The 72,089-nt window shown below is 45.1% G+C and overlaps 2 protein-coding genes and 1 pseudogene across 2 annotated transcripts in view; 2 read left to right on the top strand and 1 right to left on the bottom strand.

Annotated features, from left to right (window-relative positions):
- The window catches only part of LOC117851773 (probable carboxylesterase 12), a 2,300-nt gene extending 2,101 nt beyond the window's left edge, over positions 1–199 (bottom strand). The window contains exon 1 of the mRNA XM_034733671.2: positions 1–199. This exon is cut by the window's left edge and continues 2,101 nt beyond it. Within this exon, the coding sequence (XP_034589562.1) occupies positions 1–121 (121 nt within the window). The 5' untranslated portion in view covers positions 122–199.
- Positions 200–40,637: 40,438 nt separating this feature from the next.
- On the top strand, positions 40,638–43,513 carry LOC117854274 (thioredoxin reductase NTRA). Its single transcript, XM_034736581.2, has 2 exons — positions 40,638–41,748; positions 43,137–43,513. Exons 1-2 carry the CDS (start codon positions 40,701–40,703, stop codon positions 43,205–43,207), a joined length of 1,119 nt encoding a protein of 372 aa, XP_034592472.1. The 5' UTR covers positions 40,638–40,700; the 3' UTR covers positions 43,208–43,513.
- A 23,972-nt stretch (positions 43,514–67,485) lies between these two features.
- Positions 67,486–68,538, top strand: LOC117853488 (uncharacterized; annotated as a pseudogene).
- The last annotated feature ends 3,551 nt before the right edge of the window (positions 68,539–72,089 follow it).

Raw genomic sequence — 72,089 nt, 5'->3', positions numbered from 1 at the left:
GACTGCGCAGGACCCCCTCGATTCGGCCGTTCTTGTATACGAGTATCTTGAGAGGGAGGTCAATGGTGACCTCGCTGACGGCATTCTGGCCGGCTGGAGAGCTGCTCTTGTTTGCAAGCATGGTGAACTGGTTTTTCTATGTGACGAGGTTACTAGCTCATTATATAATACCAGGCTGTTGAGTTGCAGTTCTTCTGCTACTCATGGGTTTTTACAGAAATTGTCATTATTTTACTTGTCATTTAATTATATTTTTAATACTCAATATAATTCATTTCTTACCACCTCTCCAGCAATCTCTCTTTCCCAAATCCAATTACCGTGCTGAGAATGCTTCAGCTGATCCCCTTTACCTTTCCATTTTCTTAATAATTATTAGGACAAAAGAATAGTTCACTCCAACTCTCCCAAAATAAAGGGGGAGTTGTGACTCTTCCAATACAGTAGTTGAATTGTGATAAGATTATTAGGGAACTGCACAACTCTTCCAAAAAAACAATGAATGAGATATTGGTATATTCCAATCAACTAGTTATTGGGAAAGATTTATTGGGGAACTGCCGATGAGATGTATTAGCAGCGAGTATTATCTGAAGGTTGGCTGTGTACCCTGTTCTCGTTCCCTCTGGCCAGCAATTTCAGATCGTCAGTCTAACAAATAACTGTCCCTGCATTTTGTCAGCATGGGCAATAGTTTGTCATGCTACAGTTGATATTATTTGGAGTACAAACGAATCCAGTGTCGATATCGATATATGGTTATTGTTAACTGCCAACAAAGACCTGCAAATTTATGAATGTGAAAGGAAAAGCCAAACCAGTTAACAATACGAACCAGGAAACATTTTTTTCTGTGAGCGACAAATACCCTGAAAACTTTGAAGAGTATGTTAAAACCGCTATTTTTCATTTCAAAACTAGATAACTGAATTTTTGTATCTTCTGAGTAAAATTTTCAAAATGAATTTAGAAACTTGCAACCAAGGTTTAAACAAAACATTCAAACACGAACTACACAGTTCAGTTGTGAAACTCTTATTTCCCACATTATTACTAATTCTATATGGTTTCAGGTTTGAAGGGCATCATGTTTTGGTGACACACGTCACGTGCAAGGAAAGATAAGTGATGCTTTAACGAGTTTCTGTTGCACAACAGATCCATTGAAAACCATAAACCATTAACCACTCTGCTATAACTTGTCAAGCACAAGAAATTGGAAACACATGGAGCATGCCTCATGAATACCTTCAGTTTTTGGTTTTCAATCCATTTCTTTTGTATGTGTGTTTAGAAATTCAAGCACTCTGTAGCCTTCATTTTTTTGTTCTTTCTAATGTAGAATTCGAAGGTTTATTTAATGAACGATTGTCTTGTCCCGTATATATTTTCATCATATTTAGTTATACTTCATATTTTCTATGAGTTAACTTCGATAAACCCCCAAACCAAGCTGAAAAGTTGGCGAACTTGAGGGCAATGCTGGGAAAATGGCCCAAGGAGAGATCTTAGGAAATCTCAAAGCAAGAGTGCAAGAAACGTATAGCCCCGTATTGCTAGTTTGGGTTGGTGCAATCAAACTTAAATAGAGGAGTTTTCTCCCTTTTGTTGAGTGTGTAAACAAAGTACAGAATGGAGTTTGGTTTACACAACGCCTCACGTATTCACGTTTCTTTTCACAAAAACAAGACGCAGAAAGCAGCTGAACCAAGTTCCACCATATGCATGTTAACTATTGACAACACGGTCAATGTCTTAATCTCAAGTTGATTGGCCGTTATATATGATAACTACGCGGTCATTGTAGCGAAAACTGTTTCTGGGAAGCGCGACTATGCAACCGCTCAAATCTGATTGACTACGTTTTGCGCTGCCTCATCTACGATGTAGCTCAAGTAACCCTATGCAAAAAAAAGTAACCCTATGCCAAGTCTACATGAGTACGGAGCTCTGATGTATAAGTTCAGAGTATGAGTTACATGCTTTTAGTAGCGTCTACTTCTGCAGCTATACTCTTTTGCTAGTATTTACACAAAATGCATCTGGTTTACACCTTTGTTTATGCTGCAATTTCATACCATTTATATGTGCATGTTACGGTTTACATTAATCTATATGCCATTAGATTTGGTTCACATAGTAGTAGCCATGGTTTACACAATATGTCTCAAGTTAAAATCTGTTAGAGTTAAACGTATATTTCCAACAGGCAAATCACCATGGCTTCAAGTTGTCACCGCATCAAGCTTACAATGTTACACCAATTCTTGAGCCATTCTCTAAGCAGCAACACCTAGCACTCACAATCTCAAGGTCTAAACTAGCACTAATCACTCTTTAACCTTAGTGCTTACTTTTAACATTTTGGTTGCTTTGTGGTGCTCTTAAATGTGTATAGCTTACTTTTTATTTTAATACATCCAAATAGATGAGTGGGGATTATGTATAGGCTCAACCTTCAAACTAGTGTTGCTCCGCTTTCGTGTACAGGTGACTTTGCAACAAGCAACCATTTCGCGCTGAGTTGTATAGTGACGAGGTGTAAAGTGTGTAGAGAGAATTGTAATGTTACAGTAACAGCTTCAAATATTCTTCGGATATAGTTATTAGGGGGTAATGAGTGTAAAGTGTAAAATATTCACCCTATAAATAGTGGCGTAATGAATGGAAACGGGACACATTCTGGATGGAGGGAGGGAATCACTTTCACTCCCGAAGTCGTTTGTTGAGTAAACACTTGTCTATTTTTTCCTTCATTTCCAGCGACTGTTTCTTACCCAATAAATTGCTAGTGTGAAAAACTACTACATCGTCGGACCATCCGGTGGTGTACACTAGTTGCTGCGTCCCACTCGCGAGATACCTTGAACGTCGAATTATCCACTTTTATTGCGTATCTGATTGCCAAACCATCCATATTCACTTCTTGCGGCAAATTCAAGCCACTCAGGTGAACCACCTCTTCAAGAGTTCAACTAGCAGTCGGTCTTCTCTATTCACTATCCAGCACAAAGCATTGGCACATACAATTAAGGGTTTGTTTGGGAGCACTCCACTCCAGAAAAATTGCTCCACTCCACCAACTTTAAAAATTTCACAACCAAATACGTCTAGCTCCAGCAACTCCAGCTCCAAGAAAAACATGGAGCAGGAGGGTAGATCCATATTTTTTTTGAGGTGCTCCAAAAACCTCATTTTCAGACCTCCTCGTGGAGTTAGTGGATATTTACCCACCATTACCACTGGTTACATAACTTACCCCTTCGATTCTATTTTGCTGAGACTCACACGAACTCATCTTCCTTGCGCCGCCCCGGCCTCCCGCGTGCCATCGCACCGCCTCCAGCAAGTCCGCGCCCTCCTGCGGCGGCACCGGTCCACGCCGCCCCTGCTCCCTGCAAGTCCGCGCTAACCTGGCCTCTGCAGGCCGCACACGGCCACCGTGAGGACATCAACACCGGGGTCCCGATCCCACGGGCCCACCATGTCTCTGCTCGTGATGCCCTTGGAGAAGACACGGAAGAACGGGGCCAATGATGCATCCGGCAAACCCAGGGGCCACTCCAAGCAGTCTCCGTTGCGGGCCCAGCGGTCCTCCGGGATGGCGGCGAGCTCCCGCGGGAAGCGAGCGTCGTGTGCGGCGACACGGGCGGCAACGGAACAACTTGTTGGATCGATCGATTCCTCGTGACCAGCAGGCGGGCATGGCAGTCGTGGTGTCGACAGCGACGGCAAGCCAAGGGATGCGAGTGCTGGCAGTGCTGGGGTGGTGCGCGCGCGCACCGTTCCGCGTGCTCATCCGCGCACGGGACCTGTATGTGAGCCGGATGGCGGCGTGTGCGGGCGGTGGTGGTCGGGGAGGAGGCCTAGTGGGGCTGGTGGCGTTGCCGCGATGCCAGAGCCACGAGTTCTACCGGTTGGCAGCGGGGCCGACAACGACGTGAGGGAGCTCATCAGGGTGGCCTCCCGCGCCGGCCCGCCTAGGGCGCCCGGCGGCGTCAGGCTGCGGACCCAGAGCGTGGCCATTGGGTGGATCGACGAGGACCGGGCGTGCGAGTTCGGGCTGGAGGACGGCCGCCAGCGTCGCGGCTTAGCCTCAACGCCGCCGCCGGCGTAAACGCACTCTGATGAAGCTGGAACGTGGACGGCATCACGGCAGGACAAATCTGCTGTTTGTCCTGATAAAAAAAAGAAGCGCAAAAATACGACTCCTGTAGCATACTGTATACGTGAAGTACACGTCCGTCTCTATGTCTCGCTGCCGATTGTTATTTCTTTTCTGTAGAAAGACCTGCCGATAGCAATTGAAAGTGTCCGTAGTTCGAAAACGTGAAGCGAAATTATTCTGTCACGCCAGGGAGGAAGAGAAGGGGAGAAGAGAGGAGAGATAGATACGCGGGTCCATTCACAATGGGTAAAATAGGCTATTCACAATAAGGAGGTGTTTGGGAGCACTCCACTTCATGAAAAATTGCTCCACTCCACCAACTCCGAAAATTTTGCAGCAAACGCGTCTAGCTCCAGCAACTCCGGCTTCAGAAAAAAGGTGGAGCGGGGGGGGGGGGGGGGGGGGGGGAAGATCCACGTTTTTTTGGAGTACCTCAAGGGGTGCTCCAAAAACCCCCTTTACAGACCTCCTCATGGAGTTGGTGGGTATTTACCCACCATTGACATTCGTTACACACAAACCGGTTCGATTCAGAAAAAGAAAAAGCCCCATCGCCTCCCTTATCCGTTGCCTTCCTCATCCCGTCGTGCCGCCCCTGCTATGCCCATCGCGCCGCCCCTGCCTGCCGCTCGCCGCGCCGCCCCGGCCTGCCACACCACCCGCCCGCCGCGCGCCGCGCCGCCCCTGCCAGCCGTCCGCGCCCACCGCCCCGCGCCCGCCCACCGCCCCTGGGCCCGGCGCCGCCCGCCCGCTGTGGCGGAACCGCCCAACTTAAGCTGGTTTAAGTGCGCCTAATTGCTGCCGGAACAGCAATTATCCAAAACGCACCTAAAACAGCATAAGTCCGGTAGTCCGTCGAGTGTCCCTAGGACTCCTCGAAGGATCCACGACGTGTCTCATAGCCATACATCAGGATAATATCCGCGATGGGATAATATCAACAAATATTACATTTTAAAGACATATCAGAGGTACGATATATTACAACCATAGTTTGAACAATTTGATCATGTAGGTCAGTGTGGTTCTAAGAATTTAAAACTAGTCTGGAAGAAAAACAAATATATAAGTTTCAATCTAGAGTATCATGAGACTCATAAGATACCCTAGGTCTTCGGGGCTTCTTCTTCGGTGAGTCCCCGCTGGGCTTCTGAAAACAACAACAAGGGATCCCCTGAGTACGAAGTACTCAGCAAGTCTTACCCGACTAACCAATATAATAGCTTTCTTTGGAATGCATGTCAGCCTTTGGGGGTGCTTGGTTGACACAATTTTTGCCGAAAAGCTTACTACGAGTGAGGCCTTAGTTTTGTCTTTTAGTTTAGTTAAGTTGTTACCTAACCATTCTAGATGGTAACAGAAGTAAAAGCAATCACAGCTGTTGATTCATACAGTACTTGGTAACAAAAATTTTATATCACATGAGTTCATGCTACGAAGCTCAACGGTGATCAAGTGCATTCATAACCGAGAATTGCGGCGATCCGGATCAATTTACATCCTGCAGGAGAGCACCCGATCACCCGCATCATACGACTGTACAGGTCGTACTAGCAACCTCTCGATTAGTAAAGTCAATGATTAGGAACACAACTACCCGGATCCAGGGATGCACCCCCACATGGGACCCCACGTCTGGCCCGATCTCCATGTGAGTTTCAGGCTACACCCCTGCCAATCTCCAGCACGTCAAATGCGGGTACGAAGCATTCCTGATCATAGAATTTACTAACCTACTGGGTTTTACTGGTCCCATACCCAGTAAGTGATCAGATGTTATCACTTGATCAGCGGTTAAGACACGGATCGGTCCTTAACCAGATTAATCTAGCAGACAGAACTACATCTCTAGCTTCTGTCTGTTTTCATATTCCAGACTATCCTTCATAAGCAACATGTATGACTTAAGAGTTTTCCTTAAGGTTGGTAAACCAATCATGTAAGCAAGTAAGCAATTCTAGACTTGGGTAGTTTCTAAGATTTGAACAAGTGGCAAAGATGTCCTTAAATCAAGGCATGATCATACACAAGAATAGGTTTCATTCAACTCCTAGACTTAGTGCATACAATAAACCAATAACCTATAACTAGTCACATGAAATAACGACTCCAAAATAGATAGGTATAAATGCACCGGGGCTTGCCTGGGATCAACAAGGTTAGCTCTTCGGAAAACTTGTTTATTGAAAAAGGCACTCCATACTTCGCGAACGCTGTCCATCTCCGGCTGAATTCCATGGATTCCCACTTCAGGAGTTGTGACGTCTACGATCCAGTATATGCAAGAGTTAGAGATGCAAACTTTTGAATATAAGACTATACAACTTTCCTTCATGATAAAGTTGCAAGCCAACAAGGACTATACAATTTATCATGATAAAGTTGCAAGCCAACACACAAAAACCCGAAAAGATTAGCCCACCATTTTTATTTCCTTTACTAACCTATCTTAGACCTTTTTATTTATTTTTAAAAGCATTATAAAAATTTTCTAATCTCAAAACCTAATTCCTATGAATTAATAATGATTTGTGGATAATAAAGCATTTTTCAAATTTTTATACATTTAATCAAGTTTAAGCATTTATTTAAATACCTTAGACAAAAGGCATTAAATAAATACCTAAATTTTTATTATATTTCCTAGGGTTTAAGAATTTTAATGCATAAAGGAAAATAAAACAATCCTAATAAAATTGGTTTCACTAATTTTGGGCACTTCTAGAATTTCCTGAAATTTAAATGGTGAAAACCCTATTTAATCTATTTATCTAATAAAAGAAAACCTAAAGTTTAATTAAAAACCCCCGGCCCAAACTTTTCCCATCTAACTTTCTTCTACCCACTATCACTTCCACCTAGGGCTCATCCGGCCTCCTATTCTCCTTCTTCTTTTCTTCCCTGACAAGTGGGGCCCACGGCCGAAACCTTCTCTTGGGCCGGTTCCCCCTTCTCCCCTCTTTCTCAATTCCAGCCGGCCCACCTTCTCTTTTTCTTTTTCCACTCGACCGGCCCGTTAATTCGGCCCATGGCCTTCTTCTTCCTCCTTTACACCGCGATGCTAGCTGGGCCCGCGATTTCCCCCGGCCCAAGATGGTGGCTGGCCCTCTTCTTTTCCTCTCTCACTCCAACCTGGGCCTTGTGGCTCACTTCTTGCTTGAGCCCAAAAGAATGGCCCACCGGATCTCCCTTCCTCCTTTATTCGCGCGGGTCAGCTGGGCTGGCGTCTCCCCTTGGCCCATGACGGACGGCTGCCCTCTTTTCTTTTTCTCTCCTTTCCACCTAGGCCTCTCCCACCGGAACTTGGCCTTCCGGCCCAAGTGCACCAACGGCCTGCTTTCCTTTCTCTTGAAACGCCGCACGGCCAGATGGGCCGCGCCTTTCCTCGGCCCATGTCGGACGGTTGGCTTGCTTCTTTCCTTTTCTTCTCCTCACATCCCCTGGCGCTCGGTTCCTTTCTCCCTGCGCCAGAACAGGGGCACACGGGACCCATGGGGGCTCGCCGGCCGGCGGCTCGCCGGCGACGGGGTCGGGCCGGGGAGGAACCCCCAGGCCGCGACACACCCGTGGGCGGCGGCGGCGCTCCGGGAGGTGGCCGGAGGTGGCCCCTCCACGGCGGCGGCGGCTTGACCGGCTGGCGGCCATGGCGGCGCACGTAGGCGGCGCAAGCAGCTCTCTAGACTTCCCCAATAGCTCCCACACCTTCGCAGGACGCTCCTAAGCCCGTTAATTGAGAAGAACAACCCGGTTCAGAGGCTCACCTCAAGGAATTTGTGACGGCGGCCGGCGGAGCGGTATGACGTCGATTCGGAGCTTCGACGGCAGGAAGCTGGAGAATGGAGGAGCTTGGGACGTTGAGGAGTAGCTGGCGGAACTTTGGGTGAATGGAATTGTAACGAAAGGTGGCGACGTGGGTGAATTGGCCGGCGGCGGCGGCACTGATTTGTTTGAGCTCTACTTCCGTCGATGTAATACTGCCGGGTGAAAAGGATAAGCGCGGGGAGCAATCGTCGTGATCCTTTCATCGCGCATGCGTGCCACCTCAACAATCTTGAACGCCTGCGGACGTGGCCGTCGTTCTGGCCGGTCGTGCGCGAGAGCCGGCGGCGGCACGGCACTGTCGCGCTGTTCTTTCTGTTATTTTTCTTTCCTTGCAAACCGACACATTCACGCCTCGATTGCTCGAAATATCTCATCTCAACTCATAGAGCTCCTTTAATCAAATTCGTAGAGTAATTCAAGTACTCCATTTGATAGATTGGCCTTCACCTGAGATGAGCACATTAACACCAAGATTTTGAAGCTTGAAGTCCGGCCAGAACCTCCTGTAACTGAACCCTGTCGATTCAGTTTCGACAGTCTTCAAAATGTGGTCGTTTGTCCTTCTTTAGCACCAATTTCAATAGCCCAATTGTATTCCATATAGGCCAACCACTTCCTATTGGTGTTCTACAACTAATAAGGATTCCATTTTGCACCAGAAACCATATAACCTTTGCACTGGATTTTCCAAAAATTCGCTCCAAACATCGCTAGTTAACACTGTTTTCATACTTAGATTTTATGCAGCTCACGAGTTGGCCGAAATAGCTAACGTGCTGACTTTGAGCTTTGTTTTAAATTTGATTCTTTTGCTATCTCTGAGCAACAACACCTTATTAAACATGTCCAAGGATCATACTCCACCGCTGTTTAGTTGCCTTTGCTCGCTTACTTGAAAAATTGGGCAGAATTCGGTTTCAAAAATAGATACTCATCATATTTTCCAGACTTAGAGTTATTTCAGCGAGGAACTCGAATTCTGCTCAATTGCTGACTTTTGGCTCCAATTTAAATTCAAACCTTCTACTATCTCTGGACAACAACTATTCATTTACCTTCTCCATAGTCCATATTACACTAATGTCCAAAAACATCTGCTCACTTTTAAGGAAATTTCTCCAGAAATTGGTTCTAAAGGCAGGTACTCAATGTCATTTTCAGACTTAACCAAATTCCAGCAAAGTCGCCGATTGTGATAAAATGCCAACTTTAGGCCTCCATTTGAAATAGTTCTCTCTGCTATTCTTGATCAACAACACCCAAATTTAGAAGTACAAGGTTTATACTTCAACATGGTATAGTTGTCCTGATTTACTTATTTGAGAAATTCATCAGAATTCAATTTCCAAAATGTACTCTGAAGCTGTTTTTCTGATTTCCTGTTTTCGTACGGTGAATAGTAAACGTAGCTTTTCATTTCCTTCTCTGATTCCTTTTGAGCGTTTAGGATCAAATATTACTCCAAATTTTTGACCCTTAAGTTCTAATCATCTTTATACTTCCACTCTATATTTTCGCCGAATTTTTCTGAATTTCAAATCCAAAATTCAACTTTCAGCCAAATTTGACCCGAATTTGATTTTCGGTCAATTCCTTTTTCTTTTCTTCTCGAATTACTTTCAACTCTTCAAAGTCACTTTGATGACTAAAATGGCGGGTGTTACAGCCCCTCCCCCTTAACAGAATCTCGTCCCGAGATTCCCGGGGTTAAATCCTCGGTTTTGAGAATGGAAAGGAAACTGCGTCAAGTTAACTACTTCTTCTTTTTCTGTACAAGGATAGGGGTGGTGGTTTTTGTTCATCTGTTCCTGACGGTTCCAAATAACTCTGGATATTTAGACTTTAGGTCTTCAGTCTGTCCCAAGTAGCTTCGTCTGGAGCATAACTCTCTCTTGGTACCTTGTAGAATCTGATACTCTTAGTTCGAGTATTGTTGGTCTTCCGATCCAGAATTTCTTACGGACCAATATATTTCGGAGCAAATTTTTCCTTTGATTCTAAATCGGTATACTCTTTTCCTCGGGGATACTCCGAAATGTACAAAGTCTCAAAATAAAATTCCAAAGATCCTTTTCTCTTATCCGAATAATTTTTCTGTCAGGACTAAGTTATTTCAAGGTTCTTATAATTTTTCTGAACTTTCTCTTTAACTTCAAATGACTAGATCTGGTCCAAAAGTACCCTTTCTCTTGATTCCGACCAAATTCAAAGCAAACCTTTTTCCCATTTCTTTGAGAAGGTAAGAGCATAGGCTCAAAGCATATCTTTTTCTGTCTAACCAGGCATCCTTTGCTCTTGATAAGGGTAGTTCCCATTGTCTCATGCATTTATTCCTAAAATCCAAAGACGAATTGAGAACCTCAATTAAAGACATTTGTCTCGGGTATTCCATGTAATGATACTATCCGAGACATATAAGACTCCACATAAGCTGACATATGATAAGCGGTCTTGACATGAATGAAATGAGCCGTCTTAGTGAGTTGAGCTATGATAACTCATATGAAATCATACCCCCTTGAGGTAGTAGGAAATCCTACCGTAAAATCCAGGGAAATGTCTCCCTACTTCCATTCAGAAATGGTTAAGGGTTGCAATAAGTTGACTGATTTTTCCGATATATAGCTTTCACCTTTTGACATGTATCACATTCAGATACATACTTGGCTATTTTCTTTTTCACTCTTGTCCACCAAAATCATTACTCCATGTGTTAATACATCTTAACACTTCCCGGGTGCATAGAGAATTTTGATAACAAGCTCCATCTAAGATGATCTTTCTCAAGCCTTATCTTCTTGAGTACTATTATAAAATAGCACACCCTCTTTTTATCCTGGTAAAACAAATAACATCACTTTAGCTTACTCATTTCCGAAGTATTCTTATTCCTTTGTCCTTCTTCTGAGCTTGTTCTACCTTTTTCTTTAACGTATCGTGCAAGATACAGTTATGCAGGGTACATTAGTTTTGTTCGGATGATACAATCTCTAGTTCATAGTCTTGGATTAGTTTCAGCCATCTCATGCCTCATATTCAGATCTGACTTCGATAGCGTCCGGCCATTTTAAGAAAACTCCTTACTTCCTGAACAATTATTGGTGGCTTATGTCCTTGACTTTTCCAGAATCCATTTCAATTCTTTACTCGGACAAAACATGCCCAATGAACAGAACCTTCTTCAGCCAAAACTCATACTTACTAATCTTGGCATATGGTCAATGCTTCAGAAGCTATCCAAATCAATGCGCAATTGCTCCGCATATTCTCCTTTATTCTTGTTCATCAAAACCTTTGCTTAAAAGCTTGACACATCTTACTATTCTTAGGATTCCATACAAACTCAACCTTTTAGAAACTCGTGAATATCCGTATAATGCTCACGTCCCTTCCTTCTAGTCAAGGAACTTCTTTCGGATAGACTTTTTGACCCAATCCTTGGCGTGAAATCTAAGCTTTATCATTCATATTTTTCCCTTTCTTTTGAAAATGGAGATCTCTGGCGAAACCAGTCTTTCCATAGTTATGTTATAATACAGCTAAAGATTTGCAAGGATAGTGGTGCTTTAACCTTTCAAGTACTTATGGGTTTGTTGAACATGAAGCATTATCTGGGTTCTGGATAACCCGTGACTGATATGAAAATTGTGGTTGGGGCTTATAAGTTGATCTAACAGATTCTCGGCAGACAATCCTTCAGTTCCTAAGGAATACTTTCCGATGCCTTGAAAGAAATGTCCTCCCATTCCAAGGATTCCTCCCTTCCAAGGGGTTTGTCCAAAACTCTTTACCTTTCCTGGGGATTACTATGTTCATGGCAGAGCTATGATCTGTAAAAGTGTTTGAGAGCAATTCCTTTTCTCAGACCTAGTGCTCATGTGTTTGGGAGCATATTGTGCCAGATAGTTGAATGCACTTAGATACTTCCAAACACTCTTGTGTCTCTGCTAAACTTTTTAGACGTTGTTCCAGCTGCACTCTTATAATCCTTTTTAGCAGAAACTGGGTACAAATAATTGTCTTGAAATCTTCCCAAGCTATCTTCCTTTTAACGGATTGCCTAGCCAGATAGTTGGTTCATCATGTGCCTGCGGAACCTTGGAGTTATTGTTCTGCAAACTCAATCTTTTGAGTTTCCGCACCTCGAAGAATCACACATGTATCCTTAACATATATAATGTTTGGTTTTGTGTGTAATGCTGCAACAATTTGTCTCATGTTCATACAGTAATTAGGGCTGACTGGTGCAGGAAAATGCCACTCTTAGCAGCTTTAACAAGTATGAGTAGACTGCGTTATCTTCTTCCAAATCTGCTCCAGAAAACTCCTGGCATTCTTTCGAATATCAAGGATATGAAATACCTGGTCTGGAAGATTCTTCTTGATAATGGTTAATAATGCTTACTCCATTGCAAAATATAGGATCTACTAGCTTTCTCCCTGTTAGTGTTTCTGCCAGCAATATTCTAAAACTGTACACATCTCCTCAGAGTTTTACATTCTGACATAAAACTTCCATTAGTGCCTTATATGTTCATGTCAAAAAAACCTTCACAGCCATCAACTTGGTTTACCTGGATTAGCTTTCCTCCGTATACTGAACCATAGCTTCTTTTCTTAATCAAAGACTCCGTGAAATTCGCAGTGACCTGAACTCAATCCTTGTAGAAAACTTTACCGAAGCTCTTACTAAAAGAAACCAACGGTAATTGCATTATGAAGAACTTTTTCTATTGAAGTACGAGGCATCATGATAATATGAATAGTGCCATGAAACCAACGATGGGGATACATATTTTAACCCAAACTTTTTAATCTTGCCGTATGCAAAGAAACAACATTGCATGCGGTATATGCAGCTCACATACTCCGTCGCAAAAACCTTGATTCCCTTGAGTGTAATAGCTGTAATCTTTTTGAACCACTCGGTACTCTTCCCCTGAGATGACTGCGGGGCGAATTTAGCGGACGGAGAGCTTGTAGATCACATAGAGCAGCTGGGATAGTACCAGTTGTTATGTGAAAGGTTAAGAATAGTGTCTTCCCAAAAGTTGGTGGTTTTGATACTGCTTCAATCCCCAATAACCACGTTGATTCCCTATATTTTGAATGTCCCTGTTCAGCAGTCTAACCTGCTCTGCTCTTGAATCCATAAGACTTAACAATAGTATCAACCAAGGTAAAATTTGTGGTGGCTCTACATCACGAGTTCTGACCCGGGTTAAATGTATCCACTTGGGTCCAATATTTTGGGGTCACAAAGATCCAACAGACCGAAACTCATTAAACTTCCTTTGGTTCTTTAATATCATTATTCCCTGCATCTCGCAAACCTTGGTAGATGTTTCTCTTAAACAACCCCCTCAACATTGCCCTTAGCTAACAGTTGATTAGGTTCCATATGACTCTTTCTAAATTCTCTTCCATTTTCACACCAAGACTATCCAGATTCTCGTAAATATGCAAATCTGCCTCTTAAGATGCAAGTTCATTTATATCCATATCGTTATCCACAATATCCTTCTTTCCTTTCACGGCTACCGGGCGAATAAATGTTGTCTTCCTGAAGGTAGGATAGTTACCTAATCCTTGTGCCGGCAATTCGAGCCTGCATCTCTTGTATTATGAATCAGAGAGAACAGATTTCATTTTGCTACTTTGATTTCTTGACTTCCAATCGACTTACCTTGGCTTCCATGAATTTTTGATATATTTCTGAGGCGTTCTTACTTAAGATCAATGAATTCCTAGGCTTCTGCCAATTGGCTTTATTTTTATCCAATTTCTTTAACTACTTCTCTCATAACTTTTTCCCATATTATGATCTCGTACAAGAGCTGCTTTCTTACTTATATCGAAATCCCATGGGGTATCATTTTCCCTCTTCCTTGAACCTTCATTCCTTTCTCTCTAATAATATTACTGGAACAGGCATGTTGACGAAGAATATATTGAAGTCTTTTAATCTCATGAAGCGATTGCAGTGACGTCGTGCTCCATTTGAGAAATCCTTTAAACCTTTATACAATGCTTCCAATACTATGGTCCTGAGTTCTGATCCCATAACTCTTGTCAGACTGGGTCCAATTTATTCCTTATTCTTCTCACACCAGACAGTATTAGTTGTCCTAATTGCTTACTCAAATAAGATTTAGTGTCCATCCGTCTATCTTGATCTTCTCTTCTGCAGTTCTCTGTTGCATCGACCCCCTTACTACGTCTAGCTTCTATTACACGGGACGGGTTTAGGTCTAACGGCACTCTCCAAACCCAAAAGTTTTGAAACATGCAATGCAAACATGATGCGACGATTCCTACGTACTTTCAGACTCATATACACACTCGTAGAAAAATTGGTGGCATCGTAATCTCTCCCTAAATAATAGACTACCGAATACTAGCGACACGCAACAAACAATTAGCATCTGCAAAATAAACAACCAGTTAACACTACTGCCACCTGTGACTCTTGTTTTTATTATTTTAAAATAGAGTCTCAATTTTTAAATAGTAATATCTGTTGATTATCCCAACCTACGGCTCTGATACCAGCTGTGGCGGAACCGCCCAACTTAAGCTGGTTTAAGTGCGCCTAATTGCTGCCGGAACAGCAATTATCCAAAACGCACCTAAAACAGCATAAGTCCGGTAGTCCGTCGAGTGTCCCTAGGACTCCTCGAAGGATCCACGACGTGTCTCATAGCCATACATCAGGATAATATCCGCGATGGGATAATATCAACAAATATTACATTTTAAAGACATATCAGAGGTACGATATATTACAACCATAGTTTGAACAATTTGATCATGTAGGTCAGTGTGGTTCTAAGAATTTAAAACTAGTCTGGAAGAAAAACAAATATATAAGTTTCAATCTAGAGTATCATGAGACTCATAAGATACCCTAGGTCTTCGGGGCTTCTTCTTCGGTGAGTCCCCGCTGGGCTTCTGAAAACAACAACAAGGGATCCCCTGAGTACGAAGTACTCAGCAAGTCTTACCCGACTAACCAATATAATAGCTTTCTTTGGAATGCATGTCAGCCTTTGGGGGTGCTTGGTTGACACAATTTTTGCCGAAAAGCTTACTACGAGTGAGGCCTTAGTTTTGTCTTTTAGTTTAGTTAAGTTGTTACCTAACCATTCTAGATGGTAACAGAAGTAAAAGCAATCACAGCTGTTGATTCATACAGTACTTGGTAACAAAAATTTTATATCACATGAGTTCATGCTACGAAGCTCAACGGTGATCAAGTGCATTCATAACCGAGAATTGCGGCGATCCGGATCAATTTACATCCTGCAGGAGAGCACCCGATCACCCGCATCATACGACTGTACAGGTCGTACTAGCAACCTCTCGATTAGTAAAGTCAATGATTAGGAACACAACTACCCGGATCCAGGGATGCACCCCCACATGGGACCCCACGTCTGGCCCGATCTCCATGTGAGTTTCAGGCTACACCCCTGCCAATCTCCAGCACGTCAAATGCGGGTACGAAGCATTCCTGATCATAGAATTTACTAACCTACTGGGTTTTACTGGTCCCATACCCAGTAAGTGATCAGATGTTATCACTTGATCAGCGGTTAAGACACGGATCGGTCCTTAACCAGATTAATCTAGCAGACAGAACTACATCTCTAGCTTCTGTCTGTTTTCATATTCCAGACTATCCTTCATAAGCAACATGTATGACTTAAGAGTTTTCCTTAAGGTTGGTAAACCAATCATGTAAGCAAGTAAGCAATTCTAGACTTGGGTAGTTTCTAAGATTTGAACAAGTGGCAAAGATGTCCTTAAATCAAGGCATGATCATACACAAGAATAGGTTTCATTCAACTCCTAGACTTAGTGCATACAATAAACCAATAACCTATAACTAGTCACATGAAATAACGACTCCAAAATAGATAGGTATAAATGCACCGGGGCTTGCCTGGGATCAACAAGGTTAGCTCTTCGGAAAACTTGTTTATTGAAAAAGGCACTCCATACTTCGCGAACGCTGTCCATCTCCGGCTGAATTCCATGGATTCCCACTTCAGGAGTTGTGACGTCTACGATCCAGTATATGCAAGAGTTAGAGATGCAAACTTTTGAATATAAGACTATACAACTTTCCTTCATGATAAAGTTGCAAGCCAACAAGGACTATACAATTTATCATGATAAAGTTGCAAGCCAACACACAAAAACCCGAAAAGATTAGCCCACCATTTTTATTTCCTTTACTAACCTATCTTAGACCTTTTTATTTATTTTTAAAAGCATTATAAAAATTTTCTAATCTCAAAACCTAATTCCTATGAATTAATAATGATTTGTGGATAATAAAGCATTTTTCAAATTTTTATACATTTAATCAAGTTTAAGCATTTATTTAAATACCTTAGACAAAAGGCATTAAATAAATACCTAAATTTTTATTATATTTCCTAGGGTTTAAGAATTTTAATGCATAAAGGAAAATAAAACAATCCTAATAAAATTGGTTTCACTAATTTTGGGCACTTCTAGAATTTCCTGAAATTTAAATGGTGAAAACCCTATTTAATCTATTTATCTAATAAAAGAAAACCTAAAGTTTAATTAAAAACCCCCGGCCCAAACTTTTCCCATCTAACTTTCTTCTACCCACTATCACTTCCACCTAGGGCTCATCCGGCCTCCTATTCTCCTTCTTCTTTTCTTCCCTGACAAGTGGGGCCCACGGCCGAAACCTTCTCTTGGGCCGGTTCCCCCTTCTCCCCTCTTTCTCAATTCCAGCCGGCCCACCTTCTCTTTTTCTTTTTCCACTCGACCGGCCCGTTAATTCGGCCCATGGCCTTCTTCTTCCTCCTTTACACCGCGATGCTAGCTGGGCCCGCGATTTCCCCCGGCCCAAGATGGTGGCTGGCCCTCTTCTTTTCCTCTCTCACTCCAACCTGGGCCTTGTGGCTCACTTCTTGCTTGAGCCCAAAAGAATGGCCCACCGGATCTCCCTTCCTCCTTTATTCGCGCGGGTCAGCTGGGCTGGCGTCTCCCCTTGGCCCATGACGGACGGCTGCCCTCTTTTCTTTTTCTCTCCTTTCCACCTAGGCCTCTCCCACCGGAACTTGGCCTTCCGGCCCAAGTGCACCGACGGCCTGCTTTCCTTTCTCTTGAAACGCCGCACGGCCAGATGGGCCGCGCCTTTCCTCGGCCCATGTCGGACGGTTGGCTTGCTTCTTTCCTTTTCTTCTCCTCACATCCCCTGGCGCTCGGTTCCTTTCTCCCTGCGCCAGAACAGGGGCACACGGGACCCATGGGGGCTCGCCGGCCGGCGGCTCGCCGGCGACGGGGTCGGGCCGGGGAGGAACCCCCAGGCCGCGACACACCCGTGGGCGGCGGCGGCGCTCCGGGAGGTGGCCGGAGGTGGCCCCTCCACGGCGGCGGCGGCTTGACCGGCTGGCGGCCATGGCGGCGCACGTAGGCGGCGCAAGCAGCTCTCTAGACTTCCCCAATAGCTCCCACACCTTCGCAGGACGCTCCTAAGCCCGTTAATTGAGAAGAACAACCCGGTTCAGAGGCTCACCTCAAGGAATTTGTGACGGCGGCCGGCGGAGCGGTATGACGTCGATTCGGAGCTTCGACGGCAGGAAGCTGGAGAATGGAGGAGCTTGGGACGTTGAGGAGTAGCTGGCGGAACTTTGGGTGAATGGAATTGTAACGAAAGGTGGCGACGTGGGTGAATTGGCCGGCGGCGGCGGCACTGATTTGTTTGAGCTCTACTTCCGTCGATGTAATACTGCCGGGTGAAAAGGATAAGCGCGGGGAGCAATCGTCGTGATCCTTTCATCGCGCATGCGTGCCACCTCAACAATCTTGAACGCCTGCGGACGTGGCCGTCGTTCTGGCCGGTCGTGCGCGAGAGCCGGCGGCGGCACGGCACTGTCGCGCTGTTCTTTCTGTTATTTTTCTTTCCTTGCAAACCGACACATTCACGCCTCGATTGCTCGAAATATCTCATCTCAACTCATAGAGCTCCTTTAATCAAATTCGTAGAGTAATTCAAGTACTCCATTTGATAGATTGGCCTTCACCTGAGATGAGCACATTAACACCAAGATTTTGAAGCTTGAAGTCCGGCCAGAACCTCCTGTAACTGAACCCTGTCGATTCAGTTTCGACAGTCTTCAAAATGTGGTCGTTTGTCCTTCTTTAGCACCAATTTCAATAGCCCAATTGTATTCCATATAGGCCAACCACTTCCTATTGGTGTTCTACAACTAATAAGGATTCCATTTTGCACCAGAAACCATATAACCTTTGCACTGGATTTTCCAAAAATTCGCTCCAAACATCGCTAGTTAACACTGTTTTCATACTTAGATTTTATGCAGCTCACGAGTTGGCCGAAATAGCTAAAGTGCTGACTTTGAGCTTTGTTTTAAATTTGATTCTTTTGCTATCTCTGAGCAACAACACCTTATTAAACATGTCCAAGGATCATACTCCACCGCTGTTTAGTTGCCTTTGCTCGCTTACTTGAAAAATTGGGCAGAATTCGGTTTCAAAAATAGATACTCATCATATTTTCCAGACTTAGAGTTATTTCAGCGAGGAACTCGAATTCTGCTCAATTGCTGACTTTTGGCTCCAATTTAAATTCAAACCTTCTACTATCTCTGGACAACAACTATTCATTTACCTTCTCCATAGTCCATATTACACTAATGTCCAAAAACATCTGCTCACTTTTAAGGAAATTTCTCCAGAAATTGGTTCTAAAGGCAGGTACTCAATGTCATTTTCAGACTTAACCAAATTCCAGCAAAGTCGCCGATTGTGATAAAATGCCAACTTTAGGCCTCCATTTGAAATAGTTCTCTCTGCTATTCTTGATCAACAACACCCAGATTTAGAAGTACAAGGTTTATACTTCAACATGGTATAGTTGTCCTGATTTACTTATTTGAGAAATTCATCAGAATTCAATTTCCAAAATGTACTCTGAAGCTGTTTTTCTGATTTCCTGTTTTCGTACGGTGAATAGTAAACGTAGCTTTTCATTTCCTTCTCTGATTCCTTTTGAGCGTTTAGGATCAAATATTACTCCAAATTTTTGACCCTTAAGTTCTAATCATCTTTATACTTCCACTCTATATTTTCGCCGAATTTTTCTGAATTTCAAATCCAAAATTCAACTTTCAGCCAAATTTGACCCGAATTTGATTTTCGGTCAATTCCTTTTTCTTTTCTTCTCGAATTACTTTCAACTCTTCAAAGTCACTTTGATGACTAAAATGGCGGGTGTTACACCCGCCGCGCGCCGGGCCCGCCGCGCCCCACGCCACCCGCCCGCCGCGCCTGCACCCCGGGAGAAGAAAGGAGAAGAACTAAAGGAGAACTAAAGAAGACTGACAAGTGGGACCCATTCACATAGGTATAATGGACTTTACACAGCAAGACCTTCTATTTCCGGAGCTGGATCTGTGCATTTTGCCAAACATGTGGACAGCTCTGGTATTTTTTTTGGAGTTGGTGGAATGGAGCTGCAATGTGGTGGAGTTGGTGGAGTGGAGCTCCAAAATTTGAAGTGGAGTGCTGCCAAACACCCACTAAGTGCTCATGTTTTTTTAGCTGGAGCACTGCCACCAGTCAAACACGTGCAGCAGCTTCATGTTTTTCTGGAGTTGTTGGAGTGGAGCTAGAAAAGTGTGGAGCTAATGGAGCGGAGCTAATTTTTTTTAAGTGGAATGCTCCCCAACATACCTTAAACCATTACGTCCTCCGGAGTGTATAAGAAAATTAGGCCTTTTAACTTCGGCGCTTCTCTAGACATTGGAGCTCTAGCTCCAACATGAACATCCGGCGTGCGCAACCTGGTCAGACTATCCAGCCTGTTGAATCTTCCAACAGTGCATCACTGCCCATTCCGCAGGCGTGCACAATACTTAGGGAGTTGTCCAATTCGATCCCATCTTTGTCCTGGCTTCGATAGCTTCTCTTCTATGAGACCTACAAATGTATAAACACAACAAACATGTCTCATTGACTACATCATAACTCAATCACTAAAATCAAATGCACATACATGTATTTGTATCAAGTAAAATCAAATGCACTAAAATCACTATAAGCTCTCTGGTGGATCAAGAAACCGTGTATTTGTATACTTGTATTAAGGAGTCAGACCTTGAACCAACTTAAAAAGCGTGTACCACACCACCTACTACCAAAACAATCATATACTGCGTATATCTTTAGTTCTCTGTTTCCTTGTTTGTTCTTTCTGTTCTTATATATTTGACCACATACATGCGTGCCGCAAAAAAATACAAATGTATTGTTCATGTCTTCAAAAACAAAATCGTAGAAAAAATGTATCAGCTGATCGTCCAGATTATGCTCGTACTTAGCATTTGGAATCTACACTGCACGAATACCAAGAGCTGTGCTAGCTGACAGAGTAGAGTCCAAGAGACCCAATTACGCGTAAACAGATGGCGCGCCCCTTTCACATTTTACACGACCACCTTAAACAAACATAAAAGAAACAATTAACCTGCACGATCATTAGCACGCACTGGCCTAGTGATGCTTTTCGCTTTTGTCCATACTCGATGATCATAGGCTCCATTAAGCCAATTAATCAATCCCGCACTGTCCCCGAATCTGCCGTCACACTCCATTGCTCGCGATCGATCGTCAAAGGGGCACCAACACCAACCTTCCTGCCGTCTTCTTCCACCTCCTCCTGCTCCCCCTATAAATCCAGCCACTTGACTCGACGACCACACGCAACGCAATTGAGCTCACAGATAGAGGTGTCGCGCTAATCATAGCAGGATTAGATTGTGACAGGTGTGTCGTTAGCTACTTGCCAGGGTAATCCAGAAGAGAAGGAAGCTAGCTAATCATGGGTGATCAGCAGACCAAGAGTTCGTCCTACACGAGGCTGGGCCTGCGGCGGTGGCCGCGGCCGGCGAGGGGGTTCCGGCTGAGCCCGACGCGCCGGCTGCGTGCCAGGCTGTCGGCGCTGCTGGGGGTCCTGGGCCGCTACGTGCGCAACCTGCGGCTGCTCACGAGGGGGCGCGTCGCGGCAGGCAGCAGCTCGCCCCCGGCCGCCGGCACCGGCAGCAGGAGGTTTCTGGTTGGCGGCCAGAAGGCCAGCGCCGCCGCCGGAAAGGGAGCTCATCAGGCCACCGGGAACGGCAATGACAACGGCAGCAAGGCGGCGCGGCGGCCGCCGTGCATGCGTTCCAACTCGTTCTACGCGCGCGCCGTCGCCGAGTGCCTCGAGTTCATCAAGGGCAGCAACGTCCCGCCGGCCTCGCCGTCGCCGCTGCCGCCGCACGGCACGCCGCGGCGCGGCAGAAGGTGCTGATGAGAAGGCGACGCCGTGAGTTTTAATTACCAGGTCGTGGTTGCAGATGAATCCATCAGCTTGTAGATACGCATGCGCCGTTGGGTTTCATTGTGGGATGTTTTGTTCTCGTTCTTCGTTGGTATCCTGGCTGCTTTTTTTTTCTTTTCAAATTTCTCCTGGAAGAGTCTTGTGTGTTTTTTGTTAGATTTCTTAGTGAGAAAAAAATGTGAGAATATGATGAATGCTCTATGAGAAGAGGTTGCCGATTGATGCAACATGTGAGTGTCACATAATTTGTCAAGGGTGCAGCTTTCTTTAACATGACTTCATGAGAGTTTTCTGTGCGAGAATATTTCAGTTTGTGCCAGACTGCATGCCAGGGCATTACCGGACCCTGGAGTGGTAGTTCATACCCAACGATTTAGAAAATAATAACAATTTGTCTAGCTAGCTAATACTGACTTTTGATGCCTATTATTACGAGTTTATTTGAACTTGGGCGCACGGATTAATATAAGGTGGTGGAGCAAAGACTATTGCGTCTCGTTCATATAACACAGCCATCTCCAAGAGAGATCCTAAAACAGTTCTAAAACTAAATATTGGGAGTAAAAGAGAAAAACTACCCTCCAAATTTCGGTTACATTCTCTCCCTGGCTCCAAGATGCCCCGCTCCCCACCAGCCCCGCTCCTCCCCCCGCCGCTGCGCCGCCAACCGCCGCCGGCGCCAACCGCCCACCGCCGCCAAGCCCCTGCGAACCCGCACCTCACCCAGTCCCTACAGCCCCCATCCCCTTTATCCCCACCCTCCAAGAGAGCCTGGGAGCAGTTCTTCAACGGCTCCCCACCGCCGCCCCCAAGGCTCCTCCGACGGTCGACGTTTGAGGCCGATTGGGTGCCGGGCTCACCGGATCTGCAGGCCACCGCGCCGGATCCGGAGCTCCCACTGCAAGATCTACTACCCGGCAGCACCAAATCAGCTCCCGGGGTGAAGGATGGGACGCGGTCTTACGCGGAAGTCGTCAGAGCCAGACGCTTCAATACTCCAACCGGTCGAGCCTCTCTGCGCCACCACGGAGAAGACCGCGCTCCTACCCATGGGGGAAGGAGTAATTCCGACGACAAGACGACTACGCGGCGCATTCAAGGCTCTACGTCAGCGGCGCCACGCCCCGGACCTCCGTACGGCGGATTAATGGGAATATCTCAGCACAATCTGGTGAGCCATGACTGGCAACCAGTGCGAAGCCGACGGACGCGGCGGCAAGCGCGGCCCGAGGAGCGGCGACGCGACGGCGGACACGACCGGAGCCGCAGCGACAATTCAAGGAGGCCACCAAACAGGGCGCTGCTCGCCTTCAAACGGGAGACTGAGGGCCGCTGCTTCCGGTGCCTCGCCCCCAATCACCTTGCCTCGGCGTGCCGCGACCCCGTCCGCTGCTTCCGGTGCCGGCGCTTCGGGCATAGGGAGCGCGAGTGCAGGGCGCCGCGACCACACCTTCATCAGAGGCCCGACACTCGCAACTCTCCTTGCCCGCCGCCGCCACCTACACATCCTTGCACACCGCTGCCACCTCCACAGCTGCGCGAAGCTGCTCCTGCCCACCGCCTGCCGCCCAACAACGTCCGCCATTCGACACATCGTCACTTCCCCCATCGCCACCCCCACGCCGCCGGGTCCTATCCACCCCAATCAAGAACCACCACAACTACAATGGCCATAGGAGACCCAAATACGCGACCAGAAGCTGAAACGGTGTTCGTCTCCACTACCTTCCACCTCGAGCACGATGCGCGGGACTGGGAAGCCTGTGCACTAGTCCCGTGGGCATTGCATTTTCCATCGGACGCCGGCGCCAGGGACATCGCCAGCCTCCTCACCAGAGAACTCCACCTGCGGCCAGGCGACATCGCCGTCACGCTCCATCAACCTGAACCTTATCTCATCCGGTTCGAGCAGGCGGAACACGCGGCGGAGGCACGGCGGAGAGGATGATTCACAGGCGACGGCATCGACATCTGCCTCCGCACCTAGCGAAGCCTCACACATGCTCTCGGCTTCCGTATCTTCTACAGGGTCCGCCTCTGCCTCGACGGCATCCCGTCGCACGCCTGGACACCGGAGATCGTCGAGCGCGTCATCGGCCACAAGTGCGCCCTCCAGCATATCGTCACTGACCTTCTTCAGCCGGCGGACTCCAGGCATATTGAGTTGTGGGCTTGGACGGTTGATCCGAGCGAAATCCCGAAGAAGGTATGGCTTGCTTTTACTCATAATCCAGCAGCACAATCATCCACCTTTGCAGTCTCGGCCGAGCCCCTGCAGCTGCCTTGGCAGCAAGGGACTCGATATGAGGTCTTCATCCACTTGCCACTTCTGGAGGACTACTCGGCGGCAGCGCGTGATCTTCAGCAAGCCATCGACAATCCGCAAAGCATCGTCCCCATCCGGCGCCGCTATGAATGGCGCTACGGCCTCGTCGACGGCGCGCCCTCGGATGCCAGATCGCGCTTTCCGGCGCGACTCCCCCGACCGCCGAGAGAGCACATCAGTGCGGATCCTCACCGTGCTGAACCAAGTGGAGGACGGCACGCTTCTGCGGGCGGCCACAGAACAGAGCATGGCGCCCGAGCTGTGGGTGATGATGGGGAAGATGGACGACGACGCGACGACAACACCCGTCAGGAACAGCGTACCAAAGAAGACCGTCACAGGCGCCGCCCGGCGCGGCAGCGCTGTGATGACCGGCCGTTCGTCTAGCCGTCCCGCCGAGAAGACGATGAAGACCATCAAGACGGTGACTACGAACACCCAGGACAGGGGCGGCAGACCGGCTTCGACTACTGGGGGGGTTCGGGGAAGGTGCGCCGTGACCGCACACGTTCCCCCCCAAGGTGAAGCTATGCTCCTCCGCAGGGACGACGACACGAAGATGGCGCACCGGTGCTAACTAGCCTAGCCCCATCACAGCTCCAAGCTCTCTTCGCGGCGCAAGCGGCAGCACTGAAGCACTACGTCCAGCACCAGGTAACCGCAGCACCCCCAATGACTGACTCTTCTACCTTGGACGCCAGGAAGCGCTTCTGGCACGCCGGCGCCGATGAGTACATCCGCAAGGCGTGCTGGCTCGCCGACCGCCTCGGCATCGATGATGCGGCGCCAGGGGAAAAGGCCTGGTCCGATCCTGTTCCGCTGCCGCGCGTCTTCGACAGGCTCCGCGCGACGCTGCTACAGGACTCGACGGCGACGGCGGCGGCGGCGTCTCCATCTGTTCAAGAGGTCAGCCGTGCGCTTGATGCCCTGTGCGTCGAGGCTGCACAGGAACCTGTAGGGTGTGCGGCCCAGCAGCATAAGCAGGCCGCGGCCCAACACCCAATGGGCATCTCACTCGGCAAGGAGGCCCAACAGGTGGGGGCCCAAATAAATGCAGCTCCTGCTCATCTGCCACCGCGAAGGACAAATGAGGTGGGCGGCCCATCTCGAATTGGGCCAAGGGAGACGGCCTCTCCTGTGGGGGACGATAATGGGCTGACCCACAACTCAATCACTGAGTGTTTCACAGAGGCCCAACGCACCCTGCTAACCAAACCTAACGCCCACTCGACGCCCATCTACCCTATAAGGCCAGAACAGCACACACCTGATCAAACATCACCTCCTGCGCCACAGACAACACAGATCATTCCAGCACCACAAATTGATGATCTCTTTGCAACACCGCTGCCACCAGCACTGCCGCAGCACCCACCGCAACGCATGCGTAGGGGCCGCACCTTTGACATGAGCAAAGTGCGGCGGAGTGCACGCCTAGCCAAAAAGCCATCTATGCCAGCAGTTGAGCGCGCACAACGAAACCTCTGGAGAAAATTAGGTGTTGGCAATGACGAGATGGCACCAATTGAGCAAGTGCTGCAGGACTTTCTTAGCATGTTTCAGGGGGCGCTGCCGGACTACGTCATCTCTGCTATGACCGCCCTCTTCGACCTTGACGACGAAGCGGCGGACCAAGTGAACGAAGCGCTTCTTCAGATGGCAGGGGATGATGTGGGAGAACTCCAGCAGTTGGACCATGCGGCTGCATGAGTGCTCTGCCAGGACAATTGCATCAAGTGTCCCACTACTCTATCATGTATCGCTGCTACTACTACTACTACTGCTACCGCGACATTTATGTAATTTCTAATTCAGCTCCTCACCCTGCTGGCTGCGACCTTCGGGGAGGACTTCATCTTAGCCCTGCTGGCTGCGACCTTCGGGCAAAAACCTTGAACTCCAAACTATGCCACGACTACTACTACGAACCTAAACCTGCGGCGACAACTATTACGGTGACAAAATGCGACAACGACCACGGGAGTGATTCAGTAGCAGCACCACCTACGAACAGTGACCAGCGCATCTACGAGTTTACTATTTCGCGTGTCACAACACCACTGCCGCAGGAGTCGCTGCAAAATCCACAAAACGGCCAGTACAACTTCATGCGCCACAAAATAAATTAAATGAATGACAACTTCCAAATATTGAGCTGGAATGTGAGAGGGCTAAATGCACCCGCAAGATGTCTCACAGTTCACGAAACCATTGCGGCGACAACATGCCATATCGCATGCCTGGAAGAAACAAAGATGCAAAACATCGACGCGGCTCTAGCTAAACTCCTAGGGGGACCTCGCTTAAATAACTTTGCATTCCAAGCGGCTTTAGGCACGAAGGGCGGTATCCTCTTACTCTGGGATGAAAGAGTGTTTGACATACAGGACATTCAAACAAACCGGTTCTCGATCTCAGCAACAGCAATAGTTAAACACAGCAACGTTCGCTTCAAACTCACGACGGTATATGGCCCATCGCGACACTTAGCCAAGCCGGCCTTCCTTCGTCACCTGCGAGCAATGACGCCAGAGGACAACACTCAATGGCTCATACTGGGTGACTTCAACTTAATATACAGTGCAAGAGACAAGAACAACAACAACCTAAATAGGAGGCTTATGAGGAGTTTCAGAGCAACAATTAATTACTGCGGCCTTAAAGAAATACCACTGCAAAACAAGAGATTCACCTGGAGCAACGCGCGGCATCAACCGACACTAACGCGAATCGACAGAGTTTTCTGCAATGCATCTTGGGACCTACACTTCAACGACCACGTCCTCCACGCTCTCTCTTCCTCGCATTCGGACCACTGCCCTTTGCTATTGGCGCAACAATCGGGGCCTCGCAAACCGACGCCATTTAAATTCGAAAACTTCTGGACACGGTTACCAGGGTTTCATGAGATTGTTACCAAGGAATGGTCAAAGCCGACCACCCACACTGAGCCGTTCCATAGGCTAGGCTACAAACTGCGCAAAACAGCTCAAGCACTGTGATCATGGAGTCGAATGCTAATCTCCGAGGCTCGATTAAAAATGCATATGGCTCAAGAAGTCATCCTACGCCTCGACGTAGCCGAGGAAACAAGATTGCTCACTGAACCGGAGCACAGTTTACGGAGCAAACTCAAAAACAGACTGTTAGGATGGGCAACCATAGAAAAAGCAAGAAGGAAACAGTGCTCTAGGATAACCTATCTACGACATGGAGCGATGCAAATACTAAGTTTTTTCACCTCAAGGCAAATTGGAGAAGAAGAAAAAACTTCATTCAACGTTTGCGGACGGGAAATGACTGGGCCGTAACGCACTCACAAAAACAGCAGATAATCCAGAATCACTTCGATGGTGTGATGTCTGTCCCACCTGCCCGCACCAAAACTTTCGACTGGGAAAAACTACAGTTTCCACCAGTGGATTTAACCGGCATTGACAACCCTTTTTCGGACAAGGAAATAGAAAATGCAATAACTGCCCTGCCCAAGGACAAAGCACCGAGACCAGATGGCTTCACTGGCTTGTTCTTCAAATCGTGCTGGAATATAATTAAAGGAGATATTATAGCAACAGTAAACGCCTTCCACGCGGGTAGATGCAACGACCTAAATTTGCTCAACTCGGCCAACATTGTGCTAGTACCCAAAAAGGACGGAGCCGAGAGTATCAATGACTTCCGACCGATAAGTCTTATACACGCAATAGCAAAGATAATTACCAAAATGCTGGCAACTAGGCTTCAACCCTACATGGACAAATTGATATCGCCAAGCCAAAGCGCCTTCATTAAAGGACGAAGCATCCACGACAATTTCCTTTATGTTAGGAATATGGCAAGAAGATTCCACAGGCACAGAATGCCGACGCTGCTAATGAAGCTAGACATCTCAAAGGCTTTTGACTCGGTACGCTGGGACTACCTGCTTGAATTATTGCAACACAGAGGATTTCCCACAAGATGGAGAAACTGGATCACGGCTTTACTAACCACATCAACCTCCAAGGTCCTGATAAATGGCATTCCATCTGACCCAATAATGCATGGACGAGGACTACGACAAGGAGACCCCCTATCCCCCTTTCTCTTCATCATGGCGATAGATCCACTGTACCAATTCATACACATGGCGACGGGCATGGGACTACTCAAAAAGCTAGGTGGACGTACGCCGCGCACCAGCATCTCTATGTACGCGGATGACGCGGTCATCTTCATAAAGCCAACTCAAGCAGACGTCACAAATGTCACAAAACTATTGAACCTATTCGGTGAGGCTACAGGACTCCAAACAAATCTACAAAAGACAACTGTGGCCCCCATTAGCTGCAATAATGTGGACCTAGATGAAACCCTCTCCGAATGGCCGATCACTCGCACAGGCTTTCCGTTAAAATACCTCGGGCTACCACTTGCGATAAGACGTCTACGGAAAGTGGACTTTCAACCACTAATAGACAAAGCAGCCAAGAAGCTATCTGGATGGCACAATCGCAACATTACACAAGCAGGCCGAGTCTGCCTCACCAAAGCTGTGCTCTCGGCGCAACCTTTATATCTGCTAACAGTCTTAAAACCTCCAAGCGAAGTAATGGAAGAAGTCGACAAAATCAGGAAACGGTTCATTTGGGCCGGAGGCAATATGCTGACAGGTGGCAAATGCAAGGTCAATTGGATGAAATCCTGCTTACCGAAAGAAAATGGCGGACTAGGCGTGTTGAACCTCACTAATTTTGCTAGAGCATTGAGACTGCGCTGGCTTTGGCACGAGTGGGAATCCTCGGGGAAAACATGGATCGGAATGGGCACCCCATGTGACGACTCTGACCAACGTCTATTCGCGGCTTGCACAACTATCACAGTGGGCAATGGATGCAAAACAAGCTTCTGGCACTCAGCCTGGGAACGGGGAATTAGACCAAAGGACATCGCGCCCAACCTATATAAACTATCCAGGGGGAAACATAAAAAACTCGCAGAAGCCTTACACAATAATAGCTGGGTGGCGGACATTAACATCCATGCCGGACTGACAACGCGACACTTGCAAGAATTCGTCACTTTATGGCGGCTAGTAGCACCAGTAACGCTGCAAGAACAACAGGAAGACACTATCCGTTGGAAATTCACACAAAACGGACAGTACTCAGCGGCATCAACATACAAGGCGCAGTTCCTAGGCTCCACTTATGCACCACACAGCAAAACAATATGGAAATGTTGGGCGCCCCCGAAATGCAAATTCTTCGCGTGGTTGATACTACAGGACCGCGTCTGGACAGCTGACCGACTTGCGCGACGAGGATGGCCTCACTCACCAAATTGTCCTCTATGCCGCGGACAACAAGAGACAGCACATCACATCCTGGCCCAATGCAGATACACCAGGCGAATATGGAGCCACGTTGCCACTTGGGCTTCGCAACCCAGCCTGCAACCTTCGGAATGGCACCCAACCGACAATGCCCTCGATTGGTGGATCAATATGATGACAAGGACTGAAGCACCTCGGAAAGGAGTTGGCTCTATGGGACTGCTAATAATATGGGAAATCTGGAAGGAGCGGAATCGACGAATTTTTAACCATCAAGAGATGGCAACAATCTCAATGTTGGCAAAAATCAAAGAGGAAGCAGGCACATGGATTTCAGCGGGGGCGAGAGCCTTAGCGTCCTTTTTATCAAGAGAGTAATCGCGCTACGAAATTTAATTCATTTTGTAACTTCTTTGTAACTATCCTGTACTATTCTACTATCTCAATGAAATAGGCACTCTCCCGTGCCCGTTCGTCAAAAAAAAACTACCCTCCAAGGCTCCAACAAATCGTCCAAAAGATATTCCTAATTATCCGCAATTCCCTAAACCGGAGGCAAATCCATCCAGAAATACGGCGTTCCCCCGCACTCCCAATACCCCGTTTCCACTTACGATCCATCGATGCCGCCACTTTTCCTTGCATCCCGGCGTCCATCTCACTGCGCCTCTGCTGCCACGTTGAAGTCGCCCCTGCTGCGGCTCGGTAATGATTCGGCGGCGCCGCATCATCTCCAATCGCTATGGGCACCGTTTCCGGCTGTGCAATCACCACCAGCTGCTGCTCCGGTCGCCGTCTCCAATTCGGTTCGTCGATTCCCCAGAGATAATCTCCGTGACGCTCAGTGATCGGTGTTTACTGTTTTGTCCCTATTTAAATAAACTTGGCTGAAAGTATATAAAGTCCATCAACAACTCTACTACATACAATCTTTAATTTGCTGTTTCATCCCTATTTAAATAAACCTTGTTAGAAAAATAAACAAGCTAGCCTTACCTTAAGCCCTGTTTCGATACAATTTTTTGCAGAGTTTGAGGAGAATATACCACGGTTTTTGAAAATGCTTTGTAATTTTGAACAATATTAAATAGCTAAACACCGTAGTCTTCTTGGAGTATTAAAAGTTCAACTTCTTTTTCTAAACCATGATTTGCATGCATCTAATCTCTATAGTTTTTAGATATCGACAACCAAACAGGAGCATCTCCAAGAGAGAGCTAAAAATCAAGTCCCAAAATACCTATATTGGGAGCCATTCTAAATCTTGTTGAACTCAAATTTCTTGTCATCCTCCAAGAATTTCCCCAAAAGTTAAATCCAGATTGGTCAGGTTGGACTTCGTTTTGTGCATGACCTTTTCCAAAGAAGCTGATGTCGTCAATTTGATTTCCGTTTTTTTCACGCCACACCAAGTTCAGTTTTGTTTGATCAACTCATGAAAGCGCTGTCTGACTCACCTTCGCTCTGTTCCTACTTGCATGCTATCGGTCGACCGTTCATTTGATGCTGTCAGGACATATATATATCTTATCCCAAACAATGTCATCTAGTAGGATTTGAAACATTACTAAATGCAAGTTGTCGATCTGTAGGCAGCTACATCTTACCTGTTGCAGATTGAGAAGATCACCTTTGCTCGGTGTTTGAAACCATCTCTTATGCCTCAAAAACATCTAAAGATTGGGGGAAAAGTTAACACTCGCACTCCATTTTGAGTTTCCCAATTTTTTTCAGCATTGCTTTATGCTTATAGGCATCTTCTCCAGCATTGGGCTTATCAATTGTAGCGACGGTGCTTCTCTGACGAGCAATCTATAGGTTAGGGCTCGAGGCTTTGGTAGTTTTGGCTCCGGCTAGCTCCTTCAATTCTCGGGTTTAAGGAGGGCGTCGCGGATTGCTGGAAAAAAAAATCTGAGTGCTCAAGCCTTTAAAATGCTCAAGAAGTCATTTCAACAGACCCTAAATTAATTATAGTCGTCAAAGCTCAAGACTGTAATACGCAAAACTTAATAATATTTTGGGTAGAAAATGGATGATTCTTTAGAAAACAACAGTACATATGGAATTCTCAGTTCACTGGTGGCAAATTGTGAAAGTTAGAATTTACCAATGGTAAGTGAGAAATGTTTTCGGAGGTTGGACATGATAGTTCACTTTTCTATGTTCAGGAACAGAAAATGGGCCGTATTTAGATAAATCCCACAACGAATTGGAAAAAAAATGTGCACCTTTGTGATTATTAGTACCTCGGTGGACTTGCACGCACAAATCTTAATGGGCCAGGGTAATCATCTCTGCAATACCTCTGATTCATTTGAATAAGAAGCCAGACGATCCCAAATCTCTCTGGAAAACTGTGCAATCTCTTGAACAAAAGTAGGCTTGGGCAGACCAAGAAAGAAGCTCAGGAAATTCAGCTGCACTTTGTGGCTCCCTGTTTCCCTCGCTCTCTCCCAACTCGAAACAGGAAAACCGGCGATAGCGATGTGCCAAGCGCTGGACCGTTGAATGGTGGAAGAACGTTGTTGCGAGAATACAAAATAAAATGAAAATAAAAAGGGGGAAGATCCGAATCAACGGGGCACTATCATGACGACACAATCGAGCCGAATAAACAAAGACAAGGCTACCTGCCGTGGTCCGGCCGACGACGATGTATATACCCGGCAAAGACGTGGACGGCGACGGGGATATGCGCCAAACTTTGTTTCTTGCCCTTGGTCATGGAAGCTTCCATTCCATCCGTTGCTTCTCCATTGGGCGAGGGTGAAGAAAATCGGCCAGAATATCTCTTTAAATAATCCGCGAAAGAAAGGGATGGATTCTAAATACTCCTTCCGTTCTAAATTGTGGATAATGTTAGCTTTTCTAGGTTCTAGAAAAGCCAAAACGACGTACAATTTAGAACGGAGGGAGTAATACATCTAAAAAGTCAAAACAACCTACAATTTGAAATGGAGGGAGTAGATGTTTAGTGCTCACAAACAAGGTATTGTTTTTAGGATTTATGGAGGGGCAATAACTTGCTATTCCCTCCGTTCCAAATTGTAAGTCGTTTTGGTTTTTAGATTTATAGATATCATTATGTATCTAGCCATACACTATATTTAGATGCATAATAATATCTATGAATCTATAAAAGCTAAAATGACCTACAATTTGAAACGGAGGGAATACATAAGTTCCGAATGACCGTAACTTTATAATGCAACCTCTTGGTAAAAACAAGAAAACTAATGGAGACCGGATTGTTGGATTGCGAAATCTGAATTAGCTGTATCGCGAAATCTAGATCCAAAAGCTACCAGCTTGTTTTAGCTAGACCGGTATTCTCACTCCAGTCATGAATAATAGTTACGGGTATACAAGTTATGCACATAATAGCGAAGTCTAATAATTCGAGACTACTTTCGAAAATAAATGTACCAGTTTAATTCTAGAAGTTCAACCCAAATATTCCAAGGGACGTCAATACGGTCAAAGATAAAATGTGTTGACCGCGCACAACATATAGTATTTCACTTTTGGTCATTATATTTCCTAATATATATGAGAAAGTTTTAAGTCAATCGTAATGAAATAGGATTGGTTTGTGCAAGCAACAAAGTGACATGAATTAAAGAACCGATACTTCTTTTTAATTTCACTAGCAGAGATGCACGTGCGTGCCGCACGTATTTTCAGAAAATAGAGTTAGATATACAATAAATTGATAATAAAGGAACCATTTGCGCTCTGTGTGTTACCAATCAATTCATATTTATTCTCATCTTCCGCACCTCTAATTTCTCTAGTTTAATAATCCTCACGACAGAGATAAGAAATTGTTGGCAATCATGACTAACCTAATCTCATGAACTTACAATCTTCTTGAATTTTCATGAGTAAGGCCATTGTAGAAGGCTGAGTTTACTCCTGCTCCATCTCACCGGTCATCGCTTAGTACAACAAAAGGGTAAGTTGGCATGAACCGTCTTTTATTCAGCGAACGCTTCCAGACAATACATGATCAGCATTCAATAACCTCCTTTCCTTAAATCTTCAAGTCAGAGCATACATCATTTGTCCAGATAATACATGAGGGATTGATTATTGAATACAATGTATGCCTGCTAGCAATACTTTCCTCTAAACTCAATGTTGCCTGGTTACACCTAACCACACCATCCTATTACCTTACCAAAAAGTCCTAAGCGCCTTTCTTGTATCATCATAGCAAAATTTCAGCTACAGAGAGCACCAAGATATCTGCCCTTCATGCAGAACCAACAGAAGAATCAGGCCCTTCATGCACGTGCCCCCGATCAGCTGCAGGCATGGAGGCTACTATACAATACGTGCAGAAAATGATAGCCAAGGAAGAACCCAGTAGAAGGATTTTTGTTTTAAGTAGTACATGGTGTAACAATTTTTCACGCATGATAGCCAAGGAAGAACCCAGTGGAGTCCTGATTGCACATTTGCTAATTAGACCTCTGTATCTTAAGCTGCATATTAAGGTCTTCTGCAAACATGTGATGCCAGGACAAGAGATTCTAAAGCTCAATGCAACACCCTGTCTTCTTACCTCATCATATTCATACATCTTGATCCTAATCAATAACGTTCTTTTAATTTCCATGAGTAGAAGAATTTAAAGTTATACAATCATTCGGCAACAATAACACGCTACACAACCCATACAACAAAAGCCATATATATTGGTATATATCTGGCAAAAACTCTATATAGGCGCGGCAACGCTGCACCAAAGGTTTTCTCGTATACTCCTATGTCTGCATCTTTCCTCTTACCAGATTAAGGTCTCACTGTATTGTGCTCAGTTCACAAGTTGCCAAAAGAACCAAATTTTGTGCTGAATGAGGACGACAACCGTTGTTCAGAAATGTGATATGCGACAGTTGCCTATGAGCCAGTACTGGATCTGGCCGTGCCCAAGCATGTTGTTCTATGTCGGGAGTAACATGACATACGATTTATGTTTAGTTGTGGGATCAGCAGCGGCTGGACAGCTGACCATGCTGTTCTGCACATGGGCAGGAACGGCACACATGGGCAAGGCAGGACTCAGGGGCGGCGGCGCAAGGGATCGGAGGAGATGGAATGTGAGTGTATTAGACGTATGGATCGTAGAGGTGTCTGGGAATGTCATATTTCTCATGGCTTTTCTAAAAGTTTTCTATGATTCCAATAGGGATGAAGCGTGTAATATTTCTTTTTTATAAAAATCTCGTAGACATTTCCATATGCACACTCATCTTTTGAATACACACGTACACATCGGTCCTGTTTGAATTCAGGACTAAACTTTTAGTCAAAAAATTAGCCCTAGATGATCCAAATAGTAGGGCTAAAGGTGGGCTAAAAATTAGTTAACCTCCCAACTAAACTTTAGTACATTTAGCCCTCCAAACCCAGCTAATAGGGTTAATTTTAGACATGAATGGTAAAAGATCAAAAATACCCTCCACTAAATTTTAACATTTTTTCTCCTACATCCCTTAAGGATAGAATGAACTTTTACCAATAAATGGGCTAAAATTAGCTCTAGCTCCAAACAAGATAAGGCTAATTTTAGCCAACTAAAGTTTAGATATCTAAACTCAAAGCTAAACTTTAGTTTTATTCTATCGAAACAGATGCATTATCCAGATGAGCATCTCTAACACACTAGTCTGGCAGATTTTAAGATAAACAACATCATTACAAATGTGTCGATAGACATATATTCTACCATTAGAGAATAATACTATTAGTTGTTGGAATAATTTTAGAAAAATACGAGCGCCTACGTGGTGAGTGTAAAACATGAACTCGGTTTAGTAAGTTTCACATAAGGGCATGACCGCTTGAGATATGCTCAGTAACGTTTAAAATAACTAAAGACCTCAAAAAATATTATCCTACTAATCCGAACAACCACTTCCCAATTTCTTAGCAGAAATATCTTTGGATTCTCAAAATTTATATTATCCTACAAACTATTTATTTTAGCTGAACCCAAAAGCTAAAGCTAAAACAAAATTGGGCACATTAGTCATCGTGGAACTAGATGATGGTGAATACAATTGCATAGTCAAGCATCTAATAATTACAATTGCGAGGCCTGACATTGGTAAAGTAGCTATATCTTTCACCATTTTAAAATGTAAGGTATTCTAGTATATGAAATTGGCCTTAATTATAGGATGCTTGTTTATTTATATGGTTATCTTGAAAATAAAAATTTGATCTTTTTTGAAATTGGCCTACCGCTTAACATTCGTTTATTTGCTTTTTTTGTATTCCATCTCAGCTAGAAAATATGGGTGTTCGTAATTAAAACTTGTGTCGGCATGTGGTGTGGATATGCGCGCGCGAGTGTGTCCTCATGAATGCTGATGTTACATAACGAGACCTCATTGTGCCTGTGCCAGTCACTCAGCGCAAGTGTGAACGACCCAGCCTCACATGTGTAGAGCCTAACGCAATCGTGTCCAACATTGATAGAGTGTATTTATCTTAATCAGCTTTTATTCGTGGTAGACATATTTATTCTAATATTATTATTGCCCAGAAAATTACTTACTCTTTTGCTCTCACTTCATGGAAACAAAAAGACTTCCTTCTTAAGATTGACTTAGCTAAGGCTTTTGATAGAGTTGAATGAAATTTTATTACTGATGCTATGCTTAGGGTTGGGCTTCTTTGCAGATTGTTAATCTAACTAAGGCTTGTATTTCCACTCCTGATTTTTCAGTTCTTATCAATGGTAAACCTTCGGATTGTTTTTATTCTCAAAGAGAGATTAGACAAGGATGTCCTTTATCTCCCTATCTTTTTGTTGTGGCTATTAATGAGCTTTCCTTTAGCCTGCAAACTGCCTTGCAATATAATCACCGCTCAGGAATTTCCCTAGGTCATAACTGTCCACCTATTCATTCTCTTCTGTTTGCTGATGATCTGCTTATTTGTGGTAAGGCCACTACTATCGAGGCTTCTCAAATTAAGCTTATTCTTGATAATTTCTGCCAAGCCTCTAGTCAGACTCAAAACTGGGCTAAATCTTCCATTCTCTTTAGCAAACATGTGGATGCCTACACCAAACAAGAGATCAAGAATCTCTTTCTGATTCCTTTGATGAACTCGCACACCACTCATCTTGGTCATCCTATCATTTTTTCTTACAAAGACAGAACCAAGGCCTATAGTTTCATTCTAAACAAGTTCAGAGCTAAGCTTACTGGTATTAAGGCAAATAAGCTTAATCATGCATGTAGAATCACTTACATTAATTATGTTCTGGCTTCCATTCCTATCTACTATATGCAGAATATTTTGTTCTCTAAAGCTTTTATAGAGAAGATCAATTCCATCCTTAGACGCTTAGACGCTTCTTGGGGCAAGGAGTTCAAGAAGAGGATTCTGCAAGACCTTTTTATTTCAAGCCTTGGGATGATATCTGCCAACCAAAATCAGCTGGGGGTCTTGGCATAAGGAACATTCATACTGTTAATAAGAGCTTAGTTCTTCACTCAGCCTGGTTAATTGCTACTAATATATCCATTCCTGACATCTGTTCTAAAGGCAAAATATTTTCCTAACAACAGTTTTTGGAGAACTAATTGCACTAGCACTAGTTCTGCTTTTTGGTCTTCTATCATGCAGGTCAAACATCACCTTCATGAGCAGAGTGTGTTGCAGATTCATAAAGGTAATTCAAATATTTGAACTGATCCTTGGTGTGAAAATTGGGAAGATATTCATAATCACTTGATAGATCCTCATGTTAACAGACATCTTCCTAATTTAGTTTCTGATTTATGGAATGAACATCAGTCCACTTGGAATGATAATCTGTTTAACCTTTCATCAACCGGTTGCTAATGCCATCCTTCATGTTCCTAAGGTATGTTCTAATTCTGCAGATCAACTTTGTTGGAAACCTTCTTCTCAAGGAACTTGTTCCTCCAAAGAGGCCTATAAGTACCTTGCTGTACAAACTTCTCACTCTTTGCCAAATCAGGGTCCTAGAGCCATCTCTACTGCTGCTCTTTCTATTCTTAAAAGAATCTGGAAGCATAAAACCATCCCTCCTTGCATTAAGACTTTTTCTTGGAGGTTTATTAGGCACTCTTTAGCTACTTGTCATAGAGCAGCAACTTTCAGTACTAGAATTGATAACACATGCAAGCTTTGTGGTGCTGATGAAACTGATTTCCATCTGTTCTTTGAATGTGACTTTGCAAGAGCTGTCTGGTTTGCTGCTCCTATTCCTTTAAGAACTAACTGTCTGATGTACGAACTTGAAGGGTTACAAACTAATTTGGCTTCAATCCTATCAAATAATTTCCTAGTTGACATCTTGCAGGAGATTTTTACTAGGCTTTGGTATTTTTGGAAAGCAAGGAATGATTATAGGTTCAACAACAATAAATGATCGGTGAGCAGACTAAATCATGAAGTGCAGGGAGATATTGCTACTTCTTGACTCTCATGCAGGAGTCACAAGAAATTTGGTAACTATTCTATTGCTCTGTCTCTATTAATCACTCATTTCCTGTCATTATTCCTTCTCTATTACTGTTACAGGAACTACAAAGCAGCCAGACTTGGCAGCCTTTTGTCTTTGTTTATGCAGATGTAGCTCTCCAACTTGATGGACACGGTAGCAGTTATAGAACTGCAGGATTGGGAGTGGTGCTTGACCTCAGATCCAGTCCTCTCTCATGCTACTCGCGGGTTCTTGGAATAGCCAGGGTGGAATCTGTGCTTATGGCTGAGCTAGCAGCTCTCCCCCTGGCAGGCAAATTTCTTTCTATTCTTTTTTGAAACTGAAGACCCTGTCGGGCTTGTATTAATTAATAGAGAAGGTAGTACAAGACTACAGCCCTAGGATGCTATAGGTAGGAAAAAAGAAAAGAAAAGAAAAGAAAAATAAAGAAAGAGCTGCCGGGTTGGATTGGGATGTCAATACGGGTAACCACTCCACTCACCGCGGCAGTAGAACCGGAGTCTTTATAATATTCGCGGCACCCACCAACAATCACCCTCATGTAGTCGCCAAACCTCCATGGGTAGCCCTGCGTCGATAGGAACCTGATGGAAACAGACTGCATCCCACCGAGGAGGCCACTGCTATGCGGGACCCTCCGTCAAAGTGCTACTGCAGACACCACCCTCCACCTGACAGAGTAATACCACCGAATCTGGACCTCTCGCAGGCTACCTCACAATGCGCGAGGGCCTCGCCACATCCATCATTGGACTCCATCTCGCTCTCACCACACGTGGGGGCCTCGCCACGCCCGCCCTAGTACTCCACTTCACGGATCCGTTTCTTTTTTCGATGTCAGTGTGGGGAGTGATGCTGCCCTACTTCCCTGTATCTTCATCAAATAGCTGAGCCATCGCCGTAGGTCAGCCTCTCCTCGTTGCTTCACCCGCGTACATAGCCTTCGCCACCACTTCAGCGAGCCAAGTCTGTCGCTTGCGCCACCTTCCGACGATGTACCACACCGGGTGGTCCAGCTTAGCTGAAAAACCCGTCACGGTCCACTACAAACCTAGTCGTTCGGCGATGCCGTTGCCACCAGTGCTGTCCTCGAACGCAGTCCCACGCCGCACTAACTGTTGCCAAGCAATGCTAGCCACCGTGATCCGCTGCAAGCAGTCAACCGACAACTGTACAACAACCCCTGGCTACCACCATGACTGTGATTGTCACGACGTGAGCTCAGCAGCCCTCTTCGAGCTTGCCACATGGCGAGATTGCTGTCACTAGCCGTTGCCGCCCAATGGATCCGCAATGCTAAGTCAAGTCGGGTCTCCAGAGACGACGCCTCCAAGGAGGGCACGACGCCAGTGGCGCCGCCGTCACTCGTCCAGAATCTGGACAGGGTTTTCACCCGGAGGAACCCCGTGTAGGAGGATTGTAGCTCCAAGATGATGCCCCGAGCAAGGAAAACGACACCCTAGGACGTTGCCATTATCCGCACTGGCACGAAGGCCAGCGAGGGCTTTCGCCCAGAGCATTCCAATCTGTCGCTGCAAACACTCAACTTGGCATTCGCAGACCACACCCCGAGCAGCTTAGCCAGGGCGGCGCTGCCGTCGCGCCTCCACATGCCCCGCCACCATGCCTCCACCTCCGCGCTCCATAGGCCGCCGCCATCCGCCACGCTTCTCCCCATCTCCTCCTTCTGCGCCTCCTCCGCATTTCCTCCTCTGGCAGCTCCACTCGCTCACTTCGAACGCTGGCTTCTAGCCTCCTCCACATGTTGGCCTGCACTGCCGGCCTCCTCACATCGCACAGCCACAGCCCAACTGCGCGTCGTCGTTCGCGTAGCTGGCAAGCTGCCCTTGTCGTCGTGGTCAGGTGACCCGAAGCTGCCAACCACACCTCCATGGCACAACCGACTTCCCCTGCGTAGGCCGTCGCTAGCCGTACCACCATGGCGCCGCCGCCGCTGCACTCCTCCGCGCTACGAGCGCCTCCGCTTCCCTAGCCATTCCCCTACCCCCTTCTCCGCCCGCTCCTCCTTCCTCCTCCTTCTCCTCCAGCTCCTCCTCTAGCTCCTCTTCCTCCTCCCTCCTCCTTCTCCTCCTTCCCACCCAACGCCACGACCGCCATCCAAGCAGGCCCAGCGCGTCACCGCCTGCGGGCATCTGCCACTCCTGGCCGCCTCGGCGGCCCGCACCGCGCGATGCTTAGATCCGACATTCCGAAGGCCGGATCCAGCCCCTGAGACCGTGGATCCGTCGACCCGCGGCGCCATCATCTCCCCGGGCAGTGAGGTTGCTCCGCCTCGCTCCCCCGCCCAGGAGCAACACGAGCTGGCGAAAAGGGCCCCGCCGCCGCCATCCTAGGGGCCCGCACGGACTTCCTGTAGGCCCCTTCGGCGGCGGTCGGGGAGGAGGAAGGAGGGAGGGGTGGCGGAGGCCAGCGGCGCGGCCGTCGCCCGAGTTGCCCGAGCGGGGGCGACTCGGACGTCCTATTCGCTCGCAGCACCGTTCCGTAGTGCTGTATCTGAATGCTACTGATAATTCTGAATCTCTCTTTCAAAATTTCTTTCTATGTTGCAGGTACAAACTGGCGAAGTTGGTTCTGATTGTCTTCACGCGGTTAGGCTACTTCAGAGAGCTCCTCTGAATCCTCTATGTTGCAGAATGCAGTGCAAGTCATCAAAATCTCCGGAACTTAGAATCAGGCTGCTCATCAACTTGCTGTTATAGCTAGAAATGTAATCTCTAGCAGTGAACCTCATCTGGTTTGTACAAATGCTTTCCATGCTCAAGGCTGTGCTGTTCTTTCAACATTGCAAAGTGTAAACTGGGGTCCGCTGACCCTCAACAATGTACACTGCTTTTAATCTTGAATGAAGTCCTTTATCTAAAAAAAAAAACCGTGTCCAACATTTGCACTCGGTAGGTCGCCTGTCCACCACGGCGAGCACACCGTTCACACTGCGCATAAAATCCACCGAGCCGGCCACACACCACACCCCCACGCACGCCGGCCCGTTCGACCCAATTCCTCGGCCCGGCCCGGCCCGGAGCCGCCAAGCCGAACAACCCCCCTCCGTCTTTCCCCCCACCGGCCACCACCACCCCCGCCACCCCCCCCCCCCCCCCCCCCCCTTCCCCCCCCCCGCGGCTCCGCCTGCCTTTGGCGTCCGCCGCCGCCGCGGCGCCGCCGGGCTTGATGAGCCTCTGCTCCAAGCTCTTCGCGCTGCTCCGCAAGTCCCGCGCGCTCGCCACCAGCGCCACCGGCGCTACCGTCGCCGCGACGGCCTCCGCGACCGCGACGACGGCCAACGGGATGGAGGAGGCGGTGGCCGCGGCGGGCCCGCTGCGCACGCGCGTCTGCATCATCGGCAGCGGCCCAGCCGCGCACACGGCGGCCGTCTACGCCGCGCGCGCCGAACTCAAGCCGGTCCTTTTCGAGGGCTGGCTCGCCAATGACATCGCCGCGGGGGGCCAGCTCACCACCACCACCGACGTCGAGAACTTCCCGGGGTTTCCAGAGGGCATCCTCGGCGCCGAGCTCATGGACCGCTGCCGCGCGCAGTCCGCCAGATTCGGGACCAAGATCCTCACCGAGACCGTCACCTCCGTCGACCTCTCCGCCCGCCCCTTCCGCGTCGCCTCCGACGACACCGTCGTGCACGCCGACTCCGTCGTCGTGGCAACCGGCGCCGTCGCGCGCAGGCTGCACTTCGCCGGCTCCGACGCGTTCTGGAACAGGGGCATCTCCGCCTGCGCCGTCTGCGACGGGGCCGCGCCCATCTTCCGGAACAAGCCCATCGCCGTCGTCGGCGGCGGGGACTCCGCCATGGAGGAGGCCAATTTCCTCACCAAGTACGGCTCACAGGTCTACATCATCCACCGCCGCAACGCCTTCCGCGCGTCCAAGATCATGCAGGCCCGCGCGCTCTCCAACCCCAAGATCCAGGTTGTCTGGGACTCCGAGGTCGTCGAGGCCTACGGCGGCGCGGAAGGGGGCCCGTTGGCCGGCGTCAAGGTCAAGAACGTCGTCAGCGGCGAGGTCTCCGACCTCCAGGTGGCCGGGCTCTTCTTCGCCATCGGGCACGAGCCGGCGACCAAATTTCTTGGAGGGCAGCTCGAGCTCGACTCCGATGGGTATGTGGTGACCAAGCCCGGCTCCACGCATACCAGTGTCAAGGGGGTCTTCGCCGCCGGGGACGTCCAGGACAAGAAGTACCGCCAGGCCATTACTGCTGCTGGATCAGGTATAATGTCTTGAAGCTTCACTGTAGTTTTAGTGCTGCTGTTTTTCGTAATCAATGATGCCAATATGATTTGCACAATTGTTGGTGATGAATCATGGTTTCTTTTGGCTGCATCCAAGTTATGCTATGAAATGGCATTGGTGGATCTAGAATTGGTGCATGCCTGGTGCCAGTTTGTGGTACGCTAACAACATTGCTTGTTTGCCATTGAAATAAATCATAGTAAAATACATCACTGGATAAGCAAATGTCTAATTTAGAAGTACCTGATCTTCGTCGCTAGGAATATATAAATGGCTGAAGTAACAAATATGTTATGCGATAATTATACTGTTTACACAAATGATATCATCAGCTGTGTCAATTTTCAAATAATTCACAAATACAATTGCATCAATTGATTCCAGGTGAGCAGTTTATGTTCACAATGTACCTTTCAATATGAAGTGTTGTTTGCTAAGATAGTATTTGTGGAGGATTAAGTAGCGATGCTTGAGTTCGGGGATTCCTGAAGCCTTGCATGGTGGATTCCTATATTAGATTCTTTGCCTCACAAGCTTATGCCTTTTTTGAAAAGATCAGGAAAGGGTGGTATATTCATGCAACATTAGGTTACTAACTAGTTTGGATGACAAAAGATTAAGATTCAGTCCCCCTCCCCACCTTTAGAAGCTTTCCACAGGTTCTCTCTTAAGAGGCTTGAGGCTTCCACATTATTTTGCTCAAAGCGTACATTTATAAATGTTGTAAGTATTCAAAGTATGTTCTTGCTCATTCCAGTATTGAGGTTCCTTCTCTATGATATTTGAAAATACCCAAGATTGGAGGAATAACTGAATTTCATGTTATACTGTAGTATTGATTTTCAGTATCCCCATGCCAAAATAGTTTGCGAAATGATTATCTTGCATTTAAGATTTAAGAAGAGTTAATCAGCAGTCATATTATTTATAACTTGATATAAACGATCTATCTGGGCAATTAGGTCAGACAGACCTAGCGCCAAGGGCAATTATCATATGCCGGGAGCAGCGTAACTTTGAAAAAGCTACAGGGAACTACAGTTAGATTGATATGGTTTCTTTTGTTCTGAATTATTGTGTTCTCTGTTTCGGTTATCCTTTTTAATTTGTTAACCGAGCTGGAACTAATTTGTATTGACATGGTTTTTAAAACGAAAAATCCATTTTAAGATGTAATTCATATTTAAGCTACGTGAAAGTTCAATGAGCTGGATGCTTTGTTTCACTCTGTTATGCATTTCTGAAACAGTTCAGTTTCAAAAAGTTGGCAGCTCCATGTTGATAATGTTCATTAGACATTAGCTTATTACAGGAACATTTTCTGAACAATTTTCTAATACTGTGGTAACCGCTTGGATGGTACAGGTTGCATGGCCGCTTTGGATGCAGAGCACTACCTGCAGGAGGTTGGAGCACAGGAAGGGAAGACCGATTGACTATATCTGGGCCAAGCAGCTTGCAGCCCTTTGAAAACGTCTCTGTTGGCACCAAAAGCTGCTCTCTGATGTGATATGGTATAAGCAGTAGATTATTATTGTTCTTAGGCCTCAAATTGCGTTACAAAGGAAATTGATTCATGAGCTTGCCCAAGCTTGTATGGATTATTTCACATCGTTTACTAGTCGTTAATTATACTTTACAAATTTGTGCTTCTGCGGGTGAGGAAGCACCGGTGTTGCTGATGTTGTCAATATTATGCTTAAGATTGGCAAATGAGTTTAGAAGACAGATTCTTCTAGCCATGGTCAGGAGCCACTGGGTGCTTTGGTATTCTGTTTTGGCTATGATGTACTGCCATTTGATGCCTGTCTGGGTTGATGTATTGCGATCCATTCTATTGCTGGGGAATGTTTGGTGATATATATATATATATATCCATTGAAATAAATCATAGTAAAATACATCACTGGATAAGCAAATGTCTAATTTAGAAGTACCTGATCTTCGTCGCTAGGAATATATAAATGGCTGAAGTAACAAATATGTTATGCGATAATTATACTGTTTACACAAATGGTATCATCAGCTGTGTCAATTTTCAAATAATTCACAAGTACAATTGCATCAATTGATTCCAGGTGAGCGGTTTATGTTCACAATGTACCTTTCGATATGAAGTGTTGTTTGCTAAGATAGTATTTGTGGAGGATTAAGTAGCGATGCTTGAGTTCGGGGATTCCTGAAGCCTTGCATGGTGGATTCCTATATTAGATTCTTTGCCTCACAAGCTTATGCCTTTTTTGAAAAGATCAGGAAAGGGTGGTATATTCATGCAACATTAGGTTACTAACTAGTTTGGATGACAAAAGATTAAGATTCAGTCCCCCTCCCCACCTTTAGAAGCTTTCCACAGGTTCTCTCTTAAGAGGCTTGAGGCTTCCACATTATTTTGCTCAAAGCGTACATTTAGAAATGTTTTAAGTATTCAAAGTATGTTCTTGCTCATTCCAGTATTGAGGTTCCTTCTCTATACAATAAAATAGCACATATGTTTGACATCCGTTAGAAACGTGTATACAGGCGGAGAAAGTGTTTTTTTTTTCCAAAACAGGGGTGGGGCTCAGGCAAGGAGGCCTCATATCCCCTTTACATTTAACCTGGTAATGTTTTTACTAGGACCCTAGAGAAAGCTGCCAATAATTGGCTGATTAGAGGCTTGCTCTCATACTTTAAAAGAGAAGGGTATTATCTCTTTGCGGGGAAGGGTATTATCTCTTTGCGGGGAAGGGTATTATCTCTTTGCGGGGAAGGGTATTATCTCTTTGCAATACACGGATGATACAATCATTTATTCTGATGTTGGTGAGCAACGCATTAGGAATTTGAAATGTAGTTTGCTTTGGTTTGAAAAATTGTTGGGATGAGGATTAATTACCATAAAAGTGAAATCATACCTCTAAACCTTGGAGAGGACAATATACATAAAATAGCATATATGTTTGACTACCCTATAGGTGATTGTCCCATTAAGTAACTGAGAGCTCCCCTGCATGATGATAACTTGAAGAGAGTATGTAGGTCCAACCGCTAGTAGAAAAAATCCTGAAGAAAATAACCAGCTGGAAAGGGAGTCTGCTTTCTTATGCTGCTAGAGTCGTCCTAATTAGAACCAGTTTAGCTAGCATCCAAGTATATCTGCTCTCTTTTATCAAATTCTCAAAGTGAGCAATAAAAAAAAATCCTGAACTCCCATCTAGCAAACTGCTTATGGAATGACTCAGAAGGGAATTTCAAATATCACCTGGCGAACTGGGAAGTGTTAGTATGTGTAAGGAGTTTGGGGGCCTAGGCATCCCTAACATCAGAGATTTAAGTGTATGCTTGCTAGGGAACTGGATTTTGAAATACCAAAAAGACGATTCCAAACTTTGGAAGGAGCTAATAGACCACGAGTACAATACCAACAGGCCTAACATTGTTTGCACCAATGATAGAGCTGCCTCTAACAATTTTATAAGGGGCTCATGTGGGTTGCAAAACCAGCCAAGTTTGGTTTTAGATGGAAGGTAAGAAAACAAAGTTTTGGGAAGATAATTGGCTAGGAAAGTCTAGCCTAACTATCCAATATTGGGACTTGTATGTGATAGTGAATGAGAAAACCAAAACTTCAGCTGATTTGTGGGATCGCACTGAGCAGAACAGTCTGTGATAGAATGGAGAGGCTCTGGGAGGAAGTAGTACAACTGGCTTCTACTGTCAATTTAAATGAGGAGGAAGATGCCATGATCTGGCATTTTGCATCAAATGGAGTTTATAGTTCTCAATCCCTGTACAAGATCATTAACTTTAGAGGGATGTTCCCTAAATTCCTCCTCGAGTTCAATTCTTTTTATGGTTGCTGTCGAAAAATAGAATCCTAACTAGAGACAACCTGGGGAAGAGAAGAGAGCTGGTAGATGCCTCTTGTCTGTTCTGTAAGGAAACAGAGACCAGCCACCATTTATTTTTCAAATGCGTAGTTGGGGTCAGAATGTGGGAAGCCATCTCAGAGGCTGTAGGTAGGAGAATGGGTATAACTTTGAGTTCATTGGAGTGTGCTGGATCAGTAGTAACTAGTAAGAGATTTATGTTAGTTAATATGGTGTGTGCTGCAGCCTTATGGGGCCTTTGGAAATTATGAAATGACTTGTGTTTTAGGAATGTGTCTTCTATCCTACTGATGAAGATAGTTGGAATGGCACAGAACTGGCAAATTCTGTGTCCGGAGGACAAAAAAGATGTCTAGCAGGTATTATCTCCAATTTAAAGCTGATAGCAAGCAGGCCATAGAGAATAGCCAGCTGAAGATGGACAGGACCTGGTGTCCTTTCTGCAAGATGAAGCAAACTGGAATGTGAACAAAATTCCACCGCACTTGATGAAGTGGGTTTCACCAAGCAACAACATGGGAGGTGCTGCGAACTCCGGGAATTGGATGGACCTGGAGCTCACGGCGCAAGCTGAAGGAGAAGCCTCGCTTACCGTTGAGGAGGAGCCTGACGTGCTAGTGAGAGTCGTAATCGTAACAATCGGCAGTGGATTAATGTAGCTGCCTAGCTGGTGGTTTGCGCGGGTTAGCTTTGTCAGGCTGTTTGCAGGCGTGGAGCCTTGTAAAAACGTGCTCTTGTAAAAACCTTAGACAGGGGCTTGGTCCCTAAAACTCTAAAAAAATGTGTGTACAGGCGATATTTTGATTCTTGAGCTCCAAGTTCGTTGCACTTTCCTTCCTTAAATGACTTGGCTGTGAGTGGTTTATACTCTAAATCGATTTAAAAGCATCAACATTAGTATGATCGTTCACGATAAAACGTCCCCTTTCCTAGTTCATGCTTGTACAAAATAATCAATTTGTAGTGCTGGTATTCATTTGTCATCGTGGTGCCATTTTGACGTTTCAACAGTTGACGATTAAGTTCGGAAAAAAAAAAGTTCTTGACGTAGCCATGTGACATGGACATTCACCGAGAGTAGGGATTCGACGGAATCCACTTTTTGAGATTCACCATGGGGAAGTACGCATGGAGAAGGTCACTTACAATGCATGAACAATATATGAGACATTGATTTAGATAGGTTCATAATGCTTGGAAGCGTAAAACAATATGTCCTGTATGAGATTGTCGTTTGCTTGCTTGCTCTCTTTGGAAGATGAATACAATATTCCAGCCCTATTTTTCTGCTCATAAAGTCCCTAAATCATTCCTTGTATGTTCCTTATATACTCCCCTCTCCCCTGCCTCCATGAGAGTGCCCTATGACGTTTCATCTTGCCATGGTGTCCCTAGAGGCGGTGAGATTTGAACGGGTGGCTACCCATCGGGGTGCTAGACAATGCCACACTTAGTCAATGCGTGGCTTGTCACCTCGGTCTGAATGTTCGGCACTGGGCAATACTCTGGTAGCAGCAGTTAGCATGCCAGTTTGTGAACTACAAGCGCACGGATCAGTTGTAACTTTTTTCTAAAAGTATTCCCCAAGATTTTCAATCCACTGGAATAAGGTCATAAGCCTTAGACTAACTAAGAGCAACTCCAACAGATTGAGAAAACCAATCCCATTTTCCTATATTCCAGGTTAAAAGAGATTGAGGGGCAAAAACACCTCTCCAACAGATTGAGAAAACAATCCTCTTTCCTTGTATTTTCCCTCAATTGAGAAAAAAATACCTCCCACTCCCCTTTAGAAAAGGGATTTCACCCTCTCTCTCCCCGCATGATTCACTGCCCGCGAGTGCTCCTTGCCGCACGATGCCACCGCCCCGGCCTACCGCAGCACCACCGCACATGCGCCGGCCGCCGTCCCATCCCGGCATGGCACCGCCCCACCGTGCATGGCCTACACACTGCCACCACCCCCACCTACCACACCAGCCCTCGCCCTACCTGTCGCAGCACCTGAGCGGTGCAGAGTTGCCCCACCGTGGTGGCCAGCCGCAGCACGCTGCTGCCGGGCTGCCCCTGTGCCGTCCACGCCCAGGCCGCCCGCGCGCCGCCGCAGGGTAGCCCCAACGCCGGCCGCGCTCAGGCCACCCGCACGCCGCCGCAGGGCCACCCCAACGCCGCCCTTTCCTCCTCCTCCCTTCCGCACCGCCCACTCCTCCGCCTTGTGCTTGGCCGCACCGTCGCCTGTGAGCCGCCGGTGCAGTGTTGGGAGAGAAGAAGAAAGAGAAAGGGGAATGTGTTTTTCTCAATCTGCTAGAGTAGCTCTCCCTTTTATCTCCAAAAGGTGTTTTCTCAATCCCCTTTAACTAGTATAGGGGAATGAAGTTTTTTCAATCTGTTGGAGTTGCTCTAAGCATCGAAAAACATGATTTAGGTTGCAATATGAATGTGAATATACACGAAGTATGAGCATAAGTGAACAAGAGTTAACTCATCTAGAGCAAAGCCTAGACTATGCATATGTTGTAAATCTACCTAGATGGCAAGCAAAACATGGTTCTCATCCAAAGAATCTTTAAACCACCACCTCTGGTCCGACTGGTGAAAACCCCCACCTTATACGGTAACATATACTGTCACGATCCTACTAGTCAGCTCAAGTAGTGTAGGGAAAGAATATAAAGAGCATGTCTAGCTGTTATCATACATCAGGCATGCAATTCTAGTCACCATGACTACAAGAACACAATGTTCATGAATTTGAATAAGTAAAATCATAACAGTAGAAATCATAAAAGGAGGTATAATGATCACTATTAAATCGGAACTCATCTATTACTTCACCATGAATGATTGTTCATCACAAGATCTCCACTGAGGCCATACCTACGACTTGTGAATCCTAGCTCCAAAACTCCGGCGTGGATCTTCCTCGTAGGGCGATCATGCTAGCCAGAGGTTAGCCTCTGGACAACTGCACGACCCTCAGCTCTCTGTAGATGGTTGTCCCTCAAGTTCCTTGACTTCTGCTGCTAATTGTTCTCCCGTGTGCCAATGGAGAATGGGGGTATTTATACCCTAGAGAGGGCGTAGTCCAAAAAGGAAGTCAAATGGGCGAGAGGAAGGCCCAGGATGATTGGCCTAGGTGGGTCCAGGTCGATTGACCTGTCCCTTTCTTTTGTCCTCCCGCATCCTCCTTCATCACCAAGTCTTCTCTAATCTTCTGGAGTTTTCTCTTGTCTTGTATGTGAGCCTCTCATTGATATCCTTGGAATAATAATGGATCTTGAAAAGAAGAAATGCCGTCGCCCTCTCCTCTAGCGCACTTCGTCCTCTTCTCGGCGATCTCCCTGATCCATGGCATCGCCTGAAGATCTGTCGACATGGGTGGACTCTCTGACTTGAGAAGTTCTCATCTCCAGTTAATTTTTCCTCTACTTCCTCTGCCTCAAAATTCTAGTTAGTGGCTTCCTTTGGGCGATCGATGATCAAACTGAATGAGGAATCTGTTGGATTGATTCTACAATCCTGCCTGGATGGTGTAGCACTAGATTTTAATGTGCAGCATTTGTTGGATTTCATTAACTGATTTTCTGTGACCTCTAAGAACATTGGTTTTCTAGTTTATCGACTTGGTTCTTATTCGTGCAATTCTTTTGCGGTCTTTTTCGCACTATGGGGAAATGGTGGTTCAAATTGGGAATTGCTATTCCAGCATTGGAGTAAAGAACAAGATGATGAGTGGACTCATATCCAAAGGAAATCCAAGAAATTCTCCTATGTGATGCTGCCCGGCAACCCATGGATGGTGCCTCGGTTTCTCGCAAGAAATCTATTTTCCGTAGGCTTGTGTATGATGCAGATTATTACAAGTCAACTTATGCAAATGGTGTGGATGATAAGCGAGTGCCAGTTCATCATCAACTAATTTTTCCTAATAAAAGGAAGAATTTTCATCATGAGCCGGCGGCCGATGCACATGGTCAGTCATTATCAGATGAGCCGAGGTGAAATTCCAGGGCTACTGATTCCAATTTCAATTCGAATTCAAAAGCTTCATTCAGTCAGGTGTGTTGTTTCTGGTGCCTTTCCCTAGGCTATCATATCGCTGATTTCTCGAATGAGATTAGATGCAAATCCTATTTCCGTTATGGTCATGTTGCTCATTTCTGCCGTAATGCCCGACCTTTTTCTCATCTTTATCGGGTCAAACATGAAAAGTCCATGGTCAATGGAAAGAGGGTAGAGGAAGTTATAAATACCGCGGCTGCTGGTTCGACCCCTTCCAACCCTAACCCCTCAACTTCTCCGGAAGTCTCCGCCTTACCTCTACAGCCAGAAAACCCCACCCCACCACCACCGCCTCCTCAACCAGAGCCATCCATGGCCAGCTTCCTAGTTGATCCCCAACCTTTAGTGCCCTAGGGTTTTGAGGTGCTCCTCCATGACCCCAATGTTCCCCTTCTATGCCTCTCCACCTATGTCGCGGGTTGCATTGACAAGGCCAATAAAGATGTCACCATCGCCATCCTCTACCTGACGGTGGTGAAAGAAGACTTTGATCTGATGACAATGGAAATGTGCATCTACTTTGATCATGAGCACCATATCCGCAACCTAGAGATCCAGCCATGCCCGATTGGTGAGGCCTTTGTCACCTTCAACAGTGCGTTGGAAAGAGAGAGGTTCCTAAACCAGGTATGGAGCTTCGATGAATATCAGATGCATTTCATCAAGCATAATTAAGGGATGAATGCTCACACCCATGATCTTGATCAGGAAGCTTGGGTGATGCTGTTCAACTATCCTCTAGATCTGCGCCAAGCCTCTCACCTATCCAAGGCGGTAGCTGGATTTGGCATGCTCATGCAGTGGCACCAGACCAACTACAAGGCTAGAGTCATTGTCAAGGTTTATCTCAAGGATGATGCCAAGATTCCACAAGCTGTGACCATGACAATGGGAAATCCACCCAATGCAAGATCCTTCTCCTTTCAAATATATGCTCTGTGCAACAAGGACATTACTGTGCTTCAAGATGAGGATCCTATTCCGAAGGAGGGCCCTCTGATATGAACCCGCTAGGTTGAATCCCAATCTTTTGATGAGAGAAGGTGGATAACTTGATTTGGGGATGGTGAAGATGTTCATTGTCCAATTACAACCATCCAAGGATGTTGTGCCTTAGCAACCGATACACCACCTTCAATGGTCGCCGCGATCATGTGGAGCACGATCAACCAAACCACTAGGATAATTTCTGCAAGCGATCGAGGAACAAGTAAGAACAAGTAACTCAATTGCAAATATGGAGATAAAAACCAATCTGAAATCACAAAGTTAGGGTTTTGAATCGAGTAGAACGGATGGTCTAGTCGACACACGCGTCTACAAGGAAGTAGCAATGGCTAAACTTTCAATAAAACAAAACTTGAGTACTTTTGGTAGCGGCAAGGGGTATAATAATGTGGGAGGATAACCACAAGGGTGTTGGGATCATGCTCCAACCCTAGGACATGTCCCTAATGGACCCAACTTGATACACGGCCCATTGGTCTAAAATAAGGCGACACAAGACCTTGGATAGAAAAACCTTTTAGTAGTAATTTGATTATTGCAGCCACCTCAGAAAAGATATGGACATGAGTCTAGATCCATATGAAAATAGACTTCATAATAAATCCATGAAGTACTTGAATGCTCCAATCCAAATTCGTATGCGACCATGGTGACCATCACAAGTTGGTGCAGTTCTGTAGTCCGAATTCAACTCCGAAACGTGTTGGATTTGATCTCTTTCTTTCCTTGGGCCAAAAATAACATGGTGGCCTGGTGGGGAACGCTGGGAATTCTTGGACTTAGTCCCCAATCAATTTCTTTGGACCTCTATGCCTTCCATGTGTGTTTAACACTCTTTTTAATCCATGTATGTATTTCTGAAAATGACAATGAACACACATCATGATGCAACATCAATTCATCAAATGTATCAAATACAATCATCACAAAGAATTATTTCACCTTTGAATTAAAAGTTGTTAATGTGGTTGTATCCGAGATGGTGATGTCCTTATCATCCCCTCTGCATCCCCTCCCCTTTGAAGCTGCTAGGTGGATGGGCCCAGTCGCACCTGGAGGCACGTCGGAGGGCTCAGCCTCTGGTGGTGGTAGCAATAACCCGGCAGGAGGTGATGTGCCAGTTGATGAGGAAGCTTAGAGTGGTGGCTCCTTCTCAGGAGCCAAAAATATTTCAGTGCATCCCCTGCTCCTTTCATCAGGCCACTCTGCCACTTGTCATGTAGTCCACTCTGGAGGTATCTACATTGCCCTCTATGCCTTTTATGCCAGTCCCCCCCCCTCTTTGAGTAGCTACTCCTTCAAATTTTCGATGACACTAGATGTTGACCATGGTATTAAAGTGCCATCCTATTTTGGTGATATTGATATGTTGATGGACTTGGTTGAGGTGCTGGTGGATGAAAAGGTGGGGATGGCTGAGGCCGAGGACAAAGCTCCACAGGAGGAGGATCTTATGATCATTGATGAGCCAAAGCCTAAGATAACCCTGCGCAAGTGTCGCACCAAGAAGTTGAAGGAGCCGCTAGATGTGAAGTTTGTCCGTAGGAGCAAGAGGCTCAACAAGGAACTAGGAGGCTTCAGGGATGAGGCTAGTGCTGCAGCTGTAGAAGAGCATCAGGAAGCCCTCCAGGCAATCGTGCCATATGAAGGAAAGGCCTCTTCCTCTAGAATGCCCACCCCACATCTATCTATTGAGAATGTCCAAGGCATTGCCACTAGGTTCCTTCAGATTGAGCCAGTGGTGGTCATAGCTCAAATCCTCCACCTGTTAGATGATGATAACTAGTCATCTTAGAAGTTTGAACGTGTCTGTAGTTGGTGTTTGCAGTGTCCACAATCAGTGTCTGCAGCCTGTGTGCTGCCTTATTTTGTTTCATGTTGCTATAAGTTGGTCCAAAACCTTTTGTGGATTCCTGGTTTCAGTTAAAATGGTTAGTTTATGGCTATGTGTGCTCATATATGCATTTCTACTCTATTTTTTGGCAAATGATGAATCTGAATGACATCACCTTTATGTTGATGAATGGCTGGGCTGTGTCTAGACAGTATGCACATGTGTTTCATTCTCTGATTTTTGATAAATAATACATGATCTATAAAAATACTTGTTTGGAATGTGAGAGGGATTAATTTTCAGGTTCAAATGGGATTCTATCAGGGACAAAATTTCAGAGAGTGCTGCTTCAGTAATATGGCTGCAAGAAACCAAAAGAAGTATCTTTGATCAATTTTATCTCAGTAAGTTTTGTCCCATTCAACTGAACAAGTTTGAGTTCTTTGGATCTGATGGGGCATATGGTGGATTGATCATAGTATGGAATGGCAACATGTTCACAAGAGATATTGTCCTGGTTAATTCCTACTCTATTACTGTCAAGCTTACCTCCCTGTTAACTGGGCTGTCTTTCCATCTGACTAATATCTATGGGCATTGTTCCTCTAATGAAAAAGCAGCTTTCACCTCTTAGCTATATAATTTTGACATTAATAATATTGATGAATGGCTTCTGGCTGGTACTTCAATTTAATGAGATCTCTTTCTGACAGAAACAAACCTGGAGGAAATGTAAATGATATGCTTGTGTTCAATGATGTTTTGCAACATCTTGACCTAGTGGAAATCCCATTCTAGGGGAGATCTTATTCTTGGAGTAACATGTAGGCTGCCCCACTCCTGAAAAAGTTAGATTGGGTCTTTACTTCGGCTTCTCGGGCTCTCAGTAACCCTGACACAAAGGTGGCTCCATTGTCCAGGATCCTCTCGGATCATATTCCATATGTCATTTCTATTGGCACAACTATTCCAAAGTCAACCCTATTTCGCTTTGAGAATTACTGGCTAGATTTCTCGGAATTCATGGTGATAGTGGAAGTACACTGGAATTCATCAGCCTACTTTACAAATGTAGCAAGAACTTTGTCAGCCAAGTTTAAGCAGGTGAGAGCTAGTCTTAAGAAATGGAGCAAGGGACTATCCAAACTAAGCAAGCTAATCAATAACTGTAATTGGGTTTTGGCTTTACTTGATGGGCTTGAAGATCAAAAGCCGTTGAGCCGTGTGGAGGCAAACTTCAGGATTATTGTTAAAAATCATCTGGGTAAGCATTTAGAAGCAAAAAAGAATCTACTAGAAGCAGAGAAACACAGCTAGATGGGTCAAATTTGGTGACAAAAATTGAAGTTTATTTCAAGCCATGGCAACATATTCTTTCCGAAGGAATTACATATCTAGCTTATTGTTGGATGATGGAACTCGGCTACAAGAATAGGAACAAATTGATGGTGCTCTTTGGCATCCTACAAAGAAATATTAAGGACTTCTAAGTTTGTTGGAATCTCTTATGATCTGGCAACTCTAATTCAATAGGCAATATTACCTGAACTGGATCATGCTTTCACTGTGGAAGAAATTGAAGCTGCAGTCAAGGAAATGCCAGCCAGTCATGCCCCTAGGCTTGATGGTTTTAATGGGTTGTTCATCAAGAAATGTTGGCCTATCATAAAAGACGACTTCCTCAGGCTTTGTAGAGATTTTGCTAAAGGAAATCTTGATCTCACAAGTATGAATGGCTCTTTGATAACTCTTATTCCAAAGAAAGATTCTCCACAAACAGTTCATAATTTCAGGCCTATATCCCTCCTAAATTATTCTGTCAAGCTTTTAACAAAACTCATTGCTAATAGGCTGCAAGCAATGATTTGAAAGGTGGTACACACAAACCAATATGGGTTCATAAAGGGAAGGTCAATACAAGATTGCCTAGCATGGGCTTTTCAATTTCTTCATATCTGCCAGCAATCCAAAAAAGAGATTGTGATTCTAAAATTAGATTTTAAGAAAGCCTTTAACAAAGTGGAACACAAGGTCATTCTAGATATGATGCATTTCAAAGGTTTCTTTGACAAATGGATTAACTGGATCAAGAGTATCCTCCAATTTGGGACTTCTTCTGTCTTGCTTAATGGGGTCCTAGGCAAGCCATTTGCATGCAAAAGAGGTGTTAGGCAAGGTGATCCCCTTTCACCACTGCTCTTTGTCCTAGCTACTGACCTGTTACAAACAATCATCAATGAAGCCTGTAATAGAAAAGCTATTAGCCATCCTCTTGGTCCTGACTTTGGGGGAGATTATCCAATTGTATAGTATGCAGATGATACTCTATTCATCATGCTAGCCAATGCTCCTGATTTATTTTGTCTCAAAGGTTTGTTGAGATCCTTTGCAGACTCATGTCTTAAAGTCAATTTCAACAAGTCTTTTATTGTGCCTATAAATGTGGAGGACACCAAGTGCCAGATGTTGGCTAATACTTTGGGTTGTTAGATAGGATCCATGCATTTCACATATTTGGGGCTGCCACTAGGTACTACCAGACCATTTGTGGAGGAATTCATGCCTGTGTTAACTAGAATGGAGAAGAGACTAATGGGAATAAATAAGTTTCTTTCCTACTCAGAAAGACTCATTCTTGTCTTTTCAGCCCTCCCCACTTTCTACTTGTGCACTTTTAAACCGCCAGTCCCAATCATTGAATAGATTGAGAAATATTGCAAGCATTGTCTTTGGAACAATGGCAATTTGACAAAGAAGTGGGGCTGCCTAGTTGCCTGGACGATTGCTTGTAAGCCCAAAGATCAGGGAGGACATGGCATCAATGATCAGAACTCAAAATTCGGCCTTGCCAATCAAATACCTACATAAGTTCTACAACAAAGTAGATCTTCCCTAGGTACACCTGACATGGAAACTCTTCTACAAACATGGTAATCCACCACATGCTAGATCTCAGGTTGGATCTTTTTGGTGGAGAGATGTGATGAGTTTGGCAGAAAAATATATGTCTATGGCCTTACCAGTGGTTCACAAGGGTGATAGGGAAAGATTCATGGGATCTGGGTAACCTAAGATTGAAATTCCCTCAGTTATTCTCTTTTGCCAAAAGGCCTAACTGCTCTGTGAAAACATTTGCTTGCCTCTCTCCAGCATTGCTGCTAATTAGCTAATGGAGCTCAATGGTCTACTAGATGGCATTTTTCTCTCCGAGGACTGCAAGGATGTTTGGCTATTCTCATGGGGATCAAAAATATATACTTCAAAGAAAGCTTACACCAAGCTCCTTGATGTCCAGCAAGGCCCTCCACTCTTCAAATGGATGTGGTAGGGGTAAACATAAGTTCTTCTTCTGGCTCCTCTTGAGAGAGTCTCTCAATACAAGAAACATGCTTTGAAGGAATAATATATTTTTGCTGGACTATAACATACCTGGATTTTTCCTAAATGTTATTGTTTGTAAAAAAGTGTATTTCAAAATTTTTTTTGTGCTTGATGTGTTTGCTCAGCATCATAAGGCTGTCTTCTTGTGTTCTCTCTAAATTCCTAGTAATTAAATTAATTAAAATTATTTTGAGTGCTAAGGACAATCTTCATGTTAGTGTGATTTGGTTATTAATTGGCTTATCATTTCTTTGAGACAATCTTCATATTAGTGTGATTTGGTTCTTAATTGGCTTATTGTTTCTTTGAGTGTGACTTATATTTGAATTTTAAATTCAAATATAAATTAAAAGCTAATTAAACTAACTACCCTATCTAACTTGGATCCTAGCCTAAACGTGATATTGGAAAATAGGCTAATTCATTTGTATTAATTCCTAGCTAATTAATTTGATATCGGAAAATAGGCTAATTCATTTGTATTAATTTCCCAAGAGCTCAATTTGAATCCTGGCGTTCCGGCTCATCGAACTAAGTCACTGCTATTTAATTCATTTTCGAAAAATTAGTCTAATTCATTTGTCCTAAGTTTATGTTAACAATTTATTCCGCTGGATATAATAGTTTTGGCCCAGACCATAAAGCCTATCTAAAAACCCACTAACTAAACATAACCCTCTCAGCTCACCACTCACCCTCCCACCCTCTCACCACTTACCCTCCCTCTTCTCTCCTCCCAAGCCGCCGCCGCACCCTGCTCTCTTCTGCCCTCTCCTTCCACCGCAAGCCAGAGCCCCTCTTGTTCTTTCTCCTGCATCTTGCGTCCCTGCCCTCTCAGCTCGATCTCTTCCCCCCGTCTTTTTCTCCACCGCAAGAACCAGCAGCCTGCTCCCTTCTCTCTTTCTCGCTATCTTCTGCTCCACCGATCAAGCAAGCAAACAGCTTGGTTCTTTTCTTTCCCAAATCAATAAGCACGTTCAGCTCTTCTCCGATTAGCCGTCAAGCACCACAAGCAGGAGCACCTCTCCCATCGCTATCTCCCTCCTCTGTTTTCCAATCCAAGCCAATTCCAACAGCAGCAGCTCTGCTCCCCTTCCCTTCTCTTGCCCAGGCGCAAGCCGAACCAGCAGCTAGGCTGGAACACCGCCGCCTGGACACGCTGTGGCGTTTTGGTCTGGGCATGGCCGTGGTGCCCGGGCTGTTCGCCGAAGGGCCGCGCAGCAGCACAGCGTCAGCTTCCTCGCCAACGACGACTGTAGGAGGGAGCCGGAGGACTGTGCCACATGGAGCTCGAGCCGAAGCAGCGGCAGTGCCGCCGACGTCCGCAGCAGCTACAGTTGCCGCTGCCTGATCTACGCCAAGCTGCAGTCCCAAAGCTGCTGCATCTCAGCTTCTGGAACACAGCCAGCCTCCACCTCGCCCACAACGTGTTCGACGAAATGCCTGAACGCCCCGTCGAGCCCCTAGATAAGCAAAGCCACCACCTTTCGTACTCGGGGATCCTTCTGTTGCTGTTTTTAAAAAACCAGCAGACCCACCGAGAAGGAAGCTCCGAATAACTAGGTATCCTATGAGTCCCAATACCTTAGAATAAACTTAGATGTTTAATTACCTGTCCCGGACTGATTTATTTTAAACTCTTAATAATGGTTTAACTTGCATTGTTAAATTTTTTAATAAATCATACCTCTGGTATGTATATAAAAATGTAATATTTGTTGATGCTATCCTATCGTGAAAGCGATCCTGATGTATGCCTATGGAATACACTGTGGTGGTTTCTGAGGAGTTCTGTGAACCCTCGACGAATGTAACACCCAAATTTTTAAAGAATTCAAATTCACTAAAATTTGCTCAATTAGGATGTCATTTAAATTCTTAGGCATATTAATTTCCATTTTCTCCAAATTAAATTAATTCACCATAGGAGTTTATTGTGCATTCATGCTGGTGCATAATTTTTGGTTGATTGTATTTGAATAAAATTTGAATTTCAAATTCAATGTCCAATTTTCAAAACCTTTCCTTTTCTCTTTTTCTTATTCTTTTTCTTTCTCTTGGGCTGCATCTTTCCTTCTCCTTCTTTTCTTCCGGCCCAAGCGCCACCTTCCCTCACGACCCAACGCCAGCACCTCCACCCCGTTTCCCCCTCGCCAGCCCAGCTTCTCTCCCCGCTCGCCCACCCTTTTCTTTTTCCTCCGCGACCCGCGAAGCCGCGCTGGCCCAACAGCCACGCCAGCCCGCCTACCGCCCGCGGCCACCGATAGGTGGGCCCCGCCATCATCTCCCACCTCCGGCCAGGACTTTTCCCGCAACCCGCGTGCCGCCGCCTCCGCAACAACCTCGCCCCCGCTCCGATTCCCTCGGGCGTTTAAATCCGAGGCCGCCCCTATCTCCAAGCGTGCCGCCCCTCCCAGCCTCGAGCACCCCGCAGCAGCGCCCTCCAAACCCTAGCGCCCAAGCTCCAGCGCCGCCGCCCCTCCCCGCCGCAAGCTGCCGCCGTGAGGTGAGCTCCGCTGCCCTTTTGGCTCACCCGGGGGCTCAAATGAGTTCGCCGCGTCCCCCGCTTTCTTCCCGTGCAATCCCCGCGCGAAACCGAGCCCTGGAGTGCCGTTTCGGCCTACTCCGGCGACCCCGCCGCCGCTCGCCGCCGTCCGCCGCCGTCTGCCCCCGCCGCTACGGTGTCATCGTCGACTGTGACCGTCGGATCCAAATCCGACGGCCGGCAGCGAGTCAACCGAACTGCGTACTGGTCAACCGCGCCGCGCCGCGTCGCTTTTGCACTTAAGGCCTCGCCTTTTCCGCAAATCAACCCGCGGTCCAATGTAGTTCAAAAGTATGTGTGTTTTGGTCTTGTTTTCTTTCGGTTTAAACCCTGAGTTTCTCTAAAATCAACCCGCCGTCCGTTTTGGAGTTTTTGTGCGTTAAACCTTCGGTTTATATGTGTAATTACGTATAAGTCCTCGGGTTTTCGCAGTTTGACCCTAGAAGTTTTGTTTTTCTCACAGAAAAGCCCCTAGATCTTGTTTTAATCCTATCTTTTGCATCTTAACTCCGTTTTTCACGTTCTTTGTATCCACGTGTTCATTTTAAAGCGTAGATCAATTTTACAAGCTTATTTTCTCTGCTTAATTGTGATTGGTGTACTGTTTCTTACTTTATGTTCATGTTTGCTTGTATGTGCTCGTGTGACGCGTGTAGACGTTCAGCAGTTCGAGGGATTTGAAGATCAAGCCTTCGAGGAGTACAACCAGTAGGAGCAAGGCTAAGAAGGCAAGTCGTGTCCTTGATCACTACTTTTCAGTCCTATACACCTTTACTTTCTCGTTCTCAACTACTATGCTATGCACATATTAAGATTTAAATTGATGGGTCCCAATTAAGGTTCGCCTAGATTGAATTTACCTTTGCCTTGACTGACCGGGTTTACTTTTATCTTGGGTAGCTCATGCTTAGTGCTTACTTGGTATTTGGTGGTTTAACTGAACCCAATGTTAATCTTGTTTTACTTCTGTTATACGTTTCATTAATACAAGATCACAAGTGTTTAATTGGAACATGGCGAACAACCCAAGAAAATAGTGCTACCACAAGACTAAATGGCTCTGATCTTGGCTGGATAATTAGAAATTCTAGTTTGAAGCGGTCTTACTGAAAGGGCAAGAGGGGGAGACAGTAGTTGGCGTATAGCACTCGCTCTCTTGGGAAGTGGGCTTGGCTAAGACATTATACCACCAGGGGACTGCTATATACTGCGCTGATCATGAAACCTTAGCGGACCTATTCTTATTAGAGAATCTTTGTAAAGGCCTTGTAGCGTCCCTATGCAATCACACCTCGGAAGTGTCGTATGGTGCCTTGCAAACACCGCATGGTTGGGTCCATAGTTCTTTTGAACTTTTACGCGACTTGTGGGTAAAGATGTGCCACCTCTGCAGAGTGTAAAACTGATCGATCAGCCGTGCTCACGGTTAAGAGCGGCCTGGACCCTCACATGATAATACTATCGGAAGATGGACTTAAATTGTTGTCATTTCATGCATATGTTGTTTACTTTATTTATGCTCATGTTTAATTTCAGGTGGTATAAACTTACACTTAGTTATTGCTAATAAAACTTGACCAACTTAATTAAAAGCTAATGCTAATTAAGCCTTAGCCATTCCTTGATTTGCCTTACACTACACTATTCCCCACGACTTGTTGAGTACCAACCATAAGTGTACTCATCCTTGCAAAACCGCTGTTCAGACCAAGATAATTCGGTGGAGTACTTCGACGATTTTGAGGAGTTCTAGGCGTACGGTTCTTCAGTCAGTTGCCTGAGGTGTCGTCGTCATCTTTGGAGTTCCACTGCGTAATAATTAGACTTTGTGTTTTATTGAGATTCCGGTCATGTAATAATGGTTAATACTCTCTTTATTTCGTTATGGCACTGTCTTTGATATTCGCTTATGTCATACATGTGTGTAACTAGATCCTGGCGCATATGTATTTAATGCACTTGATTTTGTCCTTAAAATCGGGTGTGACAAAAGTGGTACCAGAGCCGTGTTGACTGTAGGACTCTAGCCTAGTTAGAAAATGGTCGTATTTAAGGATTATAATAATCTAGTAGCCATTCCTAACTTCTCTTAATTTAAATCTACTTAAATATTCTTAAACTTGATTTGTCTCATCCTTGTTGCTATTTTTTTTAATCCTTTATTTTTACTTTTATCTTGGTTCATTCAAAATTTTATTCTAAAATTCTTCTTTTTCTTTCTGTTAGCTGGCTCGCACCCGGTTGACAGCCCGCAAGAGCACCTGTCCCTCGTGTCACGGCATCGCACCGTATCACCCCATGGAGTCTAGAGAAGAGGAGGAAGAGGAGGTCTACTACTTTCAGCACCCGGGGGATGAGACTGACGAGGACGCCGTGTCCATGGAGCAGGAGACAGCACCGACACCAGCACCTGCACCAGCCTCGGCGCCCGTACCTGTCATCGACATATCGGATGAGGAGCCCAAGCTAGAAGAAGATTTAGCACCAGGAGACGCTCCCGAGCCCGAGCCAGAAGCAGCCGCACAAGCTCCTGAGCTCGAGAGATGGATCAGGTGGGTGAAGGAGGACTATGGACAAGGAGTACACATGGCTGACATGCTGAGATGGACTTGTCACCACTTGGGATATACCATGAGGCTTGTCTACAAGTGTGCTCGGTACACCCAACCTCGCTATCCTACATTCTAGGAGGTGAAGGTTACCCTTCGTGAGGAGCATGAAGGAGGATGGGAGGTGGTGGCTTTTCACCACGACGTGGCGATGAGGAGGACCATGGAGGCTGGCATAGCCGAGGCAGCTAGGAGAGCACTTGAGGTCCTCTCTCACAAGGAACGTCCACGGCTGCAATATACATATCGCCAATACCTTCCGTCTAGGGCTAGTGGTGAAGCAAGGACTTTCATAGCTACTCACGATGGAGTCGACATGGCCACAGACTATCTCCGCAAGTACCTATCTGCAACTGTCGCCACCTTGAATGAAGCCAACAACACCCTCTTTGCTACTCAACGGGAGCTGCATGAAGTTAGATGGGAGAGAGATGTACTAGTGGCTTCTGCGACAGGGGCACCGCCACCGCAAGAGGATGCCGACTATCCTGCTTCATCGTCGTCACCCAAGCATCCCCGCTATGACTCGCCCTGTGCCACCGCAGATCTTTAAAAGTTAGGAGTGTTAAGTTTAAATTCTTGTAATCGTTAATCTTCGCTCGAGTGTGTTTAGTTTAAAGTGTGCTTAGATGCTTGGTTTTGTGCTAAATGTTTGAGTTGGATCTTTGTAATGAGTGCGGTATGTGGGGTAATTGCCACACAATACTGGTCTTAGTAATAAAAGTGCTTGGTTGGGTTTTAGTTCTGTTCTAAATCAGCTTCTAATCTTCCTTAATCTTGATCTCCCATTTGTCTAAATCTATCTGTCATGCAAGCTATGAGATGTTCAGTTCTGTTCTCGACATTAATTGACACGTCAGTACTGTTTTATTTATATCTCTAGCTACAGAGGTCCAAATGACATGAAATCAGCGGGGTTAGTTTCAGAATTTTGTGGAGTAGTTTCTGTAAAGTTTTCAGAATTGTTGGAGGACCTGTATGGGAGATATAGGCGAATTGTTAGAGCAATCAGAATCTGAAACTATTGACCGATACTGTGAGCTTGTTAATTTTGTAACCCGAGATCTAGATGTCCGATTGAGGTGATTCCAGTTGGGTTGGTTTAAAAATTTAGTAAGTTACGACTTGGTAATTTTTCATTAATTTTGAACACTTTCTGACAGCCACATCTAATTTAACGGAGCTAACAGAATCTGTCTTACTTTTATATCTTATCGCTTTATCTTTCTCAGTTATCTCTTCATACAGATATCTAAATCTATTGTCTCTAACGCTCAGATGGTAAACACCAGGTCCAGATCAGGAGTTGACCACCTTGCAGTGCCTCATCACGGGACACAGAACAGCAATCCCAACCCCGCTCCGCAGCAGAGTCAACAAGCACGTGCAGGGATGGAACAGTTCTTAGCAGCCCAGACTCAGCTCCTCGTCGGTCTGACCAACACTGTGGCAGCCTTACAGGCTCAGCTGAACAACAACAACAACCAGCAGCAGCCGCCGCCAAGGGATAGACACAGGGAGTTCATGAGCCACAAGCCCCCAACGTTTTCACACTCTCCAGACCCGCTAGATGCTGATGACTGGTTGAAGACCGTGGAGAAGATGCTGAACATTACCTAGTGTTCTGACAGGGAGAAGGTCCTGTATGCTTCCGGACGCCTGGAAGGACCAGCTGCAGATTGGTGGGATGCTTACACCACCACCCATGCCAACGCCAATGGCATTACTTGGGAGGAATTCAGGACTAACTTCAGGAGTCACCACATTCCTTTCGGATTGATGAAGCTCAAGAAGAAGGAGTTCCTTGCTCTTAAGCAGGGTAATATGTCAGTGGCTGAGTACAGGGACAAATTTGTCTAGTTGTCCCGCTATACTCCTGAAGATGTTGCAGATGATGAGCAGAAGGAGGAGTTGTTCTTGGATGGTTTGATTGGACCACTCCAATACCAGCTGATGTCGCACACCTTCCCTAGCTTTTAGAAGTTGCTGGACAAAGCAATTGGCCTAGAGCACAAGAGGAACGAGCTTGGGGGAGATGAAGAGGAAGTTTAATTCCCAGTCACCATCAGGAAGTAACACTCGCCCTCGCTTTGCTCCACAGCAAGGGACAACACTCCGCACAGGGGGTCCGAGTGGGAATTTTGGGCAGCAGTCATTCCAGTGCCCTGCTCAGCAGTCATTTCAGCACCCCAGGCCCCAGTTTCAGCGTCCAGGGATGCAGACTCCGTGCCCCAGCTTTCCGCAGAATCGCTAGATGACTCCTGCAGGCGTTCCAGTGAGGCCCAATGCTCCAGTGGGCAACACTTGCTTCAAGTGTGGTGAAGTTGGCCACTATGCCAATGCTTGTCCTAAGAGGAGTATGCCATCTACTCCCGTGCAGAATAACAGCACTCCTCGGCAGAATCCGCAGGCGCAACAATCAAGGAATGTGAACCAAACCCCGCAGCGCTCGCAGGGATAACAGAACTATGTGCGTGACAAGCTGAACCACGTGGATGTTGATACCGCTCAGGAGGCTCCAGAAGTTGTGCTTGGTATGTTTCTTGTCAACTCAGCCCCCGCATCAGTTTTATTCAATTCTGGAGCATCGCATTGATTCATTACCTCCCACTATGTGGCCAAGCATAACCTTACCATCTGCACCATGAAGCAACATATGTTAGTTGGCTCACCGGGGGGGGGGGGGGGGAATGAAAGCATCATATATGTGTCCGAAGGTCAATCTTAAGATTATGGGGGTAGACTTCTCAGCAAGATTGATAGTCCTCGACTCAAAGGGGATTGATGTTATTCTGGGCATGAGTTGGTTAAGTATGCATGATGCAACCATTCAGTGTGCGAAGAGGTCGGTCCTAAGGCAGTGGTGCGAGGAGCTTGGGATGCCGCCTGCCAGTGCTCTCGGTGAGTGATAGAGAGAACGAAGATGGAAAGGGCAATTCTGGAGAAATGAAGTGGTGGGCAGTAACATGTAGGATCCTGATATTTTGGCCGGATAGCTCTATCTTCTAAACATAGCGCGCATGGTCGGATCGAATATGGACGATGGATGGATGCGGCTATTCCGAGCAACAAAAATACAGCCGGTTGTAATAGAGTCATTACCTTAAGAAGGCGTTTGGTTCACATAAATGTAACGTTAACAGATTATGGGTGTTAAGCGATACCCATACACCCATTTATTTCAACCTCCTTCGCAATCCAATTACAAGCAATTGGATACTGGGTAGTTTCCATCTGATTATGGGCCTCCCTCCCCGATATCCCGTCGATACCGCTCCCCCTCGGCTCCCCCATCTCCCCCGACATCCTCTTGATACTCCCATCGCCCCCATCTCGTGCAGGGGAGAAGTGCGCCATTGTTGCCTGTCCTCTATCTCCCGAACGTTGCCAGCGGCTGCTCCCCTTGTCGCCGGTACGAAGGCGTTGATATCTTCCTCCCTTTCCCATCCTTCTCTCCAATCCTCTTCTCTTCTAACCCTAGATCTGTTCCTTTGCAAGGCAACGGAGGAGAACGAGGAAAATCGAAGGATTTGCAGGGGAAGAGAATGAACTGCAAGGGGAAGAGAAGGATCTGTAGGATCTGCAAGGGGAAGAGAAGGATTTGCGCCTCACCTTGACATAGGTCCTCCTCGATCTATCTCAGGTTTTCTTGATCCGGTTGAGCCATTAGCTTTCTTGATCTGAGATGTGAAGTGATTGAGATGGATCTTTGAATTGTATGGTTAGCATGTGGATTATAACCGTATCATGATTAGTTAAAAACTTCACGGTTCTGAATGAATGAGTGGTGTAGGAGACTCTATCTACATGTATATGCTATACTCAATGCTCGTGCGACAATCTTTGATTCACTTTCTTGTGATGCAATCTTCAAGCGGAAGTAGTGTTTTTTTAGAACAACAAGCACAACGATTTGTCTTATTTGATTCTTATTTGAGTAATAATATTGCATTATGCATTGGTGCAATGCCTTCTGAAGTTTTCTGCATGAGATTTTGGTGTAAGCATTTTGTTTAACTGGCTTGTTGAAGTATCAAATAGGGAAATAAAGTGCTATCACCAACAATATTTGTGCATTGAGAAATACATTGCAAACATACTCAACTTCAAAATGTTGTGTGACGAATTACCTACATTTCTATGGACTAGGCTGTGCGGCATGTACTTCTCACTCTACTGATTGTTAACCTGGCATACTACTATTTAATATTGTTAGTTGTTGTCCATGACACTGATTAGATAATTCCCTAGCACCAACTTAGAAAAGATGATAGGGTGCCAATCTTGCACCGAATTCATATATAGACCACTTGGTAAACATCTTATCTATTTCAAGGATAGGAGTATTTAGCACCAGGAAAATTAGACTAATTAACTTTTGTTTGACTGGGAATTTTAAACTAAAATTTCAGAATGTTTTAGAGAGTTCAATTGATACTTAAACAAGATGTCTGAATGTTTGTCCTGAATTATTTGATGGCACTTAGTAGCATGTTTTATCATGTTGGTTCTTGATTTGTCTTTTTGGATGCTTGCATCATAGAGGTGGAAAGTAGAAAGGGAAATAACTTGACCTATTCCTAAATAATTAACTCTTAATTCTTGTTACTTGAATTAATGTTATCATGAAAGTGCACACATGGATTGTTTGACATGATTATGTTTCTGTTTGATGACCTACAGCTTGTTACATGGCAATACCATGTGTTGCATACTTGCAACAGTTCAGCTATATTGCATCAGTGCTGCCCCATCCACAAAATCGACACTGAGAACTCACCTTCCATTGGCTTGTGTATCAATTAGTTTTAAATCTGTACTTATAACAAAGCCACAAATCAATTATGTTCTTAAATTGGATATGCAGTAGTAGAACAGGATGTGTGTTGCTAGAATTTGTTATGCTTGTTGGCTGCATAAAAGAGAATTTTATTTTGGATACCCTGTTTGTTTACTTGCATTTTTTTTATCGTGTACAACAATATGGCTGGCCTTCCTTTATCCACAAGAACCCGAAGAAGGAACATGGCCCTTAGAAATATGATGACTTCCACCATTGTCATTTACTAATATATGTGGTCACTCCTTGCAATGGCATACAAAAGGAGATGTTTATAAATTGAACAAAGGATAAAAAACATAGAACAAAGGAATGTGCCATTGAGCAACCTTATTCGCAATAGTGGTGCTGCTTCTATCAGCCAACTTCGGATCGATAGGAGAACATTCTACACTTTGTGTGAAATGCTTAGTGATGTTGGCGGGTTGAAAGCAACACGAAATATATCTCTAGAGGAGATAGTGGCTCAATTCCTATACACACTATCCCATCATTTGAAGAATTCAACAATAAAAGAATTTTTCTTTTGAAGTGGTGAGACAGTTAGTAGACATTTCAACTTATGTCTTGTAGCTGTTTTAAAGTTGCACCACTTGCTACTTAAGGACCCTGAACCTTACCAAAGAATAGCACGGATGGTAAATGGAAATATTTTAAGGTAAATGACTTATCAAATAGTTTTTCTTTTCAAGAAAAAATCCTAATTAAAGAAGTAGTTTTGTGACATTCTTTTATTTGTTGTGTCTTTTGTTTCCAGAATTGTTTGGGTGCTTTAGATGGAACTCATATCAAGGTAACAATTCCAACTAGGCTGAAAGGAAGATATAGGTCAAGAAAAGGAGACATTATGACGAATGATCTCGGTGTTTGTGCTCCTGACATGCAATTCATATATATATATATATTACCTGGATGAGAGGGCTCATCACATGATGGGCATGTGCTTCGAGATGCTATTTCAAGGTCAAATAGGTTGCGTGTTCTTCAAGGGTGTTACTACCTTGTTGATGTTGGTTATGCAAATGCAAATGGATTTCTATCTCCATACCGAGGTCAAAGGTATCACTTGGGTGGTTGGACTACACAAAATCCACCACACAGTGCGGAGGAATATTTTAATATGAGACATGCTAGAGCAAGAAATATCATTGAGAGGTGTTTTGGAAGGCTTAAGGGTCGATGGGAGAATTTTGAGGTCACCATCATATTTTCCTATAAAGACTCAATGCCGAGTAATAATGGCTTGTGCCCTTTTGCACAATTTAATTTTGCAAAGAATGTCTGTTGATCCAATGGAAATGGAGGAGTATGACTCATTAGGGGAATCATCAGGGGAAATTACAGAGGGGGAAATGAGTGAACCAAAATTTATCATGTGTGTGTCGACAACTAATGAGTGGACTAATTTTCGAGATGTTCTCACTCAAAGGCTGTATAATAATTATAGGGCTTCTGTTTCTCATTAAGGTTTGCTTTTTTATTTCTGGTTACTGAGTTTAAAGTTCTTGTTTAGTACTTGTAGATTTGTTCTACAATCCTTCTAACATGTTATCATTTTGTGTAGCTATGGATTTATCTAAGAGCTCAACAACAACAATCCGTGGTAGGGGAAAGAATCAAAGGAAGTGGACTAATGCCGAGGATGATGAATTGGTTAAAGTCTTGTATGAGATATCTTTGGACCCAAGGTGGAAGGGCGAGGGAGGCTTTAAGAATGGATATTGTTCAGTGCTTGAGACTCATCTGGCTGAAAAGTTACCTAACTGTGGAATATCTATTGTTCCTCACATTGAGTCAAGAGCAAGGCACTTTAGAACAAAGTTCGAGGCATTGGAGGTAATGCTTAACAAAAGTGGCTTCAACTAGGATGAGAATAGAAAGATGCTTCAATGTGAAAAGAACACAGTATGAAGCGCATTGTAAGGTATGTCTAAACTTTACTTCAATGTAGGTATTTCATTTCAACTTGCAATACAACATTCTGTGTCGATTGCCAAGGTTGATAAACACTTGTGCATTCCTTTGTAGTTTCATCCTAAAGCGAAGGGCATATATGGTGTTGCTTTCCCATATTATGATTCATTGGTTGTCGTATATGGGAGTGACATAGCTACTAGTGAAGGTGCAGAAGGGCTTAGCGAAGCAGTTGGAAACATAGAGAAAGAACTTGCAATTGAAGATGGTAACCATCAAGAGGAGGAGGAGGATAGGATGTCTAGAGAAACCCCTAGACGCTCTATTGACTCAGGTTCATCAAGCTTGAAGAGGCGGAAGACAGATAGGAAGGGAAAGGATCATGCATCTGCAATATCAAGTGACCCTAGTTTGGATATGTTACATGAAGTCCAAGGTGGTCTAAAAGGTGTGGCTATAAATATGGGAAAAATGGCAGCAGTGATGGAACGTGAGGTTGCTGTTCAAGAGAAAAATTCCAAAGAGGATCATCAGCAAAAGTTAAGAGAAAAGGCAACAACAGAGCTGCACAAGCTTGGGTTCACAGGGAGCGAACAAGTCAAAGCTGCTAGTGTGTTTGTGAGAATTCCAGACCAAATGAGCATGCTATTAACGCTGGAAGAGACACTGAGGAGAGAATTTATTCTAAACATGCTTGGTATGTGACACTTTGCTATGTTGTTTCAGCTGTTTATTTACTGCCATACATCAGATGCTTGTTTTTATCACAAGAATTCAGCTAAGTTTACAATTATAACATGCCAACATATTCTAATATAAGATTATACTGTTTAGCTCACAACATGCTAGAATACTGTATTGTTTAACATAGTGCTGCAGAGATGGTTTCAGACCAACCATAGATGGTTAGTTAAAGTATTTCCTAGAATTTGTGTAGCAAATCAATTCTGTTCTTCAATTGGATATGTGGATTTCTTATCTATTTAATTGCATATTCTGTTTAATCTGTTAAAAATAAAATGTACAATTCTATTTGCTAAATTTGTAGTCATATCATGCTAACATATTGTATTATATATAGCTCATTGCTTGTAGTTTAAGGCTGCTAATATTGAGCGAAAAAATTCAGTCAATTATTGATATTAGAAGTAACATCTGGTTGAACATGCTTGCTAAATCATTGTCTATTATTCTTTCTATAAATAAATTTAACAGCTCATTACTTGTTATGTTTTTTCTTTTGAAGAGGAGGAGAGAAGGAATAGGATAGAAGGTGGATCAAGATAGGGAGCTTGCATCTTTCCGAGTCCATATGGTTAAACTATCCTGTGTGAGATGGAGGTGAAAATCCAAAGGGTGCTTCTGTCTTCAGTTTGGAGTATCCCATTTTTTATGTTTGTGTAGTTTGCTGAAAATCCAAAGGTATACTCAGCTTATTCTAGAGGTTTGCTGAAAATTTGCAAAATTTTTGTATTAGATTTTCTCTTTTGTGACTAGAAGAGATGTTCTGTTAATTATGGATACTTTATTATGTAAGTGTCAGTCAAAAGTAGCAGACCATGGTTGTTTTGATATGCATGTGCTGCCCAGTAAGCGTGCATCCACAACACTCTGCTATCCGATTACCATTGTTCCAGCCAAACACCGAAAAGGAAGTGATTACCGTTACAGAGGGGAACCAAACAAAACACGTGAATGGTTACTCTGTAACAGATAGCAGCGGTAGTTGATAACGTTACCGCACCATTGGCCGAACCAAACGCCTCCTAATTTTCATCAATTCTTTGTTTCTTTTATGGTCACACTCTCCGCCCATAACGCATTCTTCACCGCTACCCTCAGACCGCGTTAGAAATAGACAGAGTTGAGTGCTTGGGATATCAACAAGTTATCGGACTTGCTCTAAGATAAGGTGTTACAATATTACAGGATTGTGGCATAGAAAAATTGATCTTTTGTTAAACTATTCTTAAATCTAGTGAAAAAGAGGGAATTGTTTGATAATACTCTCTTTGTTGCAACTTGCAAGACATTTCATTTCATTAGAATAAAATTTTGACCAATAATTACTTTGTTCATGTATATTTTTGACAGCATACTCGCATTTTAAGATATTTTTGAAGTGCACAACTTTACATCATATGAAAGGTATTAATAAAATAATTACTTGACACTGGTTAAAGTCTTATCTTAACAAAAACAAAATAAGTCTTTAAAAAGTTGAAATGGTACGTTCTGCTCAGTGGCTGAGCTTGGATGGAATTATAAATGGGGCCATGTTTAACCTGACAGGTAAATAGGGATCTATTAGTATTTGCTTGTGAATTAAGCAGTGAAATGAAGGACCTCTCTTATAGAATTTTTTTTTCAGATGAGGGGGGCGGGCCAACCTTGGCCCCAATGAACATCCGTCCCTGGGTGCGCTATAAAATTCTGTAATCAGCTTAAGATAATCTCGGCAGGGTGTAACTCTTTTGAAAACCACGAAGCTTTATTCAGTTTTCAAAAAAAAGAAGCTTTAGGGCAGTCCCAATAGAACATTGATGATAGTTTCTATCCCTCTTAATTGTCATGCCAACTAAGCAATTTGCTGATGTGGCAGTAGATTTATTATGGAGAGAGAGAGAGAAACCATTTCTTAGAGAGGAAACCAAGTCCTCACGCGCACCAATGAGCCAAGAAACCAGCGATTCTGCATTGGGGAGACCCAAGTAGTTTCTTCTTAATTACTGCAGGATCCTTTACGCTTGCACCGCTGCTACCCATCACTCGAGCTCCTTTATATGATGCACAGAGGATCTGGTACTAGAAGGGAGAATGATTGGTTGGATTTTTATTTAGACTCTAGATAAAAAAGTTGCATTGTGAATGATGATTTCTTGATACAATATCCTAGACTATGGAAACTAGGTTGGTTTCTTCCATTGGGACTGCCCTTATTCACGAGAACGAAGAGACAAAGGGGGTGTTTTGGGAGGGGGGGTTAATTAACCCCCATCACATCGAATGTTTGACACTAATTAGGAGTATTAAACCTAGACTAATTATAAAACTAATTACACAACCTCTAGGCAGGGGCGGATCCAAAACATGGCTGCACCCCGGGCTAAGTTGCTGAATCACAACCAAAATAGTCTAATCATACCTCATAAACCTCCTTTTATTAGGCTAAATACCACGTATGTTAAAGGACTACATGGGCTCGCCCCGGGCTGCAGCCCGGGCCCTAGATCCGCCCCTGCCTCTAGGCTAAATCGTGAGACGAATCTATTAAGTCTAATTAGTCCATAATTTGACAATGTGGTGCTACAGTAACTATTCACTAATGATGGATTAATTAGTCTTAATAGATCGTCTCGCGATTTAGCCTACGAATTCTGCAATTAGTTTTGTAATTAACTTATGTTTAGTTCTCCTAATTAATATCGAACATCCGATGTGATAGAGCTAAAGTTTAGGCTGGTATCCAAACGCCCCCAAATTGAATTGGCATTCTGGCAGACCTCAATGTACCGACGTACGAGTGGTTACAGAAAGAACAGACCAGCAGCTGAGCTTACCAGGGACTGGGATTACCTTTGACCAAGAAAGGCAGGTGGCTTGGCATCCAAAGCTGTGGAAGTTCACTGTGTAATGGGAACCGTGCCCTCTCTCTCCTGTTTATGCGGGCGGCGGCTGGAGCGAGGTGACTGATCTCTTACGTCGAGCCATATTTAAAAATTAAACGTGAACGGATAATATTTGATACTAATTAGAAAAATTAAACATGAACTAATTATAAAACTAAGTACATCGGTCGTAGCTAATTCACGAGACAAATTTATTAAATTTAATTAATTTTTAATTAGCACATATTTATTGTAGCATCATCTGGTCAAATCATGGACTAATTATACTTAATAGATTCCTCTCACAAATTAATCTGTAATTAACTTATATTTAATTGTTAATTAGTATCTTAAACATTCGGGACTAAACAACTGCTGCCTATATAGTACCGCAAAACTATCCTACGTGTGCATAATTTAATGAGCAGAGAGAATGTTGCCATGAAAGGACGGCTCTGGCTCGTGCTCCCAGGCAAAATCACCCGCGGAACGCCCGTTGTACCCGGCGCTGCCAGTCGTCGACGGAGGTGCCGCCGTGCCGGATCAGCTGCGCACGCGTCTTCCGTCTGATGGCGGGGACCCTCCGGGAGCAAGCGGCGGCGCAAGTAGCAGCACAACGCGGCGCCAGCGCGAGAGCAGAAGGCCGCA

This window comes from Setaria viridis, chromosome 4 (genome assembly GCF_005286985.2).
Source record: "Setaria viridis chromosome 4, Setaria_viridis_v4.0, whole genome shotgun sequence".
In the NCBI taxonomy this organism is placed as follows: Eukaryota; Viridiplantae; Streptophyta; class Magnoliopsida; order Poales; family Poaceae; genus Setaria; species Setaria viridis.
The sequence above is the reverse complement of the archived record's forward strand: the minus strand, read 5'-3'. Positions and strand labels throughout refer to the sequence as shown.

Excerpts from the sequence above, each read along its gene's own strand:
- LOC117854274 (XM_034736581.2), top strand. The coding sequence starts at position 40,701 with ATGAGCCTCTGCTCCAAGCTCTTCGCGCTGCTCCGCAAGTCCCGCGCG. Across the intron at positions 41,749-43,136 it reads CATTACTGCTGCTGGATCAG|GTTGCATGGCCGCTTTGGAT; the intron begins GTATAATGTCTT and ends TGGATGGTACAG.